The sequence below is a fragment of the Anomaloglossus baeobatrachus genome, chromosome 11 (genome assembly GCF_048569485.1).
Source record: "Anomaloglossus baeobatrachus isolate aAnoBae1 chromosome 11, aAnoBae1.hap1, whole genome shotgun sequence".
NCBI lineage: Eukaryota > Metazoa > Chordata > Amphibia > Anura > Aromobatidae > Anomaloglossus > Anomaloglossus baeobatrachus.
In genome coordinates, this window is record NC_134363.1 from 29,692,300 (window position 1) to 29,764,388 (window position 72,089).

Here is a 72,089-nt window from a genome sequence, read left to right on the forward strand (position 1 = left end):
CCATAGCGAACATAATCGCTATGGCAGCTTCACATGCACTCACCTGCCCTGCGACGTCGCTCTGGCCGGCGAACCGCCTCCTTTTTAAGGGGGCGGGTCGTGCGGCGTCATAGCGACGTCACACGGCAGGCGGCCAATAGAAGCGGAGGGCGGAGATGAGCGGGACCAGGGCCGGCTCCAGGTTTTTGTGGGCCCCGGGCGGAAGAGTCCCAGTGGGCCCCATCCACACACAGACACCGATACGAACACGTACATATACATATTTAAAGACAAACTCACAAAAATACATATAAACAGACAAATCTATACAGTCATATACACTTACAGACAGACACACACACACACACAAACACAAGTCTGCTGCATACAGACAGACACACACACACAAGTCTGCTACATACAGACAGACAAACACACACAACTCTGCTACATACAGACAAACACACACAACTCAGCTACATACAGACAAACACACACAACTCTACTACATACAGACAAACACATACAACTCTGCTACATACAGACAAACACATACAACTCTACTACATACAGACAAACACATACAACTCTGCTACATACAGACAAACACACACAACTCTGCTACATTCAGACAAATGCACACAACTCTGCTGCTCTGTGGGGCCCACACCCGCGGCTCGGCGGGGACAGCACCCGCAGAAGCACCCGCGGCTCGGCGGGGCCCACACCCGCGGCTCGGCGGCGACAGCACCCGCGGCTCGGCGGGGCCCACACCCGCGGCTCGGCGGCGACAGCACCCGCGGCTCGGCGGGGCCCACACCCGCGGCTCGGCGGGTACAGCACCCGCGGCAGCACCCGCCGCTTGGCGGGGACAGCACCCGCGGCAGCACCCGCAGCTCGGCGGGGCCCACACCCGCGGCTCGGTGGGTACAGCACCCGCGGAATCGGCGGGGGGGATTGGCAGGGGCCAGGGCATACATCTGGGGGGATTGAAGCAGCTCACCGGGGCCCATAATGGGGAGGCGGGGAGGGCACTTACCCGATTAGGTCACGGTGGAGAGGGGGCCCACACAGCGCCGGACAGAAGCTCGCCTCCTTCATCTGTGGGACTGAGAAGGCGGTAGCTCCGCCCACAGATGACATTCAAACCAGGATGTCTGCGCGCCTTAAAGTGACGGCGCCGCAGATTGCTGCCGAGGACTGCGGTCCCCGGAACTCGGCCAGGGACCGCAGAACTGTAAAGGCGAGTGGGCCCCGGCCAAGGGACAGGAGAACTGACGAGGCCGAGTGGGCCCCCCCGGCTCTCCAGGGCCCCGGCATTTGCCCGGGTTTGCCGGGTGCTGACGCCGGCCCTGAGCGGGACGTAAACATCCCGCCCACCTCCTTCTTTCCGCATAGCCGGTGTGAGCCGCAGGATGCAGGTAGATGTTCCTCGCTCCTGCGGCTTCACACACAGCGATGTGTGCTGCCGCAGGAACGAGGAACAACATCGTAACATCGGTATTTCCCAATTCATGGAAATGTCGGACCCTACACCGATGATACAATAACGACGCTTTTGCGCTCGTTAATCGTATCAAAAAGGATTTACACACTACGATATCGACTGCGACGTCGGATGTGCGTCACTTTTGATTTGAACCCACCAACATCGCAGCTGCGATGTCGTAGTGTGCAAAGTGCCCCTTAGTGTAGGGCAAGCTGCTGGAGAAGGGATAGTGTATTAGAGGCATGTAGGCAGGAATTCTAGCTTTACAGATTTTGCTCCTGCTAAGTAAAAATATATTCTATTCTCTAATAACACCACTCTTAGCTGCATTTAGTGTACGGCATGCTGCTGGAGAAGGGATAGTGTATTAGAGGCATGTAGGCAGGGATTGTAGCTTTACAGATTTTGCTGTTGCTACATAAAAATCTATTCTATTCTCTAATAACACCACTCTTATCTGCATTTACTGTACGACATGCTGCTGGAGAAGGTATAGTGTATTTGATGCATGTAGGCAGTGATTCTAGCCTTACAGACTTTGCTTGCTGCTGCTATGTAAAAAAAACTTTTTTATTCTCTAATAATATTACTCTTAGCTGCATTTAGTCTTCCTAAAGGCCGCTTTACACGCAACGACGTATCTAACGATATATCGTCGGGGTCACGGAATTCGTGACGCACATCCGGCATCGTTAGCGACGTCGTTGCATGTGACACCTACGAATGACCGCTAACAATCAGAAATACTCACCTAATCATTGATCGTTGACAAGTCGTTCATTTTCAAAATATTGTTGCTGGTGCTGGACGCAGGTTGCTTGTAGTTCCTGAGGCAGCACACATCGCTACGTATGACACCTTGGGAACAACGAACAGCAGCGTTCCTGCGTCCTACGGCAATAAGGTGGGCATGTCGTTAATGCGGCTGGTCTATGCCCCTCCGCTTCTATTGGTGGCCCACTGTGTGACATCGCTGTGACGGCGCACGAACCTCCCCCTTAAAAAAGAGCTTGTTCGCTTCCCGCAGCGACGTTGCTAAGAAGGTAAGTACGTTTCACCCGTCCTAGTGATATTGTTCGCCACAGGCAGCGATTTTACCGTGACGCACAAACGACGGGGGTGGATGGGATCACTAGCTAGATGTAAAGAAGCCTTTAATCTTCTTTTCATTTGTCTGTATGTAAACCTTTGATTTTGTGCTCTGTGGTCGGCTTTTCTTGCTGCTGGACCACCCTAGATTCATCTTTTCTTTGGGTGTTTCGCTTCTGTTATCCATACTTTGGTTTTATTAGGGTAACAGATATATTAATTTAATTTACTTGTTTGCCTGCCCAATTATCTTTTGGGTATGTCTTTTAATACGTTCCTACTGCTGGTATTTCCTGCCGGTGATATTCTCATTTTGAAGTCAAGACATATTGCTTTTAGTTTCTACCATCCAGTGGAATACCAGCTAGAATATGTCTCTATAATGTTTGTGTTCTCCATTCTGAACCTATCTTATGTTTGTTGTCTTTAAGTAGGTGACATATTCTTTAGCAATATTCACCTTTTCTGTTATTTTGTATTTGTTGCTTGTCTTACTCAATCTGGGATCACTCTCTACTTTAGAACACCATCCCTTCTGTAGGTAATTTTCACTCTGCTCTGGCCTCCGGCTCCATAGGAGGAACATGAAGCACTCGATGGCCAATCAGACAGCATAGGTCCAAGTTGTCATCGTTTAGTCTGTGATCTGGGCTATTGCCAACTACAGCAGGAACGACTAGGGACTGCAGGGTTGGGATCTCTAGTCTGTTCAGGAATCGTCAGAGTCAGTTGTAGTTTTAGTTTGTTACCTTTACCCCTTTTGTGAGTTGTAAGAACATAACACTCTCTTTGGCCACCCCACTGCCTCTTCCTGCCTGTCGGGGTGCTTCTGATCTCACCACCTCTGTACTGCTGTCCTCGGTCTGAATGGCATCTTGCCAGGTTGGGTGAGTGATTTCATTGTTTACCACCTTATCTTCCACTTCTACAGTTTGGTCCACTGTTTCTGGCTTCAAAAGTATTGTCCATGCACTCCTGCAAAGTGGGAGTGGAAGCTAGGTCTTGTGGATGACTGTGGTTATTATGTTCAACCTACAAACTGTATGGGTTTATTTTTTAAAACAAAAAATGTAGCCCTAGCCCTGAAAATATTTTTTTTGGGGAGGGCCAACTACTGGCCCGCCTAAAATTATTAGTGAGTGTCGACTGCTGACCCTAAAAAGGTACGAGTGAGGGTTGCTTGATGACCCTTCAAAATTTATGAGTGACGGCCGACTGCTGGCCCTCCAAAAAATACGAGTGAGGGCTGCCTGATGGCACTCCCGAATTTATGAGTGAGGGCTGGCTGCTGGCCCTACAAAAAATACGAGTGAAGGCTGCCTGATGGCAGTCCAGAATTTATGAGTGAGGGCTGCTTGATGTCACTCCAAAATTTATGAGGGCCAGCTGCTGGACCTCCAAAAATTATGAGTGAAGGCTGCCTGATGGCACGCCAAAATTTGAGTGAGGACCGGTTGCTGGCCCTCCAAAAATTATGAGTGAAGGCTGCCTGATGGCACGCCAAAATGTATGAGTGAGGGCCGGTTGCTGGCCCTCCAAAAATTATGAGTGAAGGCTGCCTGATGGCACTCAAAATTTATGAGTGAAGGCAGGCTGCTGGCCCTCTAAAAATTATGACTGAAGGCTGCCTGATGGCACGCCAAAATTTATGAGTGAGAGCCAGCTACTGGCCCTCTAAAAATTATGAGTGGGAGATGGTTGCTGGTGCTCTTAAAATCAAGAGTTATGCTGCAAGATAGCTTTGTGGATGTGGTGGTGGAGGAGGCGGAAAAGGACAAGAAAAACAATAAATCATGAATCGTATACCCTTTTTTGGGTTTGAGGGTGTTCATGGGAATACACCAGAAAAAAAAGAACATTTCAATTGGCTTTATGTTTCACTAATGTCATCCACTGGGGTTGAGGAGTCGGGGTCAATCCAAGCCTTGGTCATTTTGAGAACAGTCAACCTGACAGAATTTACAGTTGACAGCTGGATCCTGGTAAGGTCTTCTGGAAATATCCTTGAATTTACCATTGACTTCCATTATACTCATTACTTGAGACAAGCGCCTGAGCAATACGATTTTCTTGATCCAAGTACCTAATCAGTTATTATAGCTCCAAAAAGATAGGGATTTAAAATCAAATTGATTATTGCCTTCAGACCCCCCTTTAACTCTGTTGCAGTGCTTTGAGCTGTGATGTCCTTTCACTATCCTAAGCCTAAGTTACCCTAAAATGGCTGCTGCATTCCCTGTCTTGGTATTTTTTACAGGCTATGATAGTCCCTATTGATAAGGTGCTCTATTCATGTGATGTGATGGCTGCAAGGTATTATAGAGAAGCCAGCATGGTCACACTGAGATTACGAGACCCATCTGTGGTTAATGCAGTCTTCTAAAATATGTAACTATAAACCAGGCATTTTTTTGACAATTTGAAACCAAATTGAATCACAAATTCTTAAAATGTTCCTATGTGTTGTGATAGGCTACTTCATATTGTCTTACAGCTATGTGTCATGAGTAGAGATGAGCGGACCTGTGAAAGTTTGGCTTGGTGGGTTCAGCTGGAGTTTAGATAAATTTCAGTTTGGGACTGGAACTTGACCTCAACCCAATGTAAGTCACTAATTGTGAAGTTTGGGTCTCTGCCCACATGCAGTCGGCCATAAACAAAGCACTTCCGGGAGCAGTAGAATGGGGGTTTTCCATTTTTTTTTTGCACACTACAACCGATCACACTGTAATTACCCCCAGTGCGAGCCATTCAAACACTGCAAGCGGCTCACACCAGGCTGAGCACCGAGCGTACCCGAGCACAGCGATACTTGAGCGAGTGCTTTGCATACGTAAAGGACACAAACCCAGTACCAAAATCTATGTTTGGTACAAACACCAAATACCGAACCTCAGGTTCGCTCATCTCTAGCCATGAGCCCACTCTCAGGCTGATGCAATCTTCAGCAGTGTGTGGAATGGTGCCAAGAAAGTTCTTCATGAATTTTACGCATACAAAATATCATGTTGCGCTAGGAGAAGATGAAGTTACAAGCAATGTAACCTCAGAATGCAGTTAGCAGAAAAACCACCAGAGGGCAATAAAGTAGTCAGAATACCAGGTCAGCAGCAGGAGGTCTCGTCGATAGCACATGTCTCGCCCCAGCGCTATGAGGTACTCAGTCCCAGGCGGTGTATTGCTGGGGGATGTCACTGGGTGGCCATTGCCCGGTTCCGTGACCCTGGGGTTCGCTTTTAAAAGGGGAAATATGTAATAAAAGTTTTTGTTGTGACGCCACTTGCGGATTGCAGCTATTTAAGTGGAGCCGCCACAGCACAGTTCTCACTACTAGGTCTGGTGTTGGTGGCAGCCTGGATGTTGGGCCCTCCGCAAGTAGGGCCAGGACCCAGGGGATAGATGATGTTGTTGGGCACAGAAAGAAGGTAGGCCACACAAGGGATTGCAGTGTAACTGGTTTCTTTAATCACAGCTTTGTTATGGCTGGCAACCCGATGAAGGCTAGTCCTCACCATTGGTCCCCTTAGATCCAGTGCCGGTGTGATGACCTGGTGGCTGTGTGCCCCTGCACCTGTCTCTGGTTGGTGGGTCTCCGTGTCTTGGAGCGTCTGGGGGTCCCATCCTGGTTCTCTTTCAGTCTTAGTCCGTATAACAGATAGCTTGAACCCTGTGGGGTCGGTTTCTTTGGTCCTGTTCCCCGGTTCGCCCATTGCTACTGTGTCCCAAACTTTATGGTCAGTGAGGTCCTGGATGGTCCCCTCACTGCGCAGATTTTATCATGTCTACCTGGAGCATTTGCCTGACCTACGATTCTGTACCCATTGGTGCTATGGTTCTGGGAGTACTTCACCGTACTCCACCGGCAACCACACGCCTGGGCCCTCAGGTCATCGTTACACTCTCCTGTCAGTGCGGTTACGTCTGTCTCCTCTCACTTCCAATTACTGACTGTCTGACCCCTCCTCCCTGGTTGGCGTCTAGTGGACTGCATCGTCTCCTCCCCTAGGTGGCCATCCATTAGGTCCAACCCTAGTCTTTCACCAGTCTTTGGGACGGGAAAACAGGGATTAGAATGAATGTTTTGGTGTTAACGGTATTGGTCTTCCAGGTCCCTGGGGGTAGGCCCTGCATCTTTGACAGTATGCAGTACCTTGTAGCTTCTGATGGCTTCAGGGGCACTATACACAGGGATAGACAAATCGTGGTTAGGTGATAGCCGAGAGTCAGAAAAGGAGAAGTCACAGATACAGCCAAAGGGAGAGACGGAGGTCAGGGTCACGAATATGCAGCAGGTCAGATGCCGGGAAGTCCAAGTACAACCAAGGGAAGAGGACAAACAGGTCAGGATCGGGATAACACAGACAGGGAAGAATATACAACAGACAGGAGTGGGTAGTCAGGGACTGTGACAGACGGACGAACGGATGAGGGGACAGGTCAGAATGAGGAAGCAGGGAAGCAGGACAGATCAAGTAACTCACCAAAGCCAGTAATACACGCTGCAGAGCATAAACTATCACTGGCACTGAACCGGAGGTGCAGCACCAGGATATAGTGTCCCGGAAACCAGGGTGAGGCAGGGAGGGGTTAACCCCTGACATGACCAGGCCGGAGCTGAGTGAAACCACAGCAGCAGATACCAGCCTGGATCATGACTCAAAAATAAACCAAAAGAATGGCAGCGAGATTGCTAAATTGTTAAAATTGTAGCGTTGCAGCACTGGGGTCCTGAGCGTCATCTCCTTTAGGCTATGTGCGCACTAGACCGTTTTTCCCGCGGATTTACCCGCGGATTTGCCCCGGAAATTTCTTGAGAAATGTCTGCAATCTTTGTGCAGACATTTCCCATGAAATTCAATGAGAAAAAAAAATAGCTGTGCGCACTGTGCGGATTTTTCTCAAGAAAATTTCTTGAGAAAATTTTCTCGAGAAACTTTCTTGAGAAAATGTGCATGTCCATTAATTTCCGCAGGTACCGGGGGTATTCCGGGGGTATTCCGCAGGTAGCAATGATGTGCGGTATACCACCGGAATAGCCGCGATTTACCTGCGGTAATGCCCATCGCTGCCTGCGGTTTTGCAGGAAGCGATGTCATTATGCCAGGAAGAGGAGCAGAGGAAACACACGTCGCACTCCCTGGACGCCGCACAGAAGCGCTTCCGTGCGACCTCCAGGTGTCTGTGCAGTGTGTGTCCTGCTCCGGCCTCGCGGCTGCCTGCACTGCAGGGTGTCAGTGTATGCCCGCAGTGTCAGCAGCCTGTCACGCTGCAGCGCAGGCAGACACTGACATCCTGCAGTGCTGGGAGCCGCGGGGATGACGATCGCTGCTGTCAGGACTCAGGAGGTGAGATCATTACCTGCTGTGACGATCTCCTGCCTCCTGACGTCACCGCGGTCACTGCTGTCTAGGGCCGACTCGCGAGCGGCCCGAGACTGTCACTAGCGGTGACGTCACGGGCTCTCGCGATAAGTCAGTGACAGCGCTGACGTCAGCAGTACAGGAGATGATCACAGAAGGTAATGATCTCATCTATGCTCCTGATGGCAGCGCTCGTCATCCCCTGCAGTGACCTGAGCTGACCTATTGATGTTAGCTCAGGTCACTGCATTGCTCTCCCAGCCAATGGGGAACATTCTGTTCTTCATTGACTGGGACAGCGACTATGGTATGGATCGCCGTGCCCCCCCCCCCTTATTGGATTACGCCGGACGTGGAATTGATTGTGCTCTTTTCAATAAATTGGTTAAAGAGGGAATGTTTTGGGGAGTGTTTTTTCAAATAAAACTTTTTTTGTTGTCTATTTTTTAATTATTACTGACTGGGTTGGTGATGTCTGGTATCTGATAGACGCCTGACCTCACCAACCCCAGGGCTTGATGCCAGGTGACATTACACATCTGGTATTAACCCCATATATTACCCCGTTTGCCAACGCACCAGGGCGCGGGATGAGCTGGGGCAAAGCGCCAGGATTGGCACGTCTAATGGATGCGCCACTTCTGGGGCGGCTGCGGCCTGCTATTTTTAGGCTGGGGAGTGTCCAATAACAGTGGACCTCCCTAGTCTGAGAATATCAGACCCCAGCTGTCCGCTTTACCTTGGCTGGTGATCCAATATGGGGGGGACCCCACGTTTTTTGTTTTAAATTATTTATATAATTTAAAATAACAGCGTGGGGTGCCCACTGTTTTGGATTATCAGCCAAGGTGAAGCTGCCAGCGGTGGTCTGCAGGCTGCAGCCGTCTGCTTTACCCTAGCTGGCTACAAAAAATGGGGGGACCTCACGTCATTTTTTTTTAATTATTTATTTATTTTATGGCTAAATACAAGGCTAAGCACCCTTTAGGCTGCTTTCACACATCCGGCTTGAGCTCTGCGGCTCAATCCGGCTGTGCAAGCTATGCAACGGATGCGGTGAAAACACTGCATCCTTTGCATAGGTTTTTCCTTTGCGGCCAGTCCGGTTTTTGCCGCTTGCGGCATGCTACTGAGCATGCGCAGTGGCAAAAACCGCATGCGGCGGCCGGATGCGGTTATTGCCGCATCGCGCCGCATCCGGCCGCCATAGGCATGTATTGAAAAATGTGCCGCATCGGCCGAATGCGGCGCGATGCGTTTTTTTTTGCCGCACGAAAAAAACGTGCCAGGCAACGTTCCATCCGGCCGCCGCATCGGCTACATCTGCCGCATGCGGCAAAAAACGGACGGAACGCAAGGCCATGCGGCACAATGCGGCACTAATTAAAGTCTATGCAGGAAAATCGCAACCGGCAGCAAAAAAAAACGGTTGCGATTTTCATGCAAAGTGCCGGATTGTGCCGCATAGCAAAAACCGGAGGTGTGAAAGTAGCCTAAGTGCCACATGAAAGTCACTAAAGGGTGCCAGCTTAGAAAATGCAGGGAGGTGGAACATTATATAGGTTTTTCTCATCTATCTATCTATCTATCTATCCCTCTATCTATCTATCCCTCTATCTATCTATCTATCTATCTATCTATCTATCTATCTATCTATCTATCCCTCTATCTATCTATCTATCTATCTATCCATCTATCCCTCTATCTATCTATCCCTCTATCTGTCTATCTATCTATCTATCTATCTATCTATCTATCTATCTATCTATCCCTCTATCTATCTATCTATCTATCTATCTATCTATCTATCTATCTATCTATCTATCTATCTATCTATCTATCCCTCTATCTATCTATCTATCTATCCATCTATCCCTCTATCTATCTATTCATCTATCTATCTATCCCTCTATCTATCTATCTATTCATCTATCCATCTTTCCCTCTATCCATTATCTGTCTATCGATTATCTTTATTATTTATTGCAGGGACAAACCTGCGGTAAATCCGCGGTAAATCCGCGGCAAATTCGCGGCAAATTCGCGGCAAATCCGCGGCAAAAACGCATGCGGATTTGGTGCGGATTTTTTCCGCAGGTCCGGAAATCTTTCACTGGCAGAAGTTTCTCAAGAAATTTTCTTGAGAAACTTCACATTTCTAGTGCGCACATAGCCCAAAGGTCAACATCTGCAAGGCGGTTATACATTTGTCCTTGTTTGCTTCAGGTTCATTTTAAATTGCAAAGATGTATATGTGTATACATAGGCAATTTAGATTGTTATCCCCAATGAGGATAGTGATAATATTTGTGGCAATGAATGATGCTATATTAAAGTCACGTAAATCTAATACATAAAGCTGTGTGTATGTATGTATTAGTGTGTGTGTGTGTGTGTTCGTATGTCCACTAAAGGAATCAAAGCCGTTGCATTTACAATCACAAAATTTTGCACAGACGCCTCATATGACTCAGGGATCATCATAGACTATGTTTTGAGGGGAAATTAAAACCCCACACTTTATAGTTATTCATCGAAAAATCAATGGAGCTGGGAACTACAGGTTATTAATAGCAGCAGTGATTGGTTGCTATAGGCAACACAGGACATTCTTAGTATAAGCTTATGTGTAAGGTAATCTGATATCGACACAGAGACAGAGGCAGACAGGGAAATAGACAGACAGACAGAGGCAGACAGGAAAAGAGACAGAGGTAGACAGGGAAATAGACAGACAGAGGCAGACAGGGAAATAGACAGACAGACAGAGGCAGACAGGAAAAGAGACAGAGGTAGACAGGGAAATAGACAGACAGAGGCAGACAGGGAAAGAGACAGAGTTAGACAAGGAAAGATACATACATACAGAGACAGAGGCAGTCAGTGAAACCGACAAGACAGATAGGGAAAGAGACAGACAAACAGAGACAGACAGAAAGCGAAAGAGACAGACAGGGGAAGAGACAGACAGCCAGGGAAAGAGACAGAGACAGACAGGGAAAGAGACAGCCAGCCAGGGAAAGAGACAGACAGGGAAAGAAACAGCCAGAGACAGACAGGGAAAGATAAACAAAGACAGACAGAAAGGGGAAGAGACAGAGACAGACAGGGAAACAGACAGACAGAGGAAAACAGGGAAAGAGACAGACAGAAAGGGAAAGAGACAGTGGCAGACAGGGAAAGAGACAGACAGGGTCAGACACTGACACAAAGGGAAACAGACAGACAGAGACAGAGGAAGACAGGTAAAAAAGAGAGAAAGGGAAAGAGATAGACAGACAGACAGACAGACAGAGACAGAAATAGAGAGACAGAAAGACACGGAGACAGACAGAGAGTGGGAGAGAGTGGGACAGAGATAGAGAGACACTTAGTTACTATCCTGGGCAATGCTGGGTACTACAGCTAGTTACTAAATAAAATTCAATTTTATATGGCTTTCAGTGGTTAACTTTTGGATAGTAAGTGTTGAACAAAAAAAAAGATTTTTCTTGATAATGGTTTTTACCCTTGCTTTTGATGGACAGTCTACTTAGCCACTGTTCTTTGAGTGACTTCCAAAGGCAATAGCTCTACTTTTTCTACTTTAGTTTTCCATAAGGCGGCTAATCATGTCAAGCATTTATTGTGAAAATTTGGCTATTTGTCTTGCCTCATCTAAATAATAGCAATAGAAAAAAGAACCATCGTCACCTATGTTTACTAAGAAGACATTTGGGATATAAAAGACCCTTGACGGGCTTCAATTTACTACAATGGTGTTTCTAATTTGGCCCCAAAATTATCCGCTTTCTATCATCCATCACAAATTGCCAGTTTTTTAGAACTAATTTATTTAGTATTTAGGTGCATTTTTAATAGATCCAAAAAGCAATGCTTGTCATCATTTGATCGACATCTGTATTTCCCAAAGCTCATAATGCTCTTAGTTGTCAAAGTATATCTTGTTGCCCTCAGGGCAAGTTAGGTTACTGAATGCTCCGACTGTTGTCCCCACTAGATCTGAAAATCCGACATAACAGGCTCCAGTTATGGTGCAGCCAGCAAATCCATATTTCTTCTCCACGCCACCTGAATGCAAGAGAACACTGGGTGAATAAAAGTTAAAGACATTGATGGAAACAAATTGGCATTTGTATAAAGTCATTTACAGGTCTGTATCTGTGGTCAGGGCTCATAGTTGCATATGTTTCCGGAAAAAGTGGATGACAACCAACCATTGTGGTTACTATTGCATCTCTGTCATGATGTAAATGCAGGAAAGCAAAGGAAATGGGGCTCCTATGCTGTCCCTCACTCTAGGAGACAATAGTCCATCCCTGTCCTCAGCGTTACCCCTAATGGTGGAGAGGATTGAGTCCTGTGCCTAGTATTCTCTTGACCACAGCTAATCTGAAAGGGGCAGGAGTGTGATGGAAACACAGATTTAGACAGAGAAAAAAAAAACAAAACTCACACATACTACAAACACACAGGAACAAACAATAAGAAACTAAGGAGAAAATCAAGAGAAGTAAGGCAGCAACAAAAGGATAACAAAGGTTAACACCTCAACCACTTACAGCAGTAAATCACTAAAACCGCCAGTAGGTCTAGATCAAACCTCCTCTCCAGACCAGTATAGATAAACTATAGGTGGCACTAATGGAAGTGTCCAGCCAGCATATATAGGAGAGGAATGAATGTGATTGGCTCTCCCATAGCATGTGATTAAAGGAGATTAACAAGCAGACCAGCAGAGATTAAATGGTACTTTACACGCTGCGATATCGGTACCGATATCACTAGCGAGCGTACCCGCCCACGTCGGTTGTGCGTCACGGGCAAATCGCTGCCCGTGGCGCACAACATCGCTAACACCCATCACACAGACTTACCTTCCCTGCGACGTCGTTCTTGCCGGCGAAGCGCCTCCTTTCTAAGGGGGCGGTTCGTGCGGCGTCACAACGGCATCACTAAGCGGCCGCCCAATAGAAGCGGAAGGGCGGAGATGAGCGGGCCGAACATCCCGCCCACCTCCTTCCTTCCTCATTGCCGGCGGCCGCAGGTAAGCTGTAGTTCCTCGTTCCTGAGGTGTCACACGTAGCGATGTGTGCTGCCTCGGGAACGACGAACAACCTGCGTCCTCAACAATCAACGATTTTTTGAAAATGAACGACGTGTCAACAATGGACAATTAGGTGAGTATTTTCCATCGTTAACACTCGCTCGTTGGTGTCACACGCAATGGCGTCGCTAACTATGCCGGATGTGCGTCACAGAATCCGTAACCCCGGCGATATATCGTTAATACGTCGTTGCGTGTAACGGGGCCTTCAGGGGGAAAGAGGGGCCAAAAAAATTGTATAGAAATAAAAACACTTGATGAGGCACTGTCATAGAGCCTTTATGTTCCCACAAATATCGCATGATGTAGGCACAAAAATAGAGTATGAAAATAGGATAATAAATGCACCTTATGTATCATGAATAAAAGAGGCAAAAAATTATTTAATTTTTTTTTTTTTAAAAGCTCTTTAATCCCCATGTACCAAAGACGAAAAACGTGCTCCAGGCAGGAACGGGGGATAAATTACCTGGTCTCGAAAAAGTTAAATGACCCAAGTCCATAATCTTCTACTAATGTCAGGGATAATGAGCAAGAGACTTTATCTGTCACAGGGTTATTATCAACAAACTAACTAATTATACAAGACATTTTGTATAGTAAGACCATTCCTGATCAACTGTGTTACCAGGAAAAGTTGCATCTCCATGGAACTCCAAACAATCTCCCTGATCCCCGGTGCAGGCGATCGGCACATATCCCGGGCAATCGTAGCTTCCCTCAACGAAACAAGACTTGCAGTAGAGTCCATTTTCTGTAGTATTTCGTGGTGGAACTAGATTATTTTAAGAGAAGGGTAATATCATAAATTAGTATGGTTTTTCAGATTGCAGCGGGCACTGCAGATATTGATATCTACCGTACTTATTGCTGTCGCCAGCCTTTAGGGGTACTTTGCACGCTGCGACATCGCAAACCGATGCTGCGATGCCGAGCGCGATAGTCCCCGCCACCGTCGCAGCTGCGATATCCGTAGGGAACATTATCGCTATGGCAGCTTCACATGCACTCACCTCACCGCTCTTGCCGGCGACCCGCCTCCTTATTAAGGGGGCGGGTCGTGCGGCGTCATAGCGACGTTACACGGCAGGCGGCCAATAGGAGCGGAGGGGCGGAGATGAGCGGGACGGAAACATCCCGCCCACCTTCTTCCGCATATCCTACGGGAGCCGCGGTGACGCCGGTAGGAGATGTTCCTCGCTCCTGCGGCTTCACACACAGCGATGTGTGCTGCTGCAGGAGCGAGGAACAACATCGGACCGTCGCGTCAGCGTAATTATGGATTACGCCGACGCTGCACCGATGATACGATTACGACGCTTTTGTGCTCGTTAATCATATCATCTAGGCTTTACACACTGCGATGTCGCATGCGATGCCGGATGTGCGTCATTTTCAATTTGACCCCACCGACATCGCACCTGCGATGTCGTAGTGTGCAAAGTACCCCTAAGAGTATATGTTATATGCCATATGCCAATGGCTTCTTTTTGCATACCTTCCATTGGACCCGAATTACAACCATCGGTTTCACAGCAATCGTAGTAAATATCCAGCTCGTAGCCAGTGGTGTTCACAGTTACAAGGTGGTTGCACACAACTGTCAAATTCCAGCATCCTCTGAAGGCTGCGGATCTCACCTCTCCACCTGGAAGAAGACAGTATATAGCGATATTATCATGTATGAATGTGTTATATTACGGTACTAAATTGTTTTCTGCTCATTAGCTAAAAGGAACCTGTCACTAGAGTTCTCATGTGTGAACTAAAGGCCCCGTCACACACAACGACGTATCTAACGATATATCACCGGGGTCATGGATTCCGTGACGCACATTCGGCATCCTTTGCGACGTCGTTGCGTGTGACACCAACGAGCGACCGTTAACGATGGAAAATACTCACCAAATCTTCCATCATTGACACGTCGTTCATTTTCAAAAAATCGTTGATTGTTGAGGACGCAGGTTGTTCGTCGTTCCCGAGGCAGCACACATCGCTACGTGTGACACCTCAGGAACGACATACTACAGCTTACCTGCGGCCGCCGGCAATGAGGAAGGAAGAAGGTGGGCGGGATGTTACGGCCGCTCATCACCGCCCCTCCGCTTCTATTGGGCGGATGCTTAGTGACACCGCTGTGACGCCGAACAAACCGCCCCCTTAGAAAGGAGGCAGTTTGCTGGCCACAGCGACGTTGCTAGGCAGGTAAGTGCATGTGACGGCTCCGAACAATATTGTGCGCCACGGGCAGCGATTTGCCCGTGACGTACAAATGACGGGGGTGGGTACGCTCGCTAACGATATCGCTACATGTGACGGGGACTTAAGACTAGTTCTGCATTACATAAAGGTGCATATTATTCCCTGATTCCACCTGCATACACCATAAAAACCTTTTAATAATCTCCCACGTTGTATGTAAATCCGTTTGGCGTCCTTGGTGCGCCGTCTATCCCTCCTCTCTGCTGCTGATTGAAGTACATTTCCTCTGCTTGACATGGATGATGTCTCTTGTGCCAGCCACATAGCCAGGTTGAATCTTTAGCATACACATCTCTGGCTCGCACATGCGCACTTTGCTCTGTCTTACTGTGGGCAGAGCCTAAAACAAACTGCGCATGCATGAGCCAGCGATCTGTATGTGCAGGTGCCAGATTTTCCCTATGTGGATGACAACATCACCGGATCACACATGCACACTTATATTTTAGGCTCTGCCTGTAGCAGGGCAGAACAAAGTGCGCATGCGAGAGCCTGCAATGTGTATGCACAGGTGCAACCTTTCCACCAACTATGTGGATGATATCGCAATCTTGGGCATGCGCACTTATGTTTTAGGCTCTGCTTGCGGTAGGGCAGAAAAAATGCAAATGTTAGAGCCTGCAATGTATATGCACAGGCACAAATTTTTCCACCACCTATGTGGATGAAAACGTCGCAATATTGCGCATGCGCACTTATATTTTAGGCTCTGCCTGCAGTAGGGCATAACAAAGTGCGCATGTGATAGCCTGTAATGTGTATGCACAGCCGCAACCTTTCCACCAACTATGTGGATGATGATGTTGCAATCTTGCACATGCGCCCTTATGTTTCAGGCTCTGCTTGCAGTAGGGCAGAACAAAGTGTGAATGCAAGAGCCTGCAATGTATATGTGCAGGCGCAACCTTTCCACCAACTGTGTGGATGATAATATGGCAATCTTGCGCATGCGTTCTTCTTTTTAATGCTCTGCCTGCAGTAGGGCAGAACAAAGTGCTCATGTGAAAGGCTGCAATGTATATGCACAGGTGCAATTTTTCCACCAACTATGTAGATGAAAATGTCACAATATTGCGCATGCGCACTTATATTTTAGGCTCTGCCTGCAGTAGAGCAAAACAAAGTGCGCAAGAGAGAGCCTGCAATGTGTAGGCGGAAGCGCAACATTTCCACCAACTATGTGGATGATGACGGCGCAATCTTGCGCATGCACCCTTATGTATATATTAGGCTCTGCGTGCAGTAGGGCAGAACAAAGTGCATATGCGCAAACTGGCAATGTGTATGTGCAGGGGTGAGATTTATCTTGGCTATGTGGATAATGCAGGCAGTGTCATCCACATCAAAGCAAAAGGATGGCGGAGAGGAGGGATGGACGTCGCAGGAAGGATGCCCATCAAACTGGACCATATAAGAATACAAAAAAGTTTTTGAGGAAATACAGGGGGAGTTAGGTGATAATATACAGCTCTATGGAATGAAACACACGTGCTGCTGAAGGTGCTAGTCTTAGTTGACACATAAAAAAATCTGGTGACACGTTCCCTTTAAAGTGTTGTCCTTTTATTAATTTTAGGTGCAGAGAATACCAATAGTATATTTTGCACCAGTGGCCCAATATGTACACTTTTTGATGATGTGAACAAAGGCAGCCATGCATCTTTGGAGACGCACACTTACTAGTGAAGAGTGAGCACTACCATGCTCGGGTGCTCAGTACTGGTAACTAATGATGAGCGGGCACTACCATGCTCGGGTGCTCTGTACTCGTAACTAGTGATGAGTGATCACTACCATGCTCAGGTGCTCAGTACTGGTAAATAGTGATGAGCGAGCACTACCATGCTCAGGTGCTCTGTACTCGTAACTAGTTATGAGCGAGCACTACCATGCTCAGGTGCTCTGTACTCGTAACTAGTGATGAGCGGGCACTACCATGCTCAGGTGCTCAGTACTGGTAACTAGTGATAAGCGGGCACTACCATGCTCAGGTGCTCAGTACTGGTAACTAGTGATGAGTGGGCACTACCATGCTCGGGTGCTCAGTACTCGTAACTAGTGATGAGTGGGCACTACCATGCTCGGGTGCTCAGTACTTGTAACTAGTGATGAGCGGGCACTACCATGCTCGGGTGCTCAGTACTCGTAACTAGTGATGAGTGGGCACTACCATGCTCGGGTGCTCAGTACTTGTAACTAGTGATGAGCGGGCACTACCATGCTCGGGTGCTCAGTACTCGTAACTAGTGATGAGTGGGCACTACCATGCTCAGGTGCACAGTACTGGTAACTAGTGATGAGCGGGCACTACCATGCTCGGGTGCTCAGTACTGGTAACTAGTGATGAGCGGGCACTACCATGCTCAGGTGCACAGTACTGGTAACTAGTGATGAGCGGGCACTACCATGCTCAGGTGCTCAGTACTGGTAACTAGTGATGAGCGGGAACTACCATGTTCAGGTGCTCAGTACTCGTAACTAGTGATGAGCGGGCACTACCATGCTCAGGTGCTCAGTACTGGTAACTAGTGATGAGCGGACACTACCATGCTCGGGTGCTCAGTACTCGTAACTAGTGATGAGCGGGCACTACCATGCTCAGGTGCTCTGTACTCGTAACTAGTGATGAGCGGGCACTACCATGCTCGGGTGCTCAGTACCATAACTAGTGATGAGCGGGCACTACCATGCTCTGGTGCTCTGTACTGGTAACTAGTGATGAGCGGGCACTACCATGCTCTGGTGCTCAGTACTCGTAACTAGTGATGAGTGATCACTACCATGCTCGGGTGCTCAGTACCTGTAACTAGTGATGAGTGGGCACTACCATGCTCGGGTGCTCAGTACCATAACTAGTGATGAGCGGGCACTACCATGCTCTGGTGCTCTGTACTGGTAACTAGTGATGAGCGGGCACTACCATGCTCGGGTGCTCAGTACCTGTAACTAGTGATGAGCGGGCACTACCATGCTCGAGTGCTCTGTACTCGTAACTAGTGATGAGCGGGTGTGGCGCCCCTGAGGCTTCCGTCGCCACAGGTCATTGCACCCCATCAGCGGTGTGATGCCCCATTCTGGGAGAGGAAGAGAGTGAACTCCGGTCCCCTGGTAAATCCACACTACACCCATTGCTAGGGACACACAGGACCAGGGAAAGTGGCAGGCAACCCTCCCATGCTGCATGCTGAGAGGGGCTGTAAGACCCATCCCTGCTCCCATAGGGTGGTAGCTTAGCAACTGGGGAGGTGGGAGGAGCCACCAGAGAGCAGATAGAGAAAGGAAGGTCGAGTTAGTTTCAGTTTACCTCAGGGAGTGAAAGAGTGAGGAGCCAGCATGTAGTTGGAGAAGAAGAACGAGACGAAGGAGGGAGGAGGAGGCCTGCTGGAGGCAGGCAAGGAGAAAGAAAGAAAGAAAGAAGGAAAGAAAGGCTCCAAGTCAGTCAGGAGCAGAGAACCAGAAGGAGACGCTTCCTGGTGAAGAACCTGGGACCCAGAGGTCCAGGTGACACCACGCAGAGACAGAAAGGGTCGCAGGGCCACGGGTAGTCCTGGAGGTACCACGAGCAGTCCTAGAGGTACCAAAGAGAGGGCCTAGAGGCGCCACGGGTAGTTGCAGGCTGCGGTGGCCTGTTCCACATTAACATCGGTGGAGTGATTAAGCTGCGACAGGGGACGGTCCCTAGAGACTGGAGGAGTGCAAAGACAATCTCCAAACAGTAAAAACCGAGGCCCAGGGAACGTTGTAAACTCCCAGGGCCAGAACCCATAGCAGACCTTCAGAAAAGGGGTAATCAGCCGACAGGTGACCCCCCAGCCTGGAGGCTGTAGTGGAGGCCAAGCCAGGTCCACCCTAACAAAGGCAAGGCTAAGGGAGACAGCAGAAGAAAGAGACACCAAGAGAAGGGTGTCGCGGGCGGGGAGGAGGGTGTCAGCACACCGCGCTCACCCCTTCTGCTCGGGTCCGGCTGCTGCTCAGTGGTGGCCCGAGCTGTGGGCCGGATCCCGGGGTGTCTCGAGCGGCACTCCTCTCCCGTGAGTGAAAGGGGTTTGTTGGGTGTGGGGATTGTTATAGTTCGTGACGCCACCCACGGTTGTGGTGATTGCACCACCGCTGCTTTGGATGGGGATCCCGGGGATGGTGATGGGAGCAGCCAGGTGTTGTGTTGCCCCTCCGTGGGTAGGGGTTGGTGATCCCGGGGCCCGGTGAAGAGATGTGAAGTGTAGGGCCTGGTGGGCGCAGGGACGCGGGGGCAGCGCTGTGCCTTGCGGCACTATGGTACTCACTCAGCCTGAGACTTGGACACAGTTTGTACGGTAAACCAAACGGCTGGTAGGACGGTCCCACAGACGGCTGCTTTGCTTCCCCGGTAGGTGACGGTGATGTCCCTCTTCCTTGCACCTGTATGTACGGATGGTTGCGATGGGTCCCCACCGGTAACCCGCTCCCCGGCTTCAAGCTGGGCCGGAGGAGCACTACACTTTGCCCGCAGGCGCTGGCCCTCAGAGACTGGTGCCCTGGCGGTGGCGGTGCCTCTGTTGTACAGGTTGGACTGTTGCCTTCTATCGGGACTTGGTTGTTGGGGGAATCTACGTCCCCTTCACTGATGGATTCGGCAAATTTGGCGACTCCTAGCCTTGCCGGGGTCCGAGAGGCCCCTGCCCTGGTGCTGACTGTCTTTCGGAACACTGCTCCAGACCACCGGGCACACAGCCAACGGGGTCCTTCCAGGAACTTCCAAACGGTCCCCCTCCGGACAGTCACCGCCGTCGCTGACCTTGCTGTTCTAGCCCTACACACAGCTGGGCTCTCAGGCTTCTCCTTCCCTCTGCTCTGTCACCACTTCTTGCTTTCCTCCTTTTCCACTTTGCTTTCCTTCACTTTCACTTGTTGTTTGTTTACTCTAGCCCTCAGCTAGACTGCACTCTTCCCCTGCCCGGGGCTATCTGCTGTTCACTCCTTCATGTCCCTGACTCGACTGCCTGGTTACTTCCTGCCTCCAGAGTTGTGAGCTCCTTGGTGGGCGGAGCCAACCGCCTGGCCCACCCCCTGGTGTGCATCACAGACTCCTGGAGGGAGGCAACAAGGATTTGTAGGTTGCTGATGTGCCTACCTGGGGTGTGGGGTGTGGTGGTGTTGTGACCTGTGTCCCCTGGCTTGCCCAGGGCGACACATTCCCCCTTAGCAAAACGCAGACCGTCCGCGGGCTGCCGTCCTACACCGGTTTTATTTTTCTGTAAAAAGGGGATAACAGGGTTAAACATATATACATTTCAATAACTCTTCCCAATACGGGAGGCACATTTACTTTTAACGTTTCAACGGTATACGGTCACGGTTTCCGCTCTCTCCCACCCAAGTAACCTGGCCCTGATGCTGCCCCTAAAACCCAGGCAGCAGCCCTTGACCCACAGTCCAGCACACGGTACCCGAGCGGGATCTGTCCTTCCCCTCCAGAGGGTAGCCACCGGTTCCTTTGGTGGCTGGGCCCTGGCCTGCTCTGCTCAGGGCCCTCCCTCCAACCTGCCTCTCCGGAGGCGGCCTGCGGAAACGGTAACGGTACCCAACATATTTACAAGCCACTAACGTTTGTGGTTGCCCTGCAAAGTTCACGGGCTTGTCCATGGATAGTTCCCATGCATTTTTAAACGTTAAACGGTCCCCACGGGGACAACGGTGCCGGCTCCAGCCGGTTGCAAATCAACAACAAATCAGGTTACTTCTTCGGATCATTTTCATCATCATTGCAGAACTTTCAAACTTTTTCAACAGACACACAACACTCTTTTACATTTGCGGACCCCTTTTTCTCATAGAACGGTCTCCCTGTACCTAAGTGGGGGTCTACCTAGGTTGGAACGGGTGGACCTTCGGGGCCCGGTGTCAGTGTTGCTAGACAGTGGGGTAGAGGGAACAATCGGTTCCTCCTCCCTGCTATAGTGTGGGGCAGGCGGAGGTATAGGGGGGCTGGGTACAGGTTCATCCCTGGGCACTGGCACTGGTTCTGGCTCACGATTAACCACTTCCACTACTTCTTCATCCACGGGTTGTGGGAACAGTATCACTGGAAGTATCACCGCGCCGTTCTGTGTAGGCCAGTTTGCTGGGAAGTCACCCATTACAGTGTGTATTACCTCTGCTGCCTTCTCCACGGGTGGAGGAACCGGTACTTCAGCCTCTGCCTTCAACGCTGGGGGGCATTTTTTTAGATGGTCCCGGGAAACAGTGGCCAGGGTGCCCCCTTGGTCACGACTGATCTGGTAGGTCTTCCCATCTTCCCAGGCTGTGGGTTGTATGACGTAAGGGACCTGCTCCCACTGATCATCCAGCTTGTGGGCTTTTCTCTTCCGTTTCAGCACCACATCTCCTGGCTGGAAAGGACCTGCGGGCGCCTTCTGATTGAACCGGTGCTCTTGCTGTTCTCGACTTCGACCGAGGTTTTTCTCCACATACTCCTGGATTTGCCGGTACTGTGCCCTCCTCCGACTTTCCCACTCTGCCGTTGAAGGGAGTGCTTCCGGGGCCTCCAACCCCATCTCCAGATCCACCGGCAGGCGGCCAGGCCGAGCCCTCATCAGATACGCTGGGGTGCACTTCGTCGAGCTGGACGGGATATTATTGTACATGTCGACCAAGTCGGGCAACTTTTCCGGCCACATGTTCCGTTCTTCCAGCGGCAGCGTCTTGAGGAGCCCCAGGACCAAGTGATTCATTTTCTCGCACATGCCGTTGGTTTGGGCATGGTACGGGGTGGTCCGAATCTTCTTACAGCCGTACAACTGGCAGAATTCGTGAAACACCTCTGCTTCAAAAGCCGGGCCTTGGTCTGTCAGCACCTTCTCGGGGTACCCGTGGGGTCGGCAGAAATAAGCCTGGAACGCTCGAGCAGCGGTTCGACCAGTTAGGTCCTTAACAGGGACGACCACCATAAATCTTGAATAGTGGTCTACCATGGTCAATGCATAGGTGTACCCACTTCGGCTAGGGGTGAGCTTGACATGGTCCAGGGCGACCAGCTCCAGCGGCTGATGGGTAACGATGGGATGTAATGGTGCCCTCTGGCTAGTCTCGTCCTTTCTCCTCAGTGTACAAGGACCGCACTCTCGGCACCAGGCTTCCACCGATTCCCGCATCCCACTCCAATAGAACCGCTCCCTCAACAGCATCTCCAGCTTTTTCCACCCGAAGTGGCCAGCACCATCATGGTATGCCCGCAGGACGGTAGCGACCTCAGCTTGAGGAACGATCAACTGGCATATTTTCTCATGGGTCTTTGGGTTGATCAGCTCACGGCACAGCCTCCCTTGGTGTAGGTAGAGCCGTTTTCGTTCTTTCCACAAGCGTTGGGCTTCGGCTGGAGCGCTAGGGTCCATTCCCATGGCGCCTTGTTCCACCAGAGTCTTGACAAGGCGGACAGCCGGCGCTTGGTCCTGGGCGTCCTGCCACTCGTGACTGGGCCGCGGGTCCAGATCCACCCTTTGCTGACACACTTGTACCCTCTCAGGAGGCGGCTGGTGAAACGCAGGCAACTCAATCTCCTCGAGGTCGTCATCCTCGCACCCCTCTTCTGACAAATGGGGCATCCGGGAGAGTGTATCTGCATTGATGTTGACACGACCAGCTCGGTACTTTATGGTGAAATCATAGTTGGCTAACCGGGCTACCCACCGCTGCTCCAGCGCGCCCAACTTGGCCGTGTTCAGGTGAGTCAGCGGATTGTTGTCCGTGAATGCGGTGAATTTTGCTGCCGCCAAATAGTGACGGAACCGCTCCGTGATAGCCCACACCAACGCCAGTAGCTCGAGCTTGAAAGAGCTATAGTTCTCAGGGTTCCTTTCAGTCGGACGGAGTTTTCGGCTGGCGTAGGCGATCACCTTCTCCTTTCCATCCTGGACCTGGGAGAGGACCGCTCCTAGCCCCACATTACTGGCGTCCGTGTGGAGGATGAACGGGCGCCCGTAGTCAGGGTACGCCAGGACCTCTTCTCCGGTCAGGGCCGCCTTCAACTGGCAAAAGGACTCCTCATGCTTGTCCTCCCACGACAGTGGGGCTCCGACGGGTCTGCCACCCTTGGTCTGTCCCACGAGGAGATCTTGCATGGGGGCGGCCATCTTCGTGTACCCCTTTATAAAGCGCCGATAGTACCCCACCAGCCCAAAAACTGCCTTACCTCCCTCACGGTAGCGGGCCTCGGCCAGCTTTGGATAGCAGTGATCTTCTCAGGGTCGGGGGCGACACCATCCGCACTCACCACATGCCCTAGATATTGCACCTTGGGTTTCAGCAGGTGGCATTTTGAGGGCTTCAACTTCATCCCGTACTTAGCAAGGGACGCGAACACCTCGGCCAGGTGCTCCAGATGGGCTTCATACGTCTGGGAATAAACAATCACATCATCCAAATACAGCAGGACGGTCTCGAAGTTTAAATGTCCCAAACAGCACTCCATCAGCCGTTGGAAAGTCCCGGGGGCATTGCACAGCCCAAACGGCATGCTATTGAATTCGCAGAGTCCCATCGGGGTGGTGAAGGCGGTCTTCTCCCAGTCCTCCGGGGCCACGGCCACTTGCCAGTATCCGCTGGTGAGGTCAAGGGTCGAGAAGTAGTTTGCAGTTCTCAGTGCAGCCAAAGACTCTTCGATACGAGGCAACGGATAGGCATCTTTATGGGTTATCTGGTTGATCTTCCGGTAGTCCACACACATCCGCATGGTACCATCCTTCTTCTTGACCAGTACCAACGGAGCGGCCCAGGGACTACAGCTGTCCCGAATAACCCCTGCCTCCTTCATATTTTTCAACATATCTTTGGCACACTGGTAATGTGCAGGGGGTATAGGTCTATACCTCTCTTTGATAGGGGGATGTTCTCCCGTAGGAATGTGGTGTTGGACCCCCTTAATCTGCCCAAAGTCTAGGGGGTGCTTACTGAAAACCTGTTCGTACTCCTGCACCACCCTGTGTACCCCTGCCCTATGATGTGTAGGGGTATCATCAGTGCCCACATGTAGCTGTTGGTGCCACTCCTTGGTGTCCCCCTGGGGTGGGGAAGTGCTGGTGGTAGGTGGGAGTGTGGATGGACTGGCTTCCTGGATAGTGTGAGGGTCTAGGGTGAGCAGCTTGGCAATGGTGGCATACCGGGGGAGCCTGACTTCTTCCTCCCCACAATTCAACACTCTCACAGGCACTCTCCCTTTCTTCACATCTACCACCCCTCGGGCGGCCACTACAGTGGGCCAGTGCTCGGAAGGCATGGGCTCCATCATCGCAGGGTAGTCACGCCCCTGAGGCCCTACTGCTGCCCTACACCAGATCATCATCTCACTCCTAGGGGGCACAGTCAATGGAGCAACATCCATCACTCTCACTCCACCAATCTCCCCTCCGGTTGAGCTTACATGCTGGCGGTACATCAGGGCACGGATTTCACGCTGCACAGCCCTCTGCCGGCTCCCCGCCGCCGTGGTGGCTAGCTGTTGCAATAGGTTCAACACATCAGCCATGCAGTGTTCCATCACATTGGTTCCCAGCACTATTTTCGGGTTATGATCACTAGGCTCATTCATGATCACAATCATACCCTGGTGTTGCAGTTCAGCTTGCCCCACTGTCATAGCCACCTGTTTATACCCCACCTGGGTCAATGGAAGTCCATTAGCGGCAATCAAATTTATACTATTGTCTGGAGGCGCCAGCTCGTCTGTGGCCCAATATCGCTGATACAACGTGTACGGTATGGTCGTTACCTGTGATCCAGTGTCCAAGAGAGCCATCACCGGTATGCCGTCCACAGCCACAGGGATGATAGGGCGGGCCCCGACATATCGGTCTCGCCAGTCCGGGGGGCCACGGTGTTCTACTCCTGAGGATTGGCCCGGGGCCCCAGGGGTTGCTCGTTTAACGGGCACTGTCGGTAATAATGGCCCGGCTTACGGCACTTGTAGCAGATTGGAGGTCTGCTCCGCGGGTTGTTAGCGCTTCTCCGCTGCATCCAGGGAACATCTTCGGGACTGTCAGAAGCTGTATCTGTGCTGGGGGCTGAGATCTGGTCAGTGGTTGTAGCGCAGCAAGGATTTTGGCAAGGTCTCCGTCCAGGCGACGGACCTGGGCTGCCAGTTCTTCCACTGTGCTGCTCGAGGCTGCAGGTATTAAGGAGGTTGGTTTGGCTGGGGCGGCCACAACGGGAGCTGTCTCGACGGGCCACGGGACGGGTTCCAGAGCTTCAGCAGCTGGGGGCTGTAGTGCTTTAATAGCCCGCTCCTTTAACACAGCAAAGTCCACATCCGGGTGTTCCAGGGCCCACAGCCGGAGTTGTTTACGATCCTCAGGGGACCTCATCCCCTGCGCAAATTGCTCCACTAACATCTTGTTGCTATCCGCCTCATTAATAGGGTTCACCCGCTTCAGCGTGCGGAGGGCGGTCTGCAGACGTAGAGCATAGTCCCGAATGCTATCCCCAGCTCGTTGCCGGCACTGGTAAAACTGCATCCTCAGCTCAGCTTCAGTCCGGGTCTCGAAGGCAGTCTGTAGCTTCTCGAAGATGGTGGCTACAGAGAGCCGGTCCCCCTCGGCCCAGGTCTCCGCTTCCTGCTCCGCCGCACCGGTTAACTGGCCTAGCACTATCGCTGCACGTTGCTTATCAGTCAGGGGGTACAGCTCTAGCAACGGGTTAAGCTTTTTCCGGAAGGCCTGTAAGGCATCCGGTTTCCCGTCATACTGCGGTAGCCAGGCAGCTCCGGGCGCATAGGGCAAGGAAAACGGCATGACCTGAGCAAGCGCGGGGGCCGCGGCACCTCCCGCCAGTACGGCCGGGACCTGGGCAGGCCCATTCCCATCCGCGGGTGCCGCTGCGGCTGCGACCACCGCTCCTCCAGCGGCTCCGTCGGGCGCAGACATCTTGTTTCCGTCCCCCTTAGCTCTTTTCGGCCCCTCCTCTCTCGGGGCGGGGTTTTGACCTTCGCGCCTCTACTGCTCGAGAAGACGCTCGAGCGGGAACTTTTCGCGCCAAAGATGGCGGCTTCTGAAATTTTTCTGCCGGATACCTCCGGCGGTAACAAGGCGCACCTCTACCAGACGGCAGAGCGGTAAGATCCTGTTCGTGACGCCAAGTTGTCGCGGGCGGGGAGGAGGGTGTCAGCACACCGCGCTCACCCCTTCTGCTCGGGTCCGGCTGCTGCTCAGTGGTGGCCCGAGCTGTGGGCCGGATCCCGGGGTGTCTCGAGCGGCACTCCTCGCCCGTGAGTGAAAGGGGTTTGTTGGGTGTGGGGATTGTTATAGTTCGTGACGCCACCCACGGTTGTGGTGATTGCACCACCGCTGCTTTGGATGGGGATCCCGGGGATGGTGATGGGAGCAGCCAGGTGTTGTGTTGCCCCTCCGTGGGTAGGGGTTGGTGATCCCGGGGCCCGGTGAAGAGATGTGAAGTGTAGGGCCTGGTGGGCGCAGGGACGCGGGGGCAGCGCTGTGCCTTGCGGCACTATGGTACTCACTCAGCCTGAGACTTGGACACAGTTTGTACGGTAAACCAAACGGCTGGTAGGATGGTCCCACAGACGGCTGCTTTGCTTCCCCGGTAGGTGACGGTGATGTCCCTCTTCCTTGCACCTGTATGTACGGATGGTTGCGATGGGTCCCCACCGGTAACCCGCTCCCCGGCTTCAAGCTGGGCCGGAGGAGCACTACACTTTGCCCGCAGGCGCTGGCCCTCAGAGACTGGTGCCCTGGCGGTGGCGGTGCCTCTGTTGTACAGGTTGGACTGTTGCCTTCTATCGGGACTTGGTTGTTGGGGGAATCTACGTCCCCTTCACTGACGGATTCGGCAAATTTGGCGACTCCTAGCCTTGCCGGGGTCCGAGAGGCCCCTGCCCTGGTGCTGACTGTCTTTCGGAACACTGCTCCAGACCACCGGGCACACAGCCAACGGGGTCCTTCCAGGAACTTCCAAACGGTCCCCCTCCGGACAGTCACCGCCGTCGCTGACCTTGCTGTTCTAGCCCTACACACAGCTGGGCTCTCAGGCTTCTCCTTCCCTCTGCTCTGTCACCACTTCTTGCTTTCCTCCTTTTCCACTTTGCTTTCCTTCACTTTCACTTGTTGTTTGTTTACTCTAGCCCTCAGCTAGACTGCACTCTTCCCCTGCCCGGGGCTATCTGCTGTTCACTCCTTCATGTCCCTGACTCGACTGCCTGGTTACTTCCTGCCTCCAGAGTTGTGAGCTCCTTGGTGGGCGGAGCCAACCGCCTGGCCCACCCCCTGGTGTGCATCACAGACTCCTGGAGGGAGGCAACAAGGATTTGTAGGTTGCTGATGTGCCTACCTGGGGTGTGGGGTGTGGTGGTGTTGTGAGCTGTGTCCCCTGGCTTGCCCAGGGCGACACAAGGGCACCGGCTTTCACTCTCAGATTCACCCAGAAACGGCGGAGGTCCCTAACAGTGGTCCCAGCAGTCCAAGGGTCCCTACAGCTGTGACAAGAACTGTGAGTAAAGAGCTTGAACTGCACCCTTGAAGTGGTCTCTGTTATTTCAGCTGCATAGACACTCACAAGCACCAACTGTGCCCCAGGCATTGCTCCACCTGTGGGGAGCAGTATCACCATTGCTGCCATAACACCATCCCGGAGGCCTCACACAGCAGCGGCGGCTTAATAGCCGCATACCACAGGTGGCGTCACGAACACAACCATTAACAAGCAAGCCACATATTCTACTGACACCCACCAGGGCCACGGAGCCGGGCCCAGCCACCACTTACTACCACCGGACTAGTCCGGCCCGGCACCGGGTGTCCCATAGCCCTGGGGTGGGCGAGTCATTTTTGGCGTCACGAACAGGATTTCGTGCCCGGTCTAACCGGGTACTGTGCGCCTGAAGAACCGTGTGACAGACTGTGTACTTTACTGAGAAACCGCCGCCATTAGCGCTCCTGAGAGCGGGAAGAAGGGGGGCGTGCAAGAAGAAAGGGCGCAAAGAGAAGCCCCGCCCCCTTGTCCAAGAAAAGCGCGCGAAGCGGTGCCCGCCATAGAAGGCGGAGGAAGAAAAGATGGCGCGTGAAGAAGCTAAAAGGATGGATGCCGAGCAACGAGCGGCCAGAGGAGGAGTGGCCGAGCCGGGACACGCACCTCAGAACCGGGTTGTGTCCTGCGTCCTGGAGAGCGGAGAAGATCCAGCAGCCGCTGCAGAGCCGGGTAAAGAGAGTGACACGCCCAGCCGGCGGAGCCCGGATTGCCAGGTGGGGTTCCTGCCCGGTCCTCCTGCAGGCGCGCGTGCCACGACCGCAGCTCCGATACCAGCACCCTGCAGCAAGACAGCGACCACCAGAACACCGGAGATGCAACTGAGGGGTGAGTCATTTAATGCCCCTGCCGGCGCGAGAGCCCCAACCCCCGCTGCCATGCCCGCGGTCCCTGGAGGGACGCCCGACACGGCGACGCCGATCCGGGCCGCAGCTACGCCAGGTGCGGCCCGCCAAGATCTCACCGCCGGAGCGACGCCCATCCACACCGCAGCAGCGACTCCAACCCAGGCCGCCGCCATGCCAGGCGCGGCCCGCCAAGACAAGGAGGCAGCCCCAGAAGAGCCAGAGTGGCGCCGTATGGCTGGTAACCCCCTGCAAGCCAGCAGCCTCGCGCCAGCCAGTAACCCTATGCAAGCCAGCAGCCTCGCGCCAGCCAGTAACCCTATGCAAGCCAGCAGCACTACCTCAGAGCAGGCCCAGGCCGCAGCATCTTGCAGCAGGCCTGCTACAGCCACGCAGGAGACGCAGACTGTGCTGACCGCTGTCTACCTGCTGCCAAGTGGGGAGCCGGAGAAGAATCCCTACATGTAAAGAAGTAAGAAGCAGCTGAACTGTATATAGCCCCTGACTGCCCCTCATTCTTTTTGAAGATGACACCCTTCCCTGATGTACTGCCCCTCCTGCTTTTTGAAGACGTCACCCCCCATGTTATGTCCTATCAGGCCTCTGGACTTAGTGGCTGGTATGTTGTGTATGTGTCTTATGTAACCAGGCCATTGGACTTAATGGCTGGTTGATTGTGTCGTATTGTTGATTGAAAGAAACGAACTGCCGGGCTACTGGACTTGTTGTAGCCGAAAATGTATATAGTTGCACCCGTTGTGCCCCCTACCAGAATTATGGGGGAAGTGCCCAAACTGTGCAATGAACTGAAAGTGCACACATAGTTTCTTTATAAGAAGTTCGCAACGTTTACTGATATGTGCCTCCCATAAAGGGAAGAAATGTTTTATTGTTTCATGTTTTGCATACAAAAATGTTTTGCAGTTTCTTCACATGTTTTTGTTGTTTTTCAGCCCGAGGACGTGCTGGGATTTGCTGTGGGGGAGTGTGGCGCCCCTGAGGCTTCCGTCGCCACAGGTCATTGCACCCCATCAGCGGTGTGATGCCCCATTCTGGGTGAGGAAGGGAGTGAACACCGGTCCCCTGGTAAATCCACACTACACCCATTGTTAGGTACATACTGGGACCAGGGAAAGTGGCAGGCAACCCTCCCATGCTGCATGCTGAGAGGGGCTGTAAGACCCATCCCTGCTCCCATAGGGTGGTAGCTTAGCAACTGGGGAGGTGGGAGGAGCCACCAGAGAGCAGATAGAGAAAGGAAGGTCGAGTTAGTTTCAGTTTACCTCAGGGAGTGAAAGAGTGAGGAGCCAGCATGTAGTTGGAGAAGAAGAACGAGACGAAGGAGGGAGGAGGAGGCCTGCTGGAGGCAGGCAAGGAGAAAGAAAGAAAGAAAGAAGGAAAGAAAGGCTCCAAGTCAGTCAGGAGCAGACAACCAGAAGGAGACGCTTCCTGGTGAAGAACCTGGGACCCAGAGGTCCAGGTGACACCACGCAGAGACAGAAGGAGTCGCAGGGCCACGGGTAGTCCTGGAGGTACCACGAGCAGTCCTTGTTAGGTACCGAAGAGAGGGCCTAGAGGCGCCACGGGTAGTTGCAGGGTGCGGTGGCCTGTTCCACATTAACATCGGTGGAGTGATTAAGCTGCGACAGGGGACGGTCCCTAGAGACTGGAGGAGTGCAAAGACAATCTCCAAACAGTAAAAACCGAGGCCCAGGGAACGTTGTAAACTCCCAGGGCCAGAACCCATAGCAGACCTTCAGAAAAGGGGTAATCAGCCGACAGGTAACCCCCCAGCCTGAAGGCTGTAGTGGAGGCCAAGCCAGGTCCACCCTAACAAAGGCAAGGCTAAGGGAGACAGCAGAAGAAAGAGACACCAAGAGAAGGGCACCGGCTTTCACTCTCAGATTCACCCAGAAACGGCGGAGGTCCCTGACAGTGGTCCCAGCAGTCCAAGGGTCCCTACAGCTGTGACAAGAACTGTGAGTAAAGAGCTTGAACTGCACCCTTGAAGTGGTCTCTGTTATTTCAGCTGCATAGACACTCACAAGCACCAACTGTGCCCCGGGCATTGCTCCACCTGTGGGGAGCAGTATCACCATTGCTGCCATAACACCATCCTGGAGGCCTCACACAGCAGCGGCGGCTTAATAGCCGCATACCACAGGTGGCGTCACGAACACAACCATTAACAAGCAAGCCACATATTCTACTGACACCCACCAGGGCCACGGAGCCGGGCCCAGCCACCACTGACTGCCACCGGACTAGTCCGGCCCGGCACCGGGTGTCCCATAGCCCTGGGGTGGGCGAGTCACGGGCACTACCATGCTCGGGTGCTCGGTACTCGTAACTAGTGATGAGCGGGCACTACCATGCTCAGGTGCTCAGTACCATAACTAGTGATGAGCGGGCACTACCATGCTCGGGTGCTTGGTACTCGTAACTAGTGAAGAGTGGTCACTATCATGCTCGGGTGCTCAGTACTCGTAACTAGTGATGAGCGGGCACTACCATGCTCGGGTGCTCGGTACTCGTAACTAGTGAAGAGTGATCACTATCATGCTCGGGTGCTCAGTACTCGTAACTAGTGATGAGCGGGCACTACCATGCTCGGGTGCTCAGTACTGGTAACTAGTGATGAGCGGGCACTACCATGCTCGGGTGCTCAGTACACGTAACTAGTGATGAGCGGGCACTACCATGCTCGGGTGCTCAGTACTCGTAACTAGTGATGAGCGGGCACTACCATGCTCGGGTGCTCTTAACTAGTGATGAGCGGGCACTACCATGCTCAGGTGCTCAGTACTCGTAACTAGTGATGAGCGGGCACTACCATGCTCAGATGCTCAGTACTCGTAACTAGTGATGAGCGGGCACTACCATGCTCAGGTGCTCAGTACTCGTAACTAGTGATGAGCGGGCACTACCATGCTCGGGTGCTCAGTACTCGTAACTAGTGATGAGCGGGCACTACCATGCTTGGGTGCTCAGTACTCGTAACTAGTGATGAGCGGGCACTACCATGCTCGGGTGCTCATAACTAGTGATGAGCGGGCACTACCATGCTCGGGTGATCAGTACTCGTAACTAGTGATGAGCGGGCACTACCATGCTCGGGTGCTCAGTACTCGTAACTAGTGATGAGCGGGCACTACCATGCTCGGGTGCTCAGTACTCGTAACTAGTGATGAGCGAGCACTACCATGCTCGGGTGCTCATAACTAGTGATGAGCGAGCACTACCATGCTCGGGTGATCAGTACTCGTAACTAGTGATGAGCGGGCACTACCATGCTCGGGTGCTCAGTACTGGTAACTAGTGATGAGTGGGCACTACCATGCTCGGGTGCTCATAACTAGTGATGAGCGAGCACTACCATGCTCGGGTGCTCAGTACTCGTAACTAGTGATGAGTGAGCACTACTACTACTGCTATCTTCGGAGAATAAATGTTAATTGTTCTCAGTGTATAGAAGCTCATTGTTATCGGCAGAACTTCTACTGTTTACATGGGACGATATGCTGCTAATAAAAGTAATTTTAACTCCATCATGAAATGATCCGATCACCCAATGAAAGAATATTTTGATCAATATGCAAGTGATTTCCGGCAAGCGTAGCGCCCCTGAAGCCATCAGGGAGCAACAAGGCTCTGCATCCTCACTGGGATGCAGGGCCTACCCCCTAGGCCCTCGGAATACCAGTGCCGGTAACACACAAAAACGCCAGGTAATCCCAGTGTTCCCCAACAATTCCCCCATAGTACAGTACAAGGCTAGGGTCAGACCAATGGATGGCCGCCTAGAGGTGGAGCCTGTCCAGTCCACTAGTTGACCAGGTGGGAGGGGCAGACAGTGGACAGTTTGTCACTCTGAGTAGAGAGTTGAGGAGTGAAGGTGGACGTGAGGAGACGCATTGACTTGGAGAGGACAGTAACCTGGTGCCCAGGAGGGTAGTTGCCTGGGAGTACGGTGGAGTACTCCCGGAACTACGCACCAACGGGGTACAGGACCCTAGATTAGGCAGAAGCTCCAGGCAGGCCTGATAACCCCTGCACAGGGAGGGGATCATCAAGGACCTCGCAGACCCTAAAAATCCGAGACTCAGTAGCAAAGAAGGAGCCGGGGACAGGACCAGAGACTCCAACCCCACAGGATTCACGCTACCGTCATACAGACAGCAGTGGAAAATGCACCGGACAGGGATCCCCAGTTGCTCTACGCCACGGGGACCGACCAACAAGAGACAGGTGCAGGGGAAGAAGATACCAGCTTATTACACTGGCACTGGGACAAAGGGGACTGAAGGTGAAACCAGCCAGCCTCGGGTAACCAGTTATCACCAGAAAGTGAGTAAAGAACCAGTTGCACTAAACCATCTGTGTCGACTACCTTCTTCTGACACCTGTCACATCACCCATCCTCTGGGGCACGGTCCTGCTTGCGGAGGGTCTACCATCCAGGCTGCCATTAACACCAGCCTCAGTAGTGGACATTGTGCAGCGGCGGCTCCATATACATAGCCGCAACACCGCAAGTGGCATCACGTGTGAACACTAATATAATCTCCTGTAAATACACCCCATTACAAAAAGGGCCCAGGGCACAAAACCGGGCAACGGCCACCAAAGTGACATCCCCAAGATATACACTGCCCGGGACCGAGTACCCCATATCCCTGTGTGACACATGTACACAAGCCGATAATCAAGGAATGAGCGATGTAACGAATGCTCATTGCAGATTATCGCCTTATTGAGATGGGCCATTATCGAGTCTTGCAGGAAACTAAAACTAATAAGGGAACAAGGTGAAGTAGAACGGGGCACATGAAGAGACTCAGAACTAAAGGAACTGAAAGTTAAAAACACCTGGAAGTGGACAGTTTTTCCGGTAGTGGATTGAGTTCTTACCAGCTTCCAATCATAGACACTTATTTTCCTGCACACACGTTTAAGGCACACCAAGAAAATTAGTAGGTATAGTTCGGGGTTTTTTTGGTCCCACTTACCAACACGGTCGTACTCAATTGCCTGAGCACAAACGTCATTTTCATTTTCACACTCAACCGTCTTTCCGGAGCAGTCTTCACCGACCGCCTTACATTGTTGACAACACAGGGCATCACCTAAAAGAAAATCAACAGAAAAAATTAAAGACAGGGCTTAGGGGCAGACTGGAACTAAAATTCAGTTCTGACCTCACCCCCCACAGCCCCAGATTGGGGTCTCTGTTACTAAAATTACCCTGCCTGGAGGAAATCAAGATTTGCTACTGTAGCGCCCCTGATGACATCAGGGGCTACAAAGTACTGCATCCTGTCAAAGATACAGGGCCTACCCCCAGGGATCTGGAAGACCAGTGCCGATAACACCAAAACACATAATAGTCCCTGTTTTCCCCTTCCCAACAACTGGTGACAGACTTGGTATGGACCCAATGGATGGCCACTAGGGGTGGAGCCGATCCAGTCCACTAGACGACAACCAGGGAGGAAGGGTCAGACAGTCAATAAGTGGAAGTAGAAGGAGACGGACTTACCAGACTGACAGGGTTGTGTAGCAGTGACCTGTCAGGCGCAGGCGTGTGGTTGCCGAAGAAGTACGGGGGAGTACTCTCAGAACCATAGCACCAACGGGGTACAGAGCCGTAGGTCAGGCAAATGCTCCAGGCAGACCTGATAAAATCTACACAGTGAGGGGACCATCCAGGACCTCACTGACCGTAAAATCCGGGGGCACCAGCAGTGACGGGAGAACCAGGGACCGGAACCGAACACCGACCCTACAGGGTTCAAACTGCCCGCCGTACGGACCAGAGACTGAGAGACAAACAGGAGGGGACCTCCAGACGTTTCAAGCCATGGGGACCCACCAACTAGAGAGAAGTGCAGGGGAAAGAAGCCACCAGGTTACCACACCAGCACTGGGACTAAGGAGACCAGAGGTGAAAACCAGCCTTCCTCAGGGTACCAGCAGTCCCAACACTGAACAAAGAAACCAGTTACACGGCAACCCGTTGTGTGACCTACCTTCTTTCCATGCCTAACTTAACCACCTACCCCCTGGGGCCTCAGCCATACTTGTGGAGGGCCCAACATCCAGGCTGCCATTAACATCAGCCCCAGTGGCGAGAAACTGTGCGGCTCCATCTACCTGGCTGCAACTTACAAGTGGCATCATGACATAAATTCTATTATCTCTCCCTTGTATATAACCCCCTTTCAGGCAACCCCCAGTGTCACGGAACCGGGAAACGGCCATTACACACCCGTGGCACAGCATTCCCGTAAATATTTTGCCCAGGATCGAGTACCCCATAGCCCTGTGGCGCGTCACTACAAGATCAATATTACCAACTAGAAGGTGGCCCGATTCTACGCATCGGGTATTCTAGAATTTACGTATTGTGTAGTTCATGTATGATTTTTGTTATATATATATATAGATGTTGTTGTGTGTAGTTACCAAGTGTTTGTGTAGGGGCTGTACATGTTCTGGGTGTTGTCTGGGTGTGACGGGGGGTGAGAGCGGTGTTGTATGTGTGTTGCGTGTGTTGCATTGTTTGTGGAGCACTGTGTGTCTGTAGCGTTGTGTGTGTGTTGCGCGGTTTGTGTGTGTGTGGTGTGTTTTGGGGGGAGGTATGTTTTGTGCAATGTGTGTGTTGCATGGTATGTGCGTATATTTGTGTGTGCCGCGGTGTTTGTGTGTTGGGTGTTGTGTGTGTGCAGCGTTGTCTGTGTGTGTGGGTGTCTGTGTAGGGCAGTTGTTTGTGGTTCCCAGTGTGTGTGTGTGTGGTGTGTGGTGTGTTGTGCAGTGCGCGCGTGTGTGTGTGTGTGTGTGTGTGTGTTGGAGGGAGGTGCGCACTCCCAAACGTGCTCCATCCCCCATGCAGCGCACTCCCCATCGTGCTCCATCCCCCATGCAGCGCACTCCCCATCGTGCTCCATCCCCTATGCTGCGCACTCCCAAACGTGCTCCACCCGCCATGCTGCGCACTCCCAAACGTGCTCCATCCCCCATGCTGCGAACTCCCCATCGTGCTCCATCTCCCATGCTGCGCACTCCCAAACGTGCTCCACCCGCCATGCTGCGCACTCCCAAACGTGCTCCATCCCCCATGCTGTGAACTCCCCATCGTGCTCCATCCCCGATGCTGCGCACCCCCCCATCATGCTCCATCCCCGATGCTGCGCACCCCCCCATCGTGCTCCATCCCCCATGCTGCACCAGCATCAGCCTCTCTGCCCCCAGCATCAGCTTCTCTGCCCCCAGCATCAGCCTCTCTCCTCCCAGCATCAGCCTCTCTCCTCCCAGCATCAACCTCTCTCATCCTAGCATCAGCCTCTCTCCTCCCAGCATCAGCCTCTCCTCTCTGTCCCCAGCATCAGCCTCTCTCCTCCCAGCCTTCCCCAGCATCAGCCTCTCTCCTCCCAGCCTCCCTCCTCCCACCCTCCCCCAGCATCAGCCTCCCTCTCCCAGCCTCCCCCAGCATCAGCCTCCCCCAGCATCAGCCTCTCTTCTCTCAGCCTACCTCTCCCAGCCTCCCTCCTCCCAGCCTCCCTCAGCATCAGCCTCCCTCTCCCAGCCTCCCCAAGCATCAGCCTCCACCAGCATCAGCCTCTCTCCTTCCAGCCTCCCCCAGCATCAGCCTCCGCCAGCATCAGCCTCTCTCCTTCCAGCCTCCTCCAGCATCAGCCTCCCTCTCCCAACCTTCCCCAGGATCAGCCTCTCTCCTCCCAGCCTCCGTCCTCCCAGCCTTCCCCAGCATCAGCTTTCCCCTCCCAGCCTCCCTCAGCATCAGCCTTCCCCAGCATCAGCCTCTCTCCTCCCAGCCTCAGCCTCTCTCCTTCCAGCCTCCCCCAGCATCAGCCTCTCTCCTTCCAGCCTCCCTCAGCATCAGCCTCCCCTTCCCAGCCTTCCCCAGGATCAGCCTCTCTCCTCCCAGCCTCCTTCCTCCCAGCCTCCCCCTCCCAGCCTCCCTCAGCATCAGCCTTCCGCTCCCAGTCTCCCCCAGCATCAGCCTCCCCAAGCATCAGCCTCCACCAGCATCAGCCTCTCTCCTTCCAGCCTCCCCCAGCATCAGCCTCTCTCCTTCCAGCCTCCCTCAGCATCAGCCTCCCGTTCCCAGCCTTCCCCAGGATCAGCCTCTCTCCTCCCAGCCTCCTTCCTCCCAGCCTCCCCCTCCCAGCCTCCCTCAGCATCAGCCTTCCCCTCCCAGTCTCCCCCAGCATCAGCCTCCCCAAGCATCAGCCTCCACCAGCATCAGCCTCTCTCCTTCCAGCCTCCCCCAGCATCAGCCTCCCCATGCATCAGCCTCCACCAGCATCAGCCTCCCTCGTCCCAGCCTCCCCCAGCATCAGCCTCCCCCTCCCAGCCTCCCCCAGCATCAGCCTCTCTCCTCCCAGCATCAGCCTCTCTCATCCCAGCATCAGCGTCTCTCCTCCCAGCATCAGCCTCTCCTCTCTGTCCCCAGCATCAGCCTCTCTCCTCCCAGCCTTCCCCAGCATCAGCCTCTCTCCTCCCAGCCTCCCCCAGCATCAGCCTCCCCCAGCATCAGCCTCTCTTCTTCCAGCCTCCCCCAGCATCAGCCTCTCTCCTTCCAGCCTCCCCCAGCATCAGCCTCCCTCTCCCAGCCTTCCCCAGGATCAGCCTCTCTCCTCCCAGCCTCCGTCCTCCCAGCCTCCCCCTCCCAGCCTCCTTCAGCATCAGCCTTCCCCTCCCAGTCTCCCCCAGCATCAGCCACCCCCTCCCAGCCTTCCCCATGATCAGCCTCTCTGCTCCCAGCCTCCTCCAGCACGCCGTGCTCCTCTGCCGACACTCACACACCCGATCGCATCCACTCACACACACCCGATCGCATCCACTCACACACACCCGATCGCATCCACTCACACACACCCGATCGCATCCACTCACACACACCTGATCGCATCCACTCACACACACCCGATCGCATCCACTCACACACACCCGATCGCATACACTCACACACACCCGATCGCATCCACTCACACACACAGACACTGACGATATCGCACATACGCGCTCACACTCACAACATCCGGAGATACCACATGCCTCTGGCCATGTGATCCTCCGTCAGGTCCTTGAAGGTCACAACAGCACAGTATCGAGGCCGAGAAGCAAGCGATATCGCCGGATGCTGTGAGTGTGTGGATGCGATGTGAGGTGTGTGTGAGGTGTGTGTGAGAGTGAGTGTGATCTGATGTGTGTGTATGTTTGTGTGTCTGCTGTTATGTGTGTGCGTGTGGATCTTCCGCTGCAGCAGGACCTTGATGCGCTTGTAACCATGCGAGCATGGTTACCAACGTATCCACACCACTCCCGTGCGAGCGGGGGCCGGGGGGGGGTGGGGGTGGGGGGGAGTACAGTACTCACCTCCGTGACAGCCGTGTCAGTTCGGGGAATGCGCGGGGGAGGGGGGAGGGGGGGGGGAGTACAGTACTCACCTCCGTGACAGCCGTGTCAGTTCGGGGAATGCGCGGGGGGAGGGAGGGGGCGGGGCCAGAGCTAGCGTGCATTGCGTGAGGGGGGCGGGGCGTGGCCGAATTGCCAATGCCTGCAGGGTGCCGGGGCGAGAGGCCAATCTGTGGGGGGCGGAGCCTGGGCGAGCGGCTGGCCAATCCGTGTGGGGGCGCAGCCTGGGCGAGCGGCCAATCCGTGTGGGGGGGCGGGGCCATGGCGAGCCCAGCGGCCAATCAGCTTTGTGTCACCGTAAGGACACAATTTTGGAGCATGACAGACAGACAAATAGACAGACAGACAGACAGACAGAATAAGGCAATTATATAAATAGATAATATTGCTTTATAAGCTTTAGTAATATAACAGACAAAAAACTCCAGATTATAACATAATATTACCAGCATATACAGTAGTGAAAATAGCTCCAAACTGATCATTAATCATAATTAGTTCACCATATGGTGACCATAAAATGGTAATACCATTTCTAGACCAGTGCTCTGCAGACCATATATCAGCGTACTGTGCAGGCTCTCCCCTGGGTCAGGAGTAGGCAACCTGCACTGTGCAGGTTCTCCCCATGGTCAGGAGTAGGCAACCTGCACTGTGCAGGTTCTCCCCTGGGTCAGGAGTAGGGAACCTGCACTGTGCAGGTTTTCCCCATGGTCAGGAGTAGGCACCCTGCACTGTGCAGGTTCTCCCCTGGGTCAGGAGTAGGGAACCTGCACTGTGCAGGTTCTCCCCATGGTCAGGAGTAGGCAACCTGCACTGTGCAGGTTCTCCCCTGGGTCAGGAGTAGGGAACCTGCACTGTGCAGGTTTTCCCCATGGTCAGGAGTAGGCACCCTGCACTGTGCAGGTTCTCCCCTGGGTCAGGAGTAGGGAACCTGCACTGTGCAGGTTCTCCCCATGGTCAGGAGTATGGAACCTGCTGGATTGTTACTTTATTTGAGTTCCCTTCCCACCTTCAAGAGAAATCTTGTGGACTTCTTATAAGTATTTCATATTTTAATTGTCTAAGTGGGAAGCTATTCTCCTTGCGGAGACTGACACACCATTCCAGCATGCCAGTAGTGAGGAGACTTTAAGTTACAATGCTCCTTTGGGAAATATGCAACTTGTCTCTTCAGTGAGTATGTAGATGAACAATAGTGCCACATATTGCCTGCAGCACAGTGTTAGGGTCAGTTGTTGAAATTAAAAGGTTAACACCGCGCTGCAGCAACAAAAATGTCAAAGTTTCAAGTTACTTTTTTTTATTCCACGCGTTTCGGAGCAGGAGAGCTCCTTCTTCAGGAATAAATCATAATTGCACATTTGCGATTTTATCCTGAAGAAGAAGCAGCTCTCCTGCTCCAAAACGCGTGGAATAAAAAAAAGTAGCTTGAAACTTTGACATTTTTGTTCCTGCAGCGCGGTGTTAACCTTTTAATTTCCACAACTGATCCTAATACCGTGCTGCAGGAACAAAAATGTCAAAGTTTCAAGTTACTTTTTTTATTCCACGCGTTTCGGAGCAGGAGAGCTCCTTCATCAGGATGAAATCGCAAACGTACAATTATCATATACTCCTGAAGAAGGAGCTCTCCTGCTCCAAAATGCGTAGAATAAAAGAAGAGACTTGAGACTTTGAAGTTTTTGTGCCTGCAGCGTGGTGTTAGGGTCAGTTGTGGAAATTAAAGGGTTAACATCGCGCTGCAGGAACAAAGTCTTCAAAGTTTCAAGTTACTTTTTTGTTCCACGCGTTTCGGAGCAGGAGAGCTCCTTCTTCAGGAATAAATCATAATTGCACATTTGCAATTTTATCCTGAAGAAGAAGCTCTTCTGCTCCAAAACGCGTGGAATAAAAAAAAGTAACTTGAAACTTTGACATTTTTGTTCCTGCAGCACGGTGTTAACCCTTTAATTTCCACAACTGATCCTAATACCGTGCTGCAGGAACAAAAACGTCAAAGTTTCAAGTTATTTTTTTTTTTATTCCACGTGTTTCAGAGCAGGAGAGCTCCTTTTTCAGGATGAAATCGCAAACATACTATTATGATTTATTCCTGAAGAAAAAGCTCTCCTGCTCCGAAACGCGTGGAATAAAAGAAGAGACTTGATACTTTGAAGTTTTTGTGCCTGCAGCAAGGTGCTAGGGTCAGTTGTGGAAATTAAAGGGTTAACACCACGCTGCAGGAACAAAAACTTTAAAGTTTCAAGTTACCTTTTTTATTCCATGCGTTTCCGAGCAGGAGAGCTCCTTCTTCAGGAATAAGTCACAATTGTCCATTTGTGATTTTATCCTGAGGAAGAAGCTCACCTGCTCCGAAACGCGTGGAATAAAAAAAAATAACTTGAACCATTGAAGCTTTTGTTCCTGCAACGTGGTGTTAACCCTTTAATTTCCACAACTGATCCTAACACCTTGCTGCTCCTTCTTCAGGAATAAGTCACAATTGTCCATTTGTGATTTTATCCTGTGGAAGGAGCTTACCAGCTCCGAAACGCGTGGAATAAAAATATAACTTGAACCTTTGAAGCCTTTGTTCCTGCAACGCGGTGTTAACCCTTTAATTTCCACAACTGACCCTATCACTCTGCTTTACAAATACCTCTCTCTATCAGTCACGCAGCATTAGTTATTAGCCATTTTTGCTTACTTCTATCCGAATAAATTCACATACGCTTCGTGCTTGCAATAACAAAACAGATAAGTTTAGCTACTGTTTATATGACTCTTGCGCCAAGGAAGCAAATGATGACTTTTACGGTTCGGAAAGCCTAAAACCTGATATTTGGCTGCCGAATAAGAGATTAGGACAAGGGTTGGGGCTCCACACACCATGCTCAATAGATGTGCGTCACAACTTGCGTCATGGTTGAGTGGGAAAAGACAATATTTGGCTTCTGCAGTCCCAAAGGTCTGAAAAGAGCCATCCGATCACACAATCCGGTAAAATATCTGCATGGTGCATTCCAATTATAAGAGGAAAAGTCAACGTATCCTTATAAATACTTTTGAGAGCTCTTACCTGTCCATAAAATGGCACAGAAGATGGTTATAGAGACAATCAAGGACCTCATCATGGCCAAGTCAAGGACGCTATCGAGTCAGTATGAAATATGATTTTCTTTATTTGGGATCCCTAAGTATATTGTATTTATACGGTGAAATGTTGGCCGTGCCATTAATCTTGTTTAACGCAAACAATCACGTGTCCTTGTTTTCTTTGTGTCAGGGCAAACTTCATGTGTTTGTGAGCTGCTAAGTTAACTCTTTCAATGTTTTTTTGTTTTTTACCAAAGTTTCCGACTTCTTGAAGAAGGAGCTATATCGTGACAATATGATACCCAACTTATAGGCCTGACCATCAAATTGATGGCCACAGACCAGCTCAATTAATTGGTTCCAAAACACTGTGAGAGCTGATAAATGTCTAAATACAATCTAGAAGATAACAAAAACAGGACCTCAAAGTTTTTCGATTTCTCGAAGAAGGAGCTACATTGTGACAATATGATACCTAACCTATAGGCCTGCCCATCAAATTGATGGCCACAGACCAGCTCAATGTATTGGTTCCAAAAACACTATGAGAGCTGATAAATGTCTAAATACAATCTAGAAGATCGCAAAAAACAGGACCTCAAAGTTTCCGACTTTTCGAAGAAGGAGCTACATTGTGACAATATGATACCTAACCTATAGGCCTGCCCATCAAATTGATGGCCACAGACCAGCTCAATGTATTGGTTCCAAAAACACTATGAGAGCTGATAAATGTCTAAATACAATCTAGAAGATCGCAAAAAACAGGACCTCAAAGTTTCCGACTTTTCGAAGAAGGAGCTACATTGTGACAATATGGTACCCAACCTATAGGACTGCCCATCAAATTGATGGCCACAGACCAGCTCAATGTATTGGTTCCAAAAACACTATGAGAGCTGATAAATGTCTAAATACAATCTAGAAGATCGCAAAAAACAGGACCTCAAAGTTTCCGACTTTTCGAAGAAGGAGCTACATTGTGACAATATGGTACCCAACCTATAGGCCTGCCCATCAAATTGATGGCCACAGACCAGCTCAATGTATTGGTTCCAAAAGCACACTGAGAGCTGATAAATGTCTAAATACAATATAGAAGATAGAAGAAAACATGACCTCAAAATTTGGATGGAAAACTACATACAGAAGGACTCCTTACCTCTAAAACGTTTTGGTACAAATGTAATTTTTTTACTCAAGACAGATGTATGTGTGCAGGCTCAGGTCCACTGCAAGGGCCTGAGGTGCTCTTAGTTGGCACATAAAGAGTGATCGCCAGGGAGTCGAGTAACAGGATCTCCAGGGACCAAGGCACCACAGGGTACAGAGACCTAGGCCAGGTGGAAGTTTCAGGCCCATCTGGCAAGTCTGCAGGTGACGGGGACTTTCACGGTTCATCACCACCAGAGTGTCCGGGACACAGTGGCAGAGAGGGAACCAGGGAGCGACACGAAGGTCTGGCCCCGCATCGGTTCACACCACCTGTCATACGGGCCAGCAGCAGAAGGAGAAAGAGAATCAGGGAGAGACCCCAAACAGCTTCACGCCACGGGGACCCCCAATTACGAGGTGCCAGAGACAAAACCAACGGAGCCAGCACTGGACGAAGGGAACCTGGGACCCCTGTAACCAGCACCACACTACAGCTTACCACCTGTGGGAGTAAAGAACCGGTTAACCTTCAGTCCCTTTGGGATCTCCATTACTACTGCATCCCTACATTACGAACTAACATGATGAGGATAGGCAATCAATGTTAAGTGGACAACCTCTTTAAGACTCCATTGTGTTCCAATCTTGCATTTCTTAATCTGTTTACTAGGAGAATATGAAAATATGCTTTCCTTTGCTGTACAAAGTCAACAACCTCACCAGGACGGCGTGCTCCTGAAACAACTGTATCCTTGTCTTAATTTTACTTCTTGTTTGTTTTAGCCGGGCGTCATGTTCCTAAAACAACAGTATTAGTCTTATTTTTACTTCTCGCTTGTCTAGCCTGGTGCCGAATCCAAGAGGAATGATTGATAGTGGTGGAGTAATGTTCCTTTGTGTCTTAAATGTAAAAATTGGAGCGTTCTTATTGGAGTAACAGCCTTGCCCAACTGTTTCGCAGGGTGCAGGTAACTTTATGGCACATTGATATCTACTTATTATGTAGAGCAATGCTTACGTCTTAAAGGTATAAACTGAAAAATAAGAAGCGCTGATAGTGTAATACCAACAGATCAGTGAGGTAGATCAGGAAAAATACACTCACCTGAAAAGGTTGTGATAGTCACAACCACTGATAGAGCATAGGATGATGGCGTCTGCTGCAGCCCCACGTGGATGTGCATACAAATCAGAGTGAAGAGGGGGTTAATGCCGCGCATCAGCCAAAATGAAGATGTAGCACGTTGATGTTATAAACGTATTCTTTTATTCCATCGGTCTACGCGTTTCGAGGATATACCTCTTCTTCAGGACCAGTGCATCAACATAGTAAAGGTATTGTCTGGGACTTTCACAATGATGGCCTCTCCTTAGGCTAAGTCATCCATGTCCGATCGGTGGGGGTGCGACCCCTGGCTCGCTATCGGTGGTGGCCATAACTGCTCAGTTGCGGGGCTGCAGAGTTCTGTAAACTGTATAGTGGTTGTAGACGGGTTCTGCATATCCACCTCAATCAAATCTATAGGAGGCGGATGTGTAGTACCTGACCGTGACCACTTTTCTATCGATAGAGATGTACTGTGCAGCTGACCATTGGGGACAGCTGTTTAGAATGGTGCAAGGTACCACGTTCCCACCGATCCGACATTGATGACCTATCCTAAAGGCCCCGTTACATGCAACAACATCACTAACGAGACATCGTTGGGGTCACGGAATTCGTGACGCACATCGGGCCTCGTTAGCGACGTCGCAGCGTGTGACACGTACGAGCGACCGCTAACGATGCAAAATACTCACTAAAACGTTGATTGTTGACACGTCGTCCATTTCCCAAATATCGTTGCTGGTGCTGGACTCAGGTTGTTCATCGTTCCTGAGGCAACACACATCGCTACATGTGACACCCCAGGAACAACACCGTACCTGCGTCCTCCAGCAACAAGGTGGGTGTGACTTACATGCGGCTGCTCTCCGCCCCTCCGCTTTGATTGGACGCCTGCCGTATGACGTCACTGTGATGCTGCACAAACTGCCACGTTAGAAAAGAGGCTGTTCGCCGGCCACAGCGACGTAGCTAGGAAGGTAACTATATGTGACGGGTACTAGCGATATTGTGCGCCACGGGCAGCGATTTGCCCGTGACGCACAAACGACGGGGGCGGGTGCTTTCACGAGCGACATCGCTAGCCATGTTACTGCGTGTAAAGCCCCCTTAAGGATAAGCCATCAATGTTAAAGTCATAGAGAACCCCTTTAATGATTGTAAATAAAAGCAGTTTGATTTTTAGTGTCCACACAATAGATTTTAATTCAATAACATACCCGGGTGCCCATGAACTATCAAAGTGCTTCAAGCTGAAATCAATTTGAAAATCATGACATTCATCACATCAATGTGGTTTGGGGTATAAACCAAGAATAGAGATATAATTCTTCAGTATCCTGCCCTCAAAGGAAAATAAAAATACTTTTTCTAAACTGAAATGACCTTGTAGACCCCGCCTATTAATGGTAATGAGATAGCTCTGCTGAACATGTCACATTCTATGCTGCAAAGCTGAAGAAAACAGGAAGTGACAGGCAAAAACTGGATAATTTCAGGATATTTTTTAGACTATAAATTTGTACGTCTTTGCATACCATATCGTTCTCAAATTTCCCCTTATATACATATGTTAGAAAACATATTTCCATTATATGGCCCTCTAATACCTAAATGCAAAATGTTATTATCAGTGGGTTCGGCCAACGCTAGTCCGATGTATATAGGGACTTTTTTTTCAAAGGCAGCAGCCATATTACATTTAAAGGAGTCAATAAATCTAGTTGTAATACTCACGGCCACTGTAGAGGAAGTGAGCGGGGTTAGTGGACCCACTAGACCATGGGGGGGACCCGGGCTTACACTTTAGCGGGAGGGGTTTAACTAAGCGATTTCTGCGAGGTCGATGCAGGGTACAACTTCCAGGTCAGCAACCGAGACTGTTGCAGCTGACCCCTTAGGGCAGGTGAAGGACTCAGGAATAAACGGGTATAGGTGGGGTGACTGAGGCATGCAGGACAGGTGTGTACAGACAGGAATGGTGGACACTGCAGGGACAGGAAACAGACACAGAGGTAACGGGACTTGACAACTACCTAGCAGACTGGTATACTAACTAACTGAATGTGTTATGCAGGCACCTCCCCTAATGGGAGGGTGCCATAAATACACAGAACCTCTCAGCCATAGGCTGTTAGGCATTTCAATGAAATGGCATGCTAGCCCTTTAAGAGGAGGACTGATGTACGTACGCTCCCTAACCACACTCCTGGGAGACCTGGGCAGTGTGCACAGGCCCTGTGAGGAGTAGGAGGCAGCAGCACACATGGATGGACGGGGGAGAGTTGGGGAGGACGCGACCCAGCCAGGGTGGTGAACAAGTCAACGCCTCTGCATGGATGCTGGAGCTACACTAGTCTTCAAAGCTTTTTCCTGAGAGGTGGAGATACAAAATCTTTTTATCTTCTCGACTTGTATATCCGATACAAATAAAATACAACACATTAAAAATATAAAAATCCTTTATTTAGTAAATTTAAAGGGAAATATATTAAAATGTTCACATTTAGAGATTTAGTATTAATAGGGGACCCAGTAAAAAGCAATAGTTGTTTAAAAATAAAGTGCATAGAACCACATAATAGAATTACGCTCCATAAAGTGTGACATTAGCATGATCGCTCTTGCTGCCGAGTGGCTGAAGGAGTAGAGCTGGGAGCACAAACATTTGCAAAGCAGAAATTATAGTGTTAATTGGAGAACATGGACCCTGCAGGGAAGGAAAATAATATTATGCGCATAGAACAGGTTATGCATAAAAAAAGCTGCTCCTGCTATGAAATGGCTGAGGGGAATATGGCCAGGTGCCCAAATTTTGCAGAGCCAAAAGTTGCAAGAACCTGTACAAAAGAAAGGTTAGTTACTGCAGAGCACATACCACTGGAACCCCTTGACGCAGGTTTCATAATTACTTCTTCAAAAGATTTTCACGAGTGTGACATGGCCTGATGTGATCTGGGATCAGAAGGTCACAGCGTATTGTTGATCGCTTTAGTGCGCACTCATCATTTACCCTGACTTGGAGCATTCAATTCCCTCTGCCACTGAAGGGGTTAAGGTTCCTTTCAATCCTGCAGTGATCTAACAGGTAGTTGTAACCTCAGCTGCAGCCACTCCATTCTTCTATAAATATCTGCTCCTCACTCCTCTCTCTATGCCGGCTATAGCTCATACCTATAAAGAAGAGAGAACTCCGGCACTCTTCCTCAATGTAGTCAGACAAGAAAAAGGTTGCTTTTTATATATGTATTTTTTATTGAAAAAAAATCCATGCATATATGATGTCCAAAAATATTTTTGGACATCATATATGCATGAATTTTTTTTCAATAAAAAATACATATATAAAAAGCAACCTTTTTCTTGTCTGACTACATTGAGGTAGAGTGCCGGAGTTCTCTCTTCTTTATTAATATCGTTTTTTTACCCTGAGCACCTATAAGGTGAAGCAGGGTCCTATCTCCCTTTATAGCTCATACCTATGCTGTCCACTTGGAAGGAACCAATCTCTGGAGGAAACTGGAGATGTGATCTCAGAGAAATCTGGAATTAGAAGGTCACAGCATAATGTTGATTTAGGCTATGTTCACACTAGAAAAATTATTTTTCTTAAGAAATTTCTTGAGAGTGAAGGATTAGTGCACCTGCGTTAAAAAACGCACCAATAACGCAGGTGCGTTTTTGGCACGTTTTTGGTGCATTTTCGTTGCGTTTTCGTTGCGTTTTTTTTCAGGTTTTTCCCTGCGTTTTTTAATGCCTTTACATCAATAAAGCACGTTGAAAATTAAAAAAAAATAGATAATACAGAGATAGATAGATGATAGATAGATGGATAGATAGATAGAGGGATAGATAGATAGATAGATAGATGGATAGATAGATAGAAGGATAGATAGATAGATAGATAGATAGATAGATAGATAGATAGATAGATAGATAGATAGATAGATAGATAGATAGATAGATAGATAGAGGGATAGATAGAGAGATAGAGGGATAGATAGAGGGATAGATAGATAGATAGATAGATAGAGGGATAGATAGATAGATAGATAGATAGATAGATAGAGGGATAGATAGATAGATAGAGGGATAGATAGAGGGATAGATAGATAGAGGGATAGATAGATAGATAGATACATAGATAGATAGAGGGATAGATAGATAGATAGAAAGAAGGATAGATAGATAGATAGATAGATAGATAGATAGATAGATAGATAGAGGGATATATAGATAGATAGAGGGATAGATAGAGGGATAGATAGATAGATAGATAGATAGAAGGATAGATAGATAGATAGATAGATAGATAGATAGATAGATAGATAGAGGGATAGATAGATAGATAGATAGATAGATAGATAGATAGATAGATAGAGGGATAGATAGATAGATAGAGGGATAGATAGAGGGATAGATAGATAGATAGATAGATAGATAGATAGATAGAGGGATAGATAGATAGATAGATAGATAGATAGAGGGATAGATAGATAGAGGGATAGATAGCTAGAGGGATAGATAGAGGGATAGATAGATAGAGGGATAGATAGATAGATAGATAGATAGATAGATAGATAGATAGATAGATAGATAGATAGATAGATAGATAGAGGGATAGATAGATAGATAGAAGGATAGATAGATGGATAGATAGATAGATAGATAGATAGAGGGATAGATAGAGGGATAGATAGATAGATAGATAGATAGATAGATAGATAGATAGATAGATAGATAGAGGGATAGATAGATAGATAGAGGGAAAGATAGAGGGAAAGATAGATAGATAGATAGAGGGATGGATGGATAGATAGATAGATAGATAGATAATAGATATTTAGGGGAATAGTTAGATAGATAATAGAGGGATAGATAGATGATAGATAGATAGATAGATGATAGATAGATAGATAGATAGATAGATAGATAGAGGGATAGATAGATAGATAGATAGATAATAGATATTTAGGGGAATAGTTAGATAGATAATAGAGGGATAGATAGATGATAGATAGATAGATAGATGATAGATAGATAGATAGATAGATAGATAGATAGATAGAGGGATAGATAGATAGATAGATAATAGATATTTAGGGGAATAGTTAGATAGATAATAGAGGGATAGATAGATGATAGATAGATAGATAGATAGATAGATAGATAGATGATAGATAGATAGATAGATAGATAGATAGATAGATAGATAGATATAGATAGATATAGATAGATATAGATAGATAGAGAGATAGATAGATATTTAGGGGAATAGATAGATAGAGATAGATATTAGGGGGATAGATAGATAGATAGATAATATAGAAAGATAGATGATAGATAGATGGATGGGTGGATGGATAGATGAATAGATAATAAAGGGATAGATATTCCAGCTTTATTTATGATGTTTCCCCCCACACACACTGCAGTTCTTGCGGCCGGTAGTGTGTTCACATTACCGGCCATGAGAAATGTCCTGTAGTTACCCGCAGCCTCGCTCAGGAGCCGCATTCAGCACTCGCTTCCTGACCGAGGCTGTGTGGAGAACTGTCACACGCGTCTGGAGCAGGGCTGGGAGCGCCGCGGGACATCGCTGTGGATTACGTCGGAGCTGTGTGTTTGGGAGGGGTTAATAAACTGGAGAAAGAGGGGCTTTTTGTCTTTTATTCAAGATAAAGGATTTTTCGGTGTGTGTGTTTCTTTACTTTCACTTTCAGATTAGTGACGGCCGTGTCATAGATACTGCCATTACTAATCTTAGACTTAGCGGCAGCTATTGGTTGCCGTTAACTCCTTATTACCTGGATTGCCACCGCATCACGGCTTCTGGAAGAGCCGGGACACTCCGGTACTGCCGCATAATGGATGCGACAGTCCCGGGGCAGCTGCGGCTAATATTCTCGGCTGCGGGAGGGGGAGGGGCATTAACCCTGTCCCTCGCCCTCCCCAGCCTGAGAATACCAGGCTGCTGCTGTGTGCTTACAGGGCTGGAAGTAAAAATACAGTGGAGCACACGTTTTTTTTTTCTCTTCTTCTTCCTCTTCCTGTCCTAGTGACATCACTTCCCTGCAAAACGCAGGGCAGGGATGTACAATATGTCCCGAAAACGCAAAATAATGTGGGTATAACGCAGGAATAACACAGGAATAACGCACATCACTTGCTACCTGCGTTATTCCTGCGCTATTTCATGATTACATTACAGTCAATGGAGTGAAATAATGCACTTAGCTGCAGAAAAGAAGTGACATGCTCATTTTTTTTCTTAAGAAAATCTACTGAAAGAATTTTCTTAAGAAAAAAATGCAGTGTGCGCACAGCTAATTTTTTTTCCATAGGTTTTGCTGGGAAATGTCTGCAGAAAGGTGACAAGAATTTCTCAAAAAATTTCTGCAGCAAAAACGGACCAAAAACGCAGGTAAAAAACGCAGTGTGTGAACATAGCCTAAAGGTCCACTTTAGTGCCTACTCTTTATTTACCCTGCGTTGGAGCATTTAATTCCCTTTGCCATTGAAGGAGTTACGATTCATAACAGGTTGTTGTAACCTCAGCTACAGCCATTCCCTTCTGCTGTAAATATCTGCTCATCACTCCTTTCTATGCCGGCTATAGCTCATACTTATGCTGTCCACTTGGAAGGAACCTATCTCTGGAGGAAGCTGAGGTGTTGGTTCAGTTGCATCTGAGAAGTTCCTGCCAAAATTTAATTTGTTGTGTTTTTCTCCCCTGTTTGTCAATAGGAAGACTAGCATCTTGCTGGCCTTCACTAGGCGGGACAAAGTTCAGGGCCAGCAAGGGCTTAGGAAGTGCAGGCACGTGATCGACATATGGGGGAAGGACCCATCTTAAAATTCTAGGGAATGCAGGGATCAGTATCAGGTGAGGGTACCCTCTCCCTAGTGCCAGGACCTACCATTGTATTCTGTTCCTGTTGTACCTTATGTATTGTGGCGCTTTCTGGGAGTCCCCTTATACCTGGCGGAACCCCGGTACACACTGCGTGACAAGGATTTGTGCAGGATGAAGGAGCAGGTGGTTTATAATAACATTGATGTCCAATGGGGAACTGACCTGAGTTAAGCAGCTGTGTCAGTGTTCAGACCAAGGTATCATATTGCCAGAAATCATGGTCTCAGCGTCTTCCATGTCAACTATTAGGGAGGGGCAGAGAGATGTCTTACGCATCTAAGAGAGAGGGGCAGAGAGACATCCTATGCATCTACAGGGGGAGGGGCAAAGAGGCATCCTATGCATCTACAGGAGGAGGGGCAGAGAGACATCCTACGCATCTACAGGGGAGGGGCAGAGAAACATCCTACGCATCTACAGGGGGAGGGGCAAAGAGGCATCCTACACATCTACAGGAGGAGGGGCAGAGAAACATCCTACGCATCTACAGGAGGAGGGGCAGAGAGGCATCTACAGGGGGAGGGGCATAGAGACATCCTACGCATCTACAGGGGGGGCAGAGAGACATCCTATGCATCTACAGGGGGAGGGGCAAAGAGGCATCCTATGCATCTACAGGAGGACGGGCAGAGAGACATCCTACGCATCTACAGGGGAGGGGCAGAGAAACATCCTACGCATCTACAGGGGGAGGGGCAAAGAGGCATCCTATGCATCTACAGGAGGAGGGGCAGAGAGACATCCTACACATCTACAGGGGAGGGGCAGAGAAACATCTTACGCATCTACAGGGGGAGGGGCAAAGAGGCATCCTAAGCATCTACAGGGGGAGGGGCAGACAGACATCCTATGCATCTAAAGGGGGAGGGGCAGATAGGCATCCTACGCATCTACAGGGGGAGGGGCAGACAGACATCCTATGCATCTAAAGGGGGAGGGGCAGACAGACATCCTATGCATCTAAAGGGGGAGGGGCAGGTAGGCATCCTACGCATCTACAGGGGGAGGGGCAGACAGACATCCTATGCATCTAAAGGGGGAGGGGCAGATAGGCATCCTACGCATCTACAGGGGGAGAGGCAGAGAGGCTTCCTATTCATCAGCAGTGGCGAGGGGCAGAGAGAAATCCTTTGCATCAACAGGGGGAGGGGCAGAGAGAGACATCCTATGCATCTACAGGGAGAGGGGCAGAGAGACATCCTATGCATCTAAAGGGGGAGGGGCAGAGAGGCATCCTATGCATCAACAGAGGGAGGGGCAGAGAGACATCCTATGCATCAACAGGGGAGGGGCAGAGAAACATCCTATGCATCTACAGGGGGAGGGGCAAAGAGACATCCTATGCATCTAAAGGAGGAGGGGCAGAGAGACATCCTACGCATCTACAGGGGAGGGGCAAAAAAACATCTTACGCATCTACGGGGGAGGGGCAAAGAGGCATCCTATGCATCTACAGGGGGAGGGGCAGAGAGACATCCTATGCATCTACAGGGGGAGGGGCAGAGAGACATCCTATGCATCTACAGGGGGAGGGGCAGAGAGGCATCCTATGCATCTACAGGGGGAGGGGCAGAGAGACATCCTATGCATCTACAGGGGGAGGGGCAGAGAGACATCCTATGCATCTACAGGGGGAGGGGCAGAGAGGCATCCTATGCATCTACAGGGGGAGGGGCAGAGAGACATCCTATGCATCTACAGGGGGAGGGGCAGAGAGACATCCTATGCATCTAAAGGGGGAGGGGCAGATAGGCATCCTACGCATCTACAGGGGGAGGGGCAGACAGACATCCTATGCATCTAAAGGGGGAGGGGCAGATAGGCATCCTATTCATCAGCAGTGGCGAGGGGCAGAAAGAAATCCTTTGCATCAACAGGGGGAGGGGCAGAGAGACATCCTATGCATCTACAGGGGGAGGGGCAGAGAGACATCCTATGCATCTAAAGGGGGAGGGGCAAAGAGGCATCCTATGCATCAACAGAGGGAGGGGCAGAGAGACATCCTATGCATCAACAGAGAGAGGGGCAGAGAGACATCCTATGCATCAACAGGGAGAGGGGCAGAGAGACATCCTATGCATCTACAGGGGGAGAGGCAGAGAGACATCCTATGCATCTAAAGGGGGAGGGGCAGAGAGGCATTTTATGCATCTACAGGGGGAGGGGCAGAGAGACATCCTACACATCTACAGGGGGGGCAGAGAGGCATCCTATGCATCTACAGGGGAAGGGGCAGAGAGACATCCTATGCATCTACAGGGGGAGGGGCAGAGAGACATCCTATGCATCTACAGGGGGAGACACAGAGAGATGTCCTACGCATCTACAGGGGGAGGGGCAGACAGACATCCTATGCATCTAAAGGGGAGGGGCAAATAGGCATCCTATGCATCTACAGGGGGAGGGGCAGAGAGGCTTCTTATTCATCAGCAGTGGCGAGGGGCAGAGAGAAATCCTTTGCATCAACAGAGGGAGGGGCAGATAGACATCCTATGCATCTACAGGGGGAGGGGCAGAGAGACATCCTATGCATCTAAAGGGGGAGGGGCAGAGAGGCATCCTATGCATCAACAGAGGGAGGGGCAGAGAGACATCCTATGCATCTACAGGGAGAGGGGCAGAGAGACATCCTATGCATCTACAGGGGGAGGGGCAGAGAGACATCCTATGCATCTAAAGGGGGAGGGGCAAATAGGCATCCTATGCATCTACAGGGGGAGGGGCAGAGAGGCTTCCTATTCATCAGCAGTGGCGAGGGGCAGAGAGAAATCCTTTGCATCAATAGAGGGAGGGGCAGATAGACATCCTATGCATCTACAGGGGGAGGGGCAGAGAGACATCCTATGCATCTAAAGGGGGAGGGGCAGAGAGGCATCCTATGCATCAACAGAGGGAGGGGCAGAGAGACATCCTATGCATCAACAGGGAGAGGGGCAGAGAGACATCCTATGCATCTACAGGGGGAGAGGCAGAGAGACATCTTATGCCTCTAAAGGGGGAGGGGCAGAGAGGCATCTACAGGGGGAGGGGCAGAGAGACATCCTACGCATCTACAGGGGGGGCAGAGAGGCATCCTATGCATCTACAGGGGGAGTGGCAGAGAGGCATCCTATGCATCAACAGAGGGAGGGTCAGAGAGACATCCTATGCATTAACAGGGGAGGGGCAGAGAAACATCCTATGCATCTACAGGGGGAGGGGCAAAGAGACATCCTATGCATCTACAGGATGAGGGGCAGAGAGACATCCTACACATCTACAGGGGAGGCGCAGAGAAACATCTTACGCATCTACAGGGGGAGGGGCAAAGAGGCATCATATGCATCTACAGGGGGAGGGGCAGAGAGACATCCTATGCATCTACAGGGGGAGGGGCAGAGAGACATCTTATGCATCTACAGGGGGAGGGGCAGAGAGACATCCTATGCATCTACAGGGGAAGGGGCAGAGAGACATCCTATGCATCTACAGGGGGAGGGGCAGAGAGGCATCCTATGTATCTACAGGGGGAGGGGCAGAGAGACATCCTATGCATCTAAAGGGGGAGGGGCAGATAGGCATCCTATTCATCAGCAGTGGCGAGGGGCAGAAAGAAATCCTTTGCATCAACAGGGGGAGGGGCAGAGAGACATCCTATGCATCTACAGGGGGAGGGGCAGAGAGACATCCTATGCATCTAAAGGGGGAGGGGCAAAGAGGCATCCTATGCATCAACAGAGGGAGGGGCAGAGAGACATCCTATGCATCAACAGAGAGAGGGGCAGAGAGACATCCTATGCATCAACAGGGAGAGGGGCAGAGAGACATCCTATGCATCTACAGGGGGAGAGGCAGAGAGACATCCTATGCATCTAAAGGGGGAGGGGCAGAGAGGCATTTTATGCATCTACAGGGGGAGGGGCAGAGAGACATCCTACACATCTACAGGGGGGGCAGAGAGGCATCCTATGCATCTACAGGGGAAGGGGCAGAGAGACATCCTATGCATCTACAGGGGGAGGGGCAGAGAGACATCCTATGCATCTACAGGGGGAGACACAGAGAGATGTCCTACGCATCTACAGGGGGAGGGGCAGACAGACATCCTATGCATCTAAAGGGGAGGGGCAAATAGGCATCCTATGCATCTACAGGGGGAGGGGCAGAGAGGCTTCTTATTCATCAGCAGTGGCGAGGGGCAGAGAGAAATCCTTTGCATCAACAGAGGGAGGGGCAGATAGACATCCTATGCATCTACAGGGGGAGGGGCAGAGAGACATCCTATGCATCTAAAGGGGGAGGGGCAGAGAGGCATCCTATGCATCAACAGAGGGAGGGGCAGAGAGACATCCTATGCATCTACAGGGAGAGGGGCAGAGAGACATCCTATGCATCTACAGGGGGAGGGGCAGAGAGACATCCTATGCATCTAAAGGGGGAGGGGCAAATAGGCATCCTATGCATCTACAGGGGGAGGGGCAGAGAGGCTTCCTATTCATCAGCAGTGGCGAGGGGCAGAGAGAAATCCTTTGCATCAATAGAGGGAGGGGCAGATAGACATCCTATGCATCTACAGGGGGAGGGGCAGAGAGACATCCTATGCATCTAAAGGGGGAGGGGCAGAGAGGCATCCTATGCATCAACAGAGGGAGGGGCAGAGAGACATCCTATGCATCAACAGGGAGAGGGGCAGAGAGACATCCTATGCATCTACAGGGGGAGAGGCAGAGAGACATCTTATGCCTCTAAAGGGGGAGGGGCAGAGAGGCATCTACAGGGGGAGGGGCAGAGAGACATCCTACGCATCTACAGGGGGGGCAGAGAGGCATCCTATGCATCTACAGGGGGAGTGGCAGAGAGGCATCCTATGCATCAACAGAGGGAGGGTCAGAGAGACATCCTATGCATTAACAGGGGAGGGGCAGAGAAACATCCTATGCATCTACAGGGGGAGGGGCAAAGAGACATCCTATGCATCTACAGGATGAGGGGCAGAGAGACATCCTACACATCTACAGGGGAGGCGCAGAGAAACATCTTACGCATCTACAGGGGGAGGGGCAAAGAGGCATCATATGCATCTACAGGGGGAGGGGCAGAGAGACATCCTATGCATCTACAGGGGGAGGGGCAGAGAGACATCTTATGCATCTACAGGGGGAGGGGCAGAGAGACATCCTATGCATCTACAGGGGAAGGGGCAGAGAGACATCCTATGCATCTACAGGGGGAGGGGCAGAGAGGCATCCTATGTATCTACAGGGGGAGGGGCAGAGAGACATCCTATGCATCTACAGGGGGAGGGGCAGACAGACATCCTATGCATCCGAAGGGGGAGGGGCAGATAGGCATCCTACGCATCTACAGGGGGAGGGGCAGACAGACATCCTATGCATCTAAAGGGGAGGGGCAGATAGGCATCCTATTCATCAGCAGTGGCGAGGGGCAGAGAGAAATCCTTTGCATCAACAGGGGGAGGGGAAGAGAGACATCCAATGCATCTACAGGGGGAGTGGCAGAGAGACATCCTATGCATCAACATGGAGAGGGGCAGAGAGACATCCTATGCATCTACAGGGGGAGAGGCAGAGAGACATCCTATGCATCTAAAGGGGGAGGGGCAGAGAGGCATTTTATGCATCTACAGGGGGAGGGGCAGAGAGAAATCCTACACATCTACAGGGGGGGCAGAGAGGCATCCTATGCATCTACAGGGGAAGGGGCAGAGAGACATCCTATGCATCTACAGGGGGAGGGGCAGAGAGACATCCTATGCATCTACAGGGGGAGACACAGAGAGACGTCCTATGCATCTACAGGGGGAGGGGCAGACAGACATCCTATGCATCTAAAGGGGGAGGGGCAAATAGGCATCCTATGCATCTACAGGGGGAGGGGCAGAGAGACATCCGATGCATCTACAGGGGGAGACACAGAGAGACGTCCTATGCATTTACAGGGGGAGGGGCAGACAGACATCCTATGCATCTAAAGGGGGAGGGGCAAATAGGTATCATATGCATCTACAGGGGGAGGGGCAGAGAGGCTTCCTATTCATCAGCAGTGGCGAGGTGCAGAGAGAAATCCTTTGCATCAACAGAGGGAGGGGCAGATAGACATCCTATGCATCTACAGGGGGAGGGGCAGAGAGACATCCTATGCATCTAAAGGGGGAGGGACAGAGAGGCATTCTATGCATCAACAGAGGGAGGGGCAGAGAGACATCCCATGCATCTACAGGGAGAGGGGCAGAGAGACATCCTATGCATCTACAGGGGGAGGGGCAGAGAGACATCCTATGCATCTAAAGGGGAAGGGGCAGACAGACATCCTATGCATCTAAAGGGGGAGGGGCAAATAGGCATCCTATGCATCTACAGGGGGAGGGGCAGAGAGGCTTCCTATTCATCAGCAGTGGCGAGGGGCAGAGAGAAATCCTTTGCATCAATAGAGGGAGGGGCAGATAGACATCCTTTGCATCTACAGGGGGAGGGGCAAAGAGGCATCCTATGCATCTACAGGAGGACGGGCAGAGAGACATCCTACGCATCTACAGGGGAGGGGCAGAGAAACATCCTACGCATCTACAGGGGGAGGGGCAAAGAGGCATCCTATGCATCTACAGGAGGAGGGGCAGAGAGACATCCTACACATCTACAGGGGAGGGGCAGAGAAACATCTTACGCATCTACAGGGGGAGGGGCAAAGATGCATCCTAAGCATCTACAGGGGGAGGGTCAGACAGACATCCTATGCATCTAAAGGGGGAGGGGCAGATAGGCATCCTACGCATCTACAGGGGGAGAGGCAGAGAGGCTTCCTATTCATCAGCAGTGGCGAGGGGCAGAGAGAAATCCTTTGCATCAACAGGGGGAGGGGCAGAGAGAGACATCCTATGCATCTACAGGGAGAGGGGCAGAGAGACATCCTATGCATCTAAAGGGGGAGGGGCAGAGAGGCATCCTATGCATCAACAGAGGGAGGGGCAGAGAGACATCCTATGCATCAACAGGGGAGGGGCAGAGAAACATCCTATGCATCTACAGGGGGTGGGGCAAAGAGACATCCTATGCATCTACAGGAGGAGGGGCAGAGAGACATCCTATGCATCTACAGGGGAGGGGCAGAGAAACATCTTACGCATCTACGGGGGGAGGGGCAAAGAGGCATCCTATGCATCTACAGGGGGAGGGGCAGAGAGACATCCTATGCATCTACAGGGGGAGGGGCAGAGAGACATCCTATGCATCTACAGGGGGAGGGGCAGAGAGGCATCCTATGCATCTACAGGGGGAGGGGCAGAGAGGCATCCTATGCATCTACAGGGGGAGGGGCAGAGAGACATCCTATGCATCTACAGGGGGAGGGGCAGAGAGGCATCCTATGCATCTACAGGGGGAGGGGCAGAGAGACATCCTATGCATCTACAGGGGGAGGGGCAGACAGACATCCTATGCATCTAAAGGGGGAGGGGCAGATAGGCATCCTACGCATCTACAGGGGGAGGGGCAGACAGACATCCTATGCATCTAAAGGGGGAGGGGCAGATAGGCATCCTATTCATCAGCAGTGGCGAGGGGCAGAGAGAAATCCTTTGCATCAACAGGGGGAGGGGCAGAGAGACATCCTATGCATCTACAGGGGGAGGGGCAGAGAGACATCCTATGCATCTAAAGGGGGAGGGGCAAAGAGGCATCCTATGCATCAACAGAGGGAGGGGCAGAGATACATCCTATTCATCAACAGAGAGAGGGGCAGAGAGACATCCTATGCATCAACAGGGAAAGGAGCAGAGAGACATCCTATGCATCTACAGGGGGAGAGGCAGAGAGACATCCTATGCATCTAAAGGGGGAGTGGCAGAGAGGCATTTTATGGATCTACAGGGGGAGGGGCAGAGAGATATCCTACACATCTACAGGGGGGGCAGAGAGGCATCCTATGCATCTACAGGGGAAGGGGCAGAGAGACATCCTATGCATCTACAGGGGGAGGGGCAGAGAGACATCCTATGCATCTACAGGGGGAGACACAGAGAGATGTCCTACGCATCTACAGGGGGAGGGGCAGACAGACATCCTATGCATCTAAAGGGGAGGGGCAAATAGGCATCCTATGCATCTACAGGGGGAGGGGCAGAGAGGCTTCTTATTCATCAGCAGTGGCGAGGGGCAGAGAGAAATCCTTTGCATCAACAGAGGGAGGGGCAGATAGACATCCTATGCATCTACAGGGGGAGGGGCAGAGAGACATCCTATGCATCTAAAGGGGGAGGGGCAGAGAGGCATCCTATGCATCAACAGAGGGAGGGGCAGAGAGACATCCTATGCATCTACAGGGAGAGGGGCAGAGAGACATCCTATGCATCTACAGGGGGAGGGGCAGAGAGACATCCTATGCATCTAAAGGGGGAGGGGCAAATAGGCATCCTATGCATCTACAGGGGGAGGGGCAGAGAGGCTTCCTATTCATCAGCAGTGGCGAGGGGCAGAGAGAAATCCTTTGCATCAATAGAGGGAGGGGCAGATAGACATCCTATGCATCTACAGGGGGAGGGGCAGAGAGACATCCTATGCATCTAAAGGGGGAGGGGCAGAGAGGCATCCTATGCATCAACAGAGGGAGGGGCAGAGAGACATCCTATGCATCAACAGGGAGAGGGGCAGAGAGTCATCCTATGCATCTACAGGGGGAGAGGCAGAGAGACATCTTATGCATCTAAAGGGGGAGGGGCAGAGAGGCATCTACAGGGGGAGGGGCAGAGAGACATCCTACGCATCTACAGGGGGGGCAGAGAGGCATCCTATGCATCTACAGGGGGAGGGGCAGAGAGGCATCCTATGCATCAACAGAGGGAGGGGCAGAGAGACATCCTATGCATCAACAGGGAGAGGGGCAGAGAGACATCCTATGCATCTACAGGGGGAGAGGCAGAGTGACATCTTATGCATCTAAAGGGGGAGGGGCAGAGAGGCATCTACAGGGGGAGGGGCAGAGAGACATCCTACGCATCTACAGGGGGGCAGAGAGGCATCCTATGCATCTACAGGGGGAGGGGCAGAGAGGCATCCTATGCATCAACAGAGGGAGGGTCAGAGAGACATCCTATGCATCAACAGGGGAGGGGCAGAGAAACATCCTATGCATCTACAGGGGGAGGGGCAAAGAGACATCCTATGCATCTACAGGATGAGGGGCAGAGAGACATCCTACACATCTACAGGGGAGGCGCAGAGAAACATCTTACGCATCTACAGGGGGAGGGGCAAAGAGGCATCATATGCATCTACAGGGGGAGGGGCAGAGAGACATCCTATGCATCTACAGGGGGAGGGGCAGAGAGACATCTTATGCATCTACAGGGGGAGGGGCAGAGAGACATCCTATGCATCTACAGGGGAAGGGGCAGAGAGACATCCTATGCATCTACAGGGGGAGGGGCAGAGAGGCATCCTATGTATCTACAGGGGGAGGGGCAGAGAGACATCCTATGCATCTACAGGGGGAGGGGCAGACAGACATCCTATGCATCTAAAGGGGGAGGGGCAGATAGGCATCCTACGCATCTACAGGGGGAGGGGCAGACAGACATCCTATGCATCTAAAGGGGGAGGGGCAGGTAGGCATCCTATTCATCAGCAGTGGCGAGGGGCAGAGAGAAATCCTTTGCATCAACAGGGGGAGGGGAAGGGAGACATCCTATGCATCTACAGGGGGAGTGGCAGAGAGACATCCTATGCATCAACAGGGAGAGGGGCAGAGAGACATCCTATGCATCTACAGGGGGAGAGGCAGAGAGACATCCTATGCATCTAAAGGGGGAGGGGCAGAGAGGCATTTTATGCATCTACAGGGGGAGGGGCAGAGAGAAATCCTACACATCTACAGGGGGGGCAGAGAGGCATCCTATGCATCTACAGGGGAAGGGGCAGAGAGACATCCTATGCATCTACAGGGGGAGGGGCAGAGAGACATCCTATGCATCTACAGGGGGAGACACAGAGAGACGTCCTACGCATCTACAGGGGGAGGGGCAGACAGACATCCTATGCATCTAAAGGGGGAGGGGCAAATAGGCATCCTATGCATCTACAGGGGGAGGGGCAGAGAGACATCCGATGCATCTACAGGGGGAGACACAGAGAGACGTCCTATGCATTTACAGGGGGAGGGGCAGACAGACATCCTATGCATCTTAAGGGGGAGGGGCAAATAGGTATCATATGCATCTACAGGGGGAGGGGCAGAGAGGCTTCCTATTCATCAGCAGTGGCGAGGGGCAGAGAGAAATCCTTTGCATCAACAGAGGGAGGGGCAGATAGACATCCTATGCATCTACAGGGGGAGGGGCAGAGAGACATCCTATGCATCTAAAGGGGGAGGGACAGGGAGGCATTCTATGCATCAACAGAGGGAGGGGCAGAGAGACATCCCATGCATCTACAGGGAGAGGGGCAGAGAGACATCCTATGCATCTACAGGGGGAGGGGCAGAGAGACATCCTATGCATCTAAAGGGGAAGGGGCAGACAGACATCCTATGCATCTAAAGGGGGAGGGGCAAATAGGCATCCTATGCATCTACAGGGGGAGGGGCAGAGAGGCTTCCTATTCATCAGCAGTGGCGAGGGGCAGAGAGAAATCCTTTGCATCAATAGAGGGAGGGGCAGATAGACATCCTTTGCATCTACAGGGGGAGGGGCAGAGAGACATCCTATGCATCTAAAGGGGGAGGGGCAGAGAGGCATCCTATGCATCAACAGAGGGAGGGGCAGAGAGACATCCTAAGCATCAACAGGGAGAGGGGCAGAGAGACATACTATGCATCTACAATGGGAGAGGCAGAGAGACATCCTATGCATCTAAAGGGGGAGGGGAAGAGAGGCATCTACAGGGGGAGGGGCAGAGAGACATCCTACGCATCTACAGGGGGGGCATAGAGGCATCCTATGCATCTACAGGGGGAGGGGCAGAGAGACATCCTATGCATCTACAGGGGGAGGGGCAGAGAGACATCCTACGCATCTACAAGGGGAGGGGCAGAGAGACATCCTATGCATCTACAGGGGGGGCAGAGAGGCATCCTATGCATCTACAGGGGGAGGGGCAGAGAGACATCCTATGCATCTACAGGGGGAGGGGCAAAGAGACATCCTACGCATCTACAAGGGGAGGGGCAGAGAGACATCCTATGCATCTACAGGGGGAGACACAGAGAGACGTCCTATGCATCTACAGGGGGAGGGGCAGAGAGACATCATACGCATCTACAGGGGGAGGGGCAGAGAGATATCATATGCATCTACAGGGGGAGGAGCAGAGAGGCTTCAAATGTATCCACAGTGGGGAGGGGCAGCGAGACATCCTACGAATCAACAGTGGGGAGGGACAGAGAGACATCCTATGCATCAACAGGTAGGAAGGGCAGAGACATCCTACACATCAACATGGGGGAGGCGCAGAGAGATGTTCTACAGCGTCAATGAGGGAGGGGCACAGACACATCAGTTGGAAGCATCAACCTGGGAAACCCAGATGCTGAAACCCAGAGTGAGCTCATAGTGCCTACTCCTTCTATTGGACCAAATGAAAAGTGGGTCAGAATATAAGAATATAGAAAAAGACTGAGCAGGAGGAAAGAACCAAAGAAAGAGTATACTAGTATAATAGATAACATTAATACCAGAATCAGGAACCCACAATGATGGATGTATCAACTAGAGTATGACATAGTGAGTGACACATTTACCCAGAGAAATAGTAATAGGGCCATTCGATTGTAATTTATAGTGCTAAGATATGTGGATCAAAGAATATGGGAACATAGACATGCATTACTGTATGAAAAACATGCAAAAATTGAGATACTTATCACACAAAATTGTTCCACATATCTTATCACTGCAGAGTGCAGCTGTCTCGCTTTTGTTACTGTTTCATGTTCAGTTTGCACCTGTTCACATTTGAAAGGTAAAATGTGCCATTAGTCTTTTTCTTAAATTACAGGGTCATACCTCCTGATTCAGCACTTCTGCGGTTCCTGTCTGCCTATAAATCTTAAGTTTTTTAACCCAAAGAGAGGCATTAATTTGATCGAGAGCCAACAAAAATGAGTTTGCCTTGACGCTGGCTGTTGGGCTCATATAAAACTGGCCATTTTTGTGTGCTATGTATCTCAATTTTTACATGTTTTTTCCTAGTAGTAATGCATGTCTATATTCCCAGATTCATTGTTCCACATGTCTACAGAGTGCAGCTGTCTCCTTTTTGTTACTATGTTTCGTGTTCAGTTTGCGCCTGTTCACATTAGAAAGGTAGGATGTGCCATCAGTCTTTTCTTACATTACATAGTTATGCCTTCTGATTCAGCACTCCTGCTCTTCAGCCTCAGGTGATTTTAATTCTCCATTTGCAGGTTTCTATCCACCCATAATTTGTAGTTTTTTTAATCCAAACAGAGACATTAGAGTAGGCTGGGACCCAATAAAATGAGGTCACCTTGTCGCTGGTTGTTGGGCTCACATAAAACTGGCCATTTTGTGTGCTGTGTATCTCAATATTTTCATGTTTTTCATAGCAGTAAAGCATGTCTATATTCCCATATTCATTTTTCCACATATCTTAATACTACAGAGTTCAACTGTCTCCTTTTTGTTACTATGGGAAGGCAGGGGTCAGCCGGACACAATGGGTGTGTGCGCACTGACGAAACCCAATGCAGAGGACATGAAGAAAGTGGAAGGTGCTTTGAGAAAGAAACCCACAAGATGGCAGCAATGTATATATACATATATATATATATATATATATATATATATATATATATATATATATATATATATATATATATATAAAAGGGTACGTATATAGCAAACCAATGCAATAACCACAGGATGACAAAAAAGAAAATTATTGATAAAAAGTATATGATAAATAATTTAAAAATATTCAACTGGATAATGTACCTTTAGATTATAGCAGAGAAATAAAAAAAATTGCATCAACAAATTAATGCAAAATTAAAAAAAATAGTGTGAAACTTTTCTAGCACAAACACCAGCAAAATGATTAAATAAACCATATAGTACTGCAAAAACATAAATAAATAAATAAATAAAATAATATGTAGTTCAAAGAAAGGATGGGAAAGTGAGGAAGGGAAGTGAGGAGGTGTGGAGGTGAGGGTAAAAAAAAAATTGCATAAAAAGGTATATTAAATTGTATCTATAGATACCGTGTTACCCTGAAAATAAGACAGGGCTTTATATTATTGTTTGCTCCAGAAGATGAGCTAGGGCTTATTTTCAGGGGATGTCTTATTTTGTTTTCTCATGAACAACAATCCAAACAAAAAAAAATAAAAAATCGACTTTTATTGAAATATGATCATATTACATTCTGGAACATCAATATAACTCTCCAAACCTCGTGTAACATATAGATCAGCCTGTCAGCTCTTCAGCTCCTCCTCCTGCAATTAGGAGACCTTTGATCACATGTGATGTCAAAAAGGTCCTTAAGCAGTCCTATCGCCAGGATATAAACACTGGGGCCTCTAGGAGAATGGGGTCTTGTGAATATCCCCACTTTGCTCTCCCTTCCGACTAATTCCAGTCCAGCATACCAGCCTGTCTCCTGTTCAATTCTTTTAGGCTTCTGCATTTAAGAGACCTTTGGTCGCATGACTGTGATGTCACAAAGGTCCTTAAGCAATACAATTATCAGAATATAAATGCTGGGACCATTAGAATGTAAAATTACCCAGTTTGCTCTCCCTTCCCCCTAATGCCAGTCCTGTATACCAGCCTGTCTCCTGTTCAGTTCTTTTAGACTCCTGCAATTAAGAGTCTTTTGGTCGCATGATCGGATGTCACAAAGGTCCTTAAGCAGTCCTATAACTGGGATATTAATGCTGTGGCCCCTAGAATGTAAAATTTGCTCTCCCTTCCCCCTAATGCCAGTCCTGCATACCAGCCTGTCTCTTGTTCAGTTCTTTTAGACTCCTGTAATTAAGAGGCCTTTGGTCGCATGACTGTGATGTCACAAAGGTCCTTAAGCAGTCCAATCATCAGAATATAAATGCTGGGGTCCCTAGAATGTAAAATTACCCAGTTTGCTCTCCCTTCCCCCTAATACCAGTCCTGCTTATCAGCCTGTCTCCTGTTCAGTTCTTTTAGACTCCTGCAATTAAGAGTCCTTTGGTCACATGACTGTGATGTCGCAAAGGTCCTTAAGCAGTCCTATCATCAGGATATAAATGCTGGAGCCCATAGAATGTAAAATTACCCAGTTGCTTTCCCTTCCACCTAATGCCAGTCCTGCTTATTAGTCTGTCTCCTCTTCAGTTCTTGTAGACTCCTGTAATTAAGAGACCTTTGATTACATCTTGTCACAAAGGTCCTTAAATAATCTTAACCTCGGAATACAACAGTTGGGGGCCCTAAGAGCCGCACTCTTCCCTGAGAAGTTGTACAGCCCAATCGCCGACCCTGACAAGGGCTTATTTTTGGAGTAGGGCTTACAGTTCGAGCATTCTCCAAAAATCCTGTAAATTCAGGCTAGGGCTTATTTTTGGGGTAGGTTTTATTTTCAGGGAAACAAGGTAACATATATAAAGAGTAGGTGTATACAATCGTGAGTATCCAAAACGTCATAAATCTGCAAAGTATCTAAATGCATATGTACAAAAATGGTTAGTAAATGAAGGTGAGCAAAATAGCTAAATAAATAAGACTGAATTCTAAATCACTTAGCTTAAACTTAAGGGCTTGTTATGGGGACATATTGGATCTAGGAGAGGTTTCTTGTGGATTCTTATGACATTTTTTCTAAAAAAAAAAAAACCCTACAATTTTTCTTGATAGTGGATTTTACCCATTGTTTGGTTGGCCGGGGTACTTGACTATTGTCTTTGATTGACTGCCAAAGGCAACATTTGTACTTTTTCTACAATGGTGACTGTATTAACAATAAATCGTGAAAGTTTGTGCGATTTTTGTTCTTTCATCCAACTAATAGATTTAGAAACAAGACCCACCACCACACGTGACATGGATTTACTAAGAAGATATTTGGGATAGGAAGGACCCTTGACAGCTTCAAATCAAAACAAGGACACTCAATGGTGTTTCCAATGTCTCCCAAATTGGCCTCTATGTGTGACTTGCGATCATGATTCCTCCATCACCGAATGCCGGATGGATACTCTAGTACAAGTCACAAAGTAGGTGCCAGACTGTTTGCCATATATACCATGTTTCCCCAAAAATAAGACAGGGCCTTATATTATTTGTTGTCCCGTAAAGTGTGCTAGGGTTTATTTTTAGGGTAGGTCTTATTTTTGGGGAGACATGACTAAGTTTACTCCCCAAAAGAAGGCAGACACCCCCCCCCCTAGGAGAATCACACTTACCAGACCCTGGACATGTTTGTCACTGTCAGGTACGTCGGCATTCCACAGCGGTGGCCGGAATCAGTATCACTCACACCGAGTTAGTGAGAGCGGAGTGATACTAAGACCCAGTGTGTGTGTGTGTGTGTGTGTGTGTAGGTGTAGCGGTAAATGCAATCAGATGTGTGTGTGAGAGCGGAGCGATATTGTGACTGCATATGTGTGTGTGAGAGCGGAGAGATACTGAAACCCAATCTTTGTGTTTGTGTGTGTGAGAACAGAGGGGTATTGGACCTGATGTGTGTGTGAGCAGAACAACGAGGGACTTGACAGTGATGCAGATCTCTGTGAGACAGCCCATCCACTGTTGAAACTTACGAACCAAAGTATTTATATTTGCCAAATGCCATAATAATGAGAGAGAGAATGGTTTAAGGCATTTTTATTACTTTCTGCAAAGTCAAAAGTTTACATACACTAAGAGTACTGTGCCTTTAAACAATATGGGACCGCCCATATGATGATGTCATCTCTTTGGAAGCTTCTGATAGATTTATTGACAACATCTGAGTTAATTAGAGACACACCTGTGGACGTATTTTAATGCAGACCTGAAACACATGGCTTCTTTGTGTGGCATCATGGGAAAGTCACAAGAAATCAGCCAAGATCTCAGGAAGAGAATTGTGGACTTGCGCAAGTCTGGTTCATCTTTGGGTGCAATCTACAGATATATGAAGGTGCCTCGTTCTTCTGTACAAACAATTATATGCAAGTACAAACAAGATGGGAATGTCCAGCCATCATACCGCTGAGGAAAGATATGGGTTCTGTGTACCAGAGATGAACGTGCTTTGGTCAGACATACAGTGCCTACAAGTAGTATTCAACCCCCTGCAGATTTAGCAGGTTTACACATTCGGAATTAACTTGACATTGTGACATTTGGACTGTAGATCAGCCTGGAAGTGTGAAATGCAGCAAAAAAGAATGTTATTTTTTTTTTTTTTTTTTTAAATTGTGAAAAGTTTATTCAGAGGGTCATTTATTATTCTACCCCTCAAACCACAGGAATTCTGTTTGGTTCCCCTAAAGTATTAAGAAGTATTTCAGGCACAAAGAACAATGAGCTTCACTCGTTTGGATTAATTATCTCTTTTTCCAGCCTTTTCTGACTAATTAAGACCCTCCCCAAACTTATGACCAGCACTCATACTTGGTCAACATGGGAAAAACAAAGGAGCATTCCAAGGCCATCAGAGACAAGATCGTGGAGGGTTCAAAGGCTGGCAAGGGGTACAAAACCCTTTCCAAGGAGTTGGGCCTACCTGTCTCCACTGTTGGGAGCATCATCCGGAAGTGGAAGGCTTATGGAACTACTGTTAGCCTTCCACGGCCTGGACAGCCTTTGAAAGTTTCCACCCGTGCCGAGGCCAGGCTTGTCCGAAGAGTCAAGGCTAACCCAAGGACAACAAGGAAGGAGCTCCGGGAAGATCTCATGGCAGTGGGGACATTGGTTTCAGTCAATACCATAAGTAACGTACTCCACCGCAATGGTCTCCGTTCCAGATGAGCCCGTAAGGTACCTTTACTTTCAAAGCGTCATGTCAAGGCTCGTCTACAGTTTGCTCATGATCACTTGGAGGACTATGAGACAGACTGGTTCAAGGTTCTCTGGTCTGTTGAGACCAAGATCGAGATCTTTGGTGCCAACCACACACGTGACGTTTGGAGACTGGATGGCACTGCATACGACCCCAAGAATACCATCCCTACAGTCAAGCATGGTGGTGGCAGCATCATGCTGTGGGGCTGTTTCTCAGCCAAGGGGCCTGGCCATCTGGTCCGCATCCATGGGAAGATGGATAGCACGGCCTACCTGGAGATTTTGGCCAAGAACCTCCGCTCCTCCATCAAGGATCTTAAGATGGGTCGTCATTTCATCTTCCAAAAAGACAACGACCCAAAGCACACAGCCAAGAAAACCAAGGCCTGGTTCAAGAGGGAAAAAATCAAGGTGTTGCAGTGGCCTAGTCAGTCTCCTGACCTTAACCCAATTGAAAACTTGTGGAAGGAGCTCAAGATTAAAGTCCACATGAGACACCCAAAGAACCTAGATAACTTGGAGAAGATCTGCATGGAGGAGTGGGCCAAGATAACTCCAGAGACCTGTGCCGGCCTGATCAGGTCTTATAAAAGACGATTATTAGCTGTAATTGCAAACAAGGGTTATTCCACAAAATATTAAACCTAGGGGTTGAATAATAATTGACCCACACTTTTATGTTGAAAATTTATTAAAATTTAACTGCGCAACATAACTTGTTGGTTTGTAAGATTTATGCATCTGTTAATAAATCCTGCTCTTGTTTGAAGTTTGCAGGCTCTAACTTATTTGCATCTTATCAAACCTGCTAAATCTGCAGGGGGTTGAAGACTACTTGTAGGCACTGTATGTATATCAACCCAAGAACAAAAGAAAAAGACCTTGTGAAGATGCTGGCGGAAGCTGGTAAGGTTGTGTCATTATCCACAGTGAAACGAGTCCTGTATTAACATAGGCTGAAAGGCCAGGAAGAAGCGATTATTCCATAACACAAAAAAACCTGATTAATGTTTGCAAATACATACAGGAGCAAAGACCTTAATTATTGGAGATATGTCCTGTGGTCTGCCGAAACTAAAATTGAACTGTTTGGCCATAATGACCATCGTGGATGGAAACGTCCAGTGTCAACTATATATATATATATATATATATATATATATATATATATATATATATAGGTCTACACGAATGAGTGAATAAATACTAAACAAAACACAATACTCTTTTTTTGAGAGCTACTTTATTTTGTATTTTCAATGTATTTTTTTAATTTATGCAGATATCAGTACACGGTTTCATTTGATTTGAATCTGTATTTTCTGGATCTTAGAATACGCTTAGTTGTTCCGCTTTAGAACAAGTCAGGTTATTAAATTTTCCAACGTAGCTCGCCTGTAGAAGAGCATATCCATATTCACATAATCTAGGTGGGGAACAGCCAGACAAGGAATATTTCTTCTCCACATCACCTGAATGCAAAAGATCAAAAGTGAGAAAAAAGTAAGGCAAAGGAATGTAAAGTAACATTTCTTTAAGGCTATGTAAAAGTTCTGTATCTGTGGTCAGGGCTCGTGGTTTTAGAAGTTTCTGGAAAAAGTGGATGACAACCAATGTGGTTACCATTAAAGCTCCTAGAAGTTTGGACATTAGGGATGACTGGATTGGCCAAAATTCAATTTTGTAGAATTTTCCTATGGACAATACATTTACAAAAAAGTTATTCTACCAGCATTTAATGTCCACTATTATGCTCTGGGGTCTCTCTCCGGCCCCTGCAATTCTTAAGCGGGCTTTACACGAGACGATAGATTGTGCGATATGTCGTTGGGGTCACAGTTTTCGTGACGCACATCCGGCATACCGCACGACGTGGTTTCGTGTGACACCTCCGAGCGACGCAGTATCGCTCACAAATCGTGAGTCGTGTACTTGTCGCTAGGTTTCATAAAATTGTTTAATTAAAATGGCGGCGGTAGTTCATCGTTTCCGTGGCATCACACGTTGCTCCGTGTGACACCACAGGTACGATGAACAACAGCTTTACCTGCCTCCCGCGTCACCCGACGGCTTAATGGAAGGAAGGAGGTGGGCGGGATGTTTACATCCCGCTCATCTCCGCCCCTCCGCTTCTATTGGCCGCCTGCCATGTGACGTCACTGTGACGCCGAACGTCCCGCCCACTCCAGGAAGTGGACGTTCGTTGCCCACAGCGAGGTCGTCCGGAAGGTAAGTATGTGTGACAGGGGTTAAACGAGTTTGTGTGCCATGGGCAACTAATTGCCCGTGACGCAAAAACGACGGGGGCGGGTACGATCGATTGTGCTATCGCACAATCTATCGTCTCGTGTAAAGCAGGCTTTACTGTCACCTCTTCGCTCCTTGATTCCAGTGAAGTACCCAAGCCTCTCACATTTGGTCTTGACTTCCATGTTTGACGATACCCATGTGGATGGAGCACAATCGTGAGCCAAAAGTCATGACATAATGATGTCAGGGTGTGAACCAAGACCTTGAATGAAACCCGACCCAGCTTGAGAGGTCCATGGAATTCAACATAAGCCCTGGCATTCTTAAGAAGCAACCAAAACTGGACGGGTGACAGTGAGAAGCTGAAGGGTCGAAAAGTAGAGCGGTAGGGTAAGTATATGGATTTTTTTTACCTATTTGATAGTTTTTGTTTTCTTGGTTCAGAAAAATTACATCTGGCAGCGTCGAAACATATAAATGTTTTGATTCATAGAAATTTTAAAAAAAAAAAAAATTGAGTATACTTTAATTCTACTCAAATGTATTCGCTCATCGTAGATGACATACAATTTTTGTAGACCCAAAGAAATCAAAGACTATAAAAATGATGGAGAGGACAGCTTTGTGACAACTTCACAGTTATCATTTTAAAGTTTTCAAATACTCTAATTGTGAATTCTGAGTTGATAAACAAGGATCTTCTGTTCAGGATCCTCAATTTTTTGCCCCCAAAAAAGCATCTATCACTCTGGAGGACATGTCCTGCCCTGCATCACGCAGAGAATGGGAATTCTCACAGTATAATACAGCCCTTTTTACTGTATAAAGGCCCCAAGCAGCTTTTCGTAAACTATAGTGGCCCCTCAGAACTCTCCATGCAGAATAATGGTCTTCACAGCCCTCTATGCAGTATAATAGACCCCACAAAGCCATCCACACAAAATAATTTCCCCACACACAACCCTCCACACTGTATAATGGCCCCTACAGAGCCCTACACATAGTATAATGGCTCTACACATAGTGCAACAGCCCCCACATACTTCTCTAAATAGTATAATGATCACCACACAGCCCTTCACACAGTATAATGGCCCCCACACAGCCCTACACGCAGTATAATGACTATGCACAGCCCTTCACACAGTACAATAGCCACCACACAGCCCTACACACAGTATGATAATCCCTACCCAACCTTCCACTCAGTTTAATGGGCCCCACACAGCCCTTCACACAGCACTCCATACAGTATAATGCCACACACAGCCCTTCACACAGTAGAATAGCCACTGCATGGCCCTACATACAGTATGATAATCCCTACCCAACCTTCCACTCAGTTTAATGGGCCCCACACAGCACTTCACACAGCACTCCATACAGTATAATGCCACACACAGCCCTTCACACAGTAGAATAGCCACCACACAGCCCTACACACAGTATGATAATCCCTACCCAACCTTCCACTCAGTTTAATGGGCCCCACTCAGCCCTTCACACAGCACTCCATACAGTATAGTGCCACACACAGCCCTTCACACAGTAGAATAGCCACCGCACAGCCCTGTACACAGTATGATAATCCCTACCCAACCTTCCACTCAGTTTAATGGGCCCCACACAGCCCTTCACACAGCACTCCATACAGTATAATGCCACACACAGCCCTTCACACAGTACAATAGCCACTGCATGGCCCTACACACAGTATGATAATCCCTACCCAACCTTCCACTCAGTTTAATAACCCCCACCCAGCCCACCATACAGTATATTAGTAGCTCTCATACAGCCCTCAAACACAGTGCTATGGAACCCACACAGACCTCCACACAGTAACATTCCCCCCATGCAGCCCTCCTCAGAGTATAATGATCCTTCACAGCCCTCTGTATAGTATAATGCCCCAATTCAGCACTCCACACAGTGTAATGACCTCCACTCTGCTCTGCACACAATATAATGTCATCTATACAGCCCTCCAACAAAGTATAATGACCCCTCACAACCCTCCTTACAGTATGAACTCCTTCACACAGCCTTCCATAAAGTATGATGGCCCTTATACAGCCCCCACACAGTATAATGGCTTCCCAAAGCCTGATGGTCCTCATACAGTATAACGTTACCTACACAGCCCTCCTCACTGTATTATAGCCCTCACACAGTATTATGGCACCTACACAGCCCTCCTCACTGTATTATAGCCCTCACACAGTATAACAGCACCTACACAGCCCTCTTCACAGTATGATTGCCCCTTCACAGTTCTCCACACAGAATAATGGCCCCCTACAGCTATCCTCATAGTATGAAGGCCCCACACAGTATAATGGCATCTACACAGCCCTTCACACAGTATAATGGTCACCCACAACCATCCATAAAGTATGATGCCTCACGAAACTCTGCACAGCATAATGGCTGCACACATCCCTCCACTAGGTGTAGTGGTCACCACACAATACTCCAATACAGTTTGATCACCCCAAAATCACCCCACATACAGTTAAAGGCCCCGTATG

At 49.8% G+C, this 72,089-nt stretch overlaps 1 protein-coding gene across 1 annotated transcript; it reads right to left on the bottom strand.

Annotated features, from left to right (window-relative positions):
* Positions 1-11,734: 11,734 nt before the first annotated feature.
* LOC142256545 (phospholipase A2 inhibitor and Ly6/PLAUR domain-containing protein-like) lies at positions 11,735-41,224 on the bottom strand. Its single transcript, XM_075328302.1, has 5 exons — positions 41,141-41,224; positions 33,651-33,767; positions 14,523-14,672; positions 13,653-13,799; positions 11,735-11,988 (listed from the first exon to the last, which is right to left on the bottom strand). Exons 1-5 carry the CDS (start codon positions 41,193-41,195, stop codon positions 11,843-11,845), a joined length of 615 nt encoding a protein of 204 aa, XP_075184417.1. The 5' UTR covers positions 41,196-41,224; the 3' UTR covers positions 11,735-11,842.
* Positions 41,225-72,089: the final 30,865 nt, after the last annotated feature.

Coding starts and splice junctions, on each gene's coding strand:
- LOC142256545 (XM_075328302.1), bottom strand. CDS start 41,195: ATGATGAGGTCCTTGATTGTCTCTATAACCATCTTCTGTGCCATTTTA. Junction 33,768..41,140: donor CTGTGCCATTTTATGGACAG/GTAAGAGCTCTC, acceptor ATTTTCTTTTAG/GTGATGCCCTGTGTTGTCAA. Junction 14,673..33,650: donor AATTGAGTACGACCGTGTTG/GTAAGTGGGACC, acceptor GTCTTCTTCCAG/GTGGAGAGGTGAGATCCGCA.